This window comes from Henckelia pumila, chromosome 2 (genome assembly GCF_033568475.1).
Source record: "Henckelia pumila isolate YLH828 chromosome 2, ASM3356847v2, whole genome shotgun sequence".
Classification (NCBI taxonomy): domain Eukaryota; kingdom Viridiplantae; phylum Streptophyta; class Magnoliopsida; order Lamiales; family Gesneriaceae; genus Henckelia; species Henckelia pumila.
In genome coordinates this window covers 98,758,743-98,819,690 of record NC_133121.1, presented here as the reverse complement: position 1 = coordinate 98,819,690, position 60,948 = coordinate 98,758,743, and the positions used below count along the sequence as shown (strand labels likewise).

Sequence of the window (60,948 nt, the reverse complement as noted above, 5' to 3'; positions counted from 1 at the left end):
CTTAAATTCCATAAATATTCAAATCGAATATTTATTCTTTTAATTTAAGAATTTCCGAAATTTAATTCTCAAAATCCGTAAATTCTCAAATTAAATATTTTCGGCTCGGAAATTAAATCTATCATTTCCATAATTTCTCAAATCAATATTAGCCCATAATATGGAATTTAATTCTCAAATCCCATAATTAATAATTTAATATTTTCGGGCCTTACATGGAAAGGGTTATGTTAAGCTCAAAAAATATTGCAAAAATATTTTGGGCTGAGGCTTTAAATACTGCATGTCACATATCCAATAGGGTGTATTTAAGAAAAGATTCTACTATGACATCCTATGAAATTCTCGTGGGAAAAAGGTCTAACCTTAAATATTTTCACATTTTTGGATGAATTTGTTATGTTTTGAATGACATGATGCAGTTGACCAAGTTTGATTCAAAAAACGATAAATGTTTATTTCTTGGATATGCATTAAATAGTCGAGCTTATCGTGTGTTTAAATTGAGAACTAGAACTATCATTTAATCTATTAACGTAGTATTTGATGATTATGCAGATCTGAAGGGGAAAAGAATTGAAGACACTGTTGGTGATATGCTGGATACTGTAAAACCCCAGACTGATTCCAGTGTTGTCACTAGTGTTGTCCCACCTGAAAAATCACCCAACACAACACTGAGTCCAACACTGAATCTGAATGAACAGAGTACAGGAGATCAGGATGATTTTGGAGAAACATCACAAGATGATGGATATGATGTACCAAGAAGAATTCAGAAAAACCATCCTACTTCACAAATTATAGGAGATGCACAAGAAAGGATTCCAACCCAAAGAAAGGAGAAAGTTGATTATAGAAAGATGGCAGGGTTAGTGTGCATGACTTCCGCATACGCTCAGGTAAGACATTCTTGTTTTGTGTCAAGTATTGAACCAAAAAATGTTGTTGAGGCTTTAAAAGATGAATTTTGGGTCAATGTCATGCATGATGAACTTGAACAATTTGTAAAGAATGATGTATGGATCTTAGTTCCTCCACCTGATCATAGTAATATCATTGGAACAAAGTGGATTTTTAAGAACAAAACTGATGAATTGGGAAATATTGTAAGGAACAAAGCTAGGTTGGTAGCTCCTTGTATACACAATTTGAGGGGGTGGACTTTGATGAAACCTTCGCACCTGTAGCCCGTATAGAATCTGTTAGATTGTTGTTAGCCATTGCATGCCATATGAAAATGAAACTTTTTCAAATGGATGTCAAAAGTGCATTTTTGAATGGAATTTTGAATGAAGAAGTATATGTAAGACAACCTAAGGGATTCGAAGATCCACATCATTTTGATCATGTTTATAAGTTTAAGAAGGCCTTATATGGATTGAAACAAGCCCCTTGTGCTTGATATGGAAGGCTCACGGAGTATTTGCTTGACATTGGATTCAAAAGAGGTGAGGTAGACAAAACACTTTTTGTTCAAAAAGTACAAGGTAACATTCTTATCTGTCAAATATATGTTGATGACATAATTTTCTGTGCTTCATCTCAAAAACTTGTGAATGATTTTGTTGAAAGCATGACTGCTACCTTTGAAATGAGCATGGTAGGTGAGTTGAATTATTTTCTAGGATTACAAGTGAAACAAATGAGTGATAGAATCTTTTTGTGTCAAAGCAAATATTCTAAGAAATTGGTAAAGAATTTTTGTACTGATCATGTTAGACATATGAAAACACCAATGGGAACTAATGAAAAACTGTGCAAAGACAGTGTTGCTGACAGTGTTGACAACACTCTGTACAGAAGTATAATTGGAAGTTTGCTGTATTTGAGTGCAATTCGACCTTATATTATGTTCAGTGTGTATTTGTGTGCCCGATATCAATCTGATCCTAAAGTCACACATATGAAAGCTGTAAAAAGAAATTTTGAAGTATGTTGCAGGTACTTTAGCCTTGAGTTTATGGTACACTAAGAAAACCAATACAAATTTGGTAGGCTATAGTGATGCTGATTGGGCAGGAGATGTTGATGAGAGAAAAAGCACCACATGTGGTTGTTTTTATTTGGATAACAACTTGATTTCATTGTATAGTAGGAAGCAGAACTGTGTGTCACTTTCCACTGCTGAATCCGAATATGTGGTAGCGAAAAGTTGTTGTTTTCAATTAATTTGGATGAATCAAATGCTACAAGACTATGGTCTTAAAAGTGAAACTCCAATTTTGCATTGTGATAACTCAAGTGCTATAGATATATCAAAAAACCCAGTACAACACTCTCGAACTAAACACATTGACATAAGACATCACTTCATTCGAGATTTAGTTGAGAAGGACATGATCCATATTGAGTTTGTTGGAACCAATAACCAACTGGCCGATATTTTTACAAAAGCATTAGACTTCGAGAGATTCTCCAGTCTCAGAAAATCTCTCAATATGTGTTCATTATAAGCACTCACGGTTGCTGTCCCTAAGTGTTGCCAACACTGGAGGACAACACCAAACATGCATGTGCATTTTTAGGACTTTAGGCATACTGCATAGTCATAATGTTCTATGTTTTGCATTGTTTGATAACACTGATCAACTTGTTGTAGTTTTTCTACAAAAATTTCTTTTTAGAAAAAACTTGTCATGATAATGTGTTCTAACTAAACCACGAAGTAGTTGAGGGATGTTCGTGTATTCCATGATCTTGTCCAATATGAAAAGTGGTTTCGCATATCTGGAATACAAGTTTGATAAAATTTCAGTGACCAATGTCTTGAAAATCAAACTAAAATCGGAAGAAAATTGGAAAAAGCTACCTAAAAAAGTCCAATGAAGACCGTTCTTTTAGTGTGCAGGCTACCACTTGTGAACTAAAATAAAAAATAAGTATAACATGGCTCTGGAAGTGTGAAAAATTCAAAATTATTTTGAAGACTACAGTTTTGTTGGGAAGTGTTGCCAATACTGGTGCTTAACACGTGCTGCACATACTTTGCATGCATTATATTGTTGATCTAATCTCATTACATCTGTTTTAGACATAAATTAGGTCATGCATTTTGCATTTACTGTGATCATATCGTGCTCAGGGTTAAAAGTTCAAAAGACGAACAAAATTGGAAAAATTGCCCAACTTGCTGAAAATTGAATTGTTTGTGATTGAACATGTTTCAGTGGAGTTAAAACTCGATGTGAAGTTATTTATTTTTGGGGAATATTGATTTTTTTCTTAAGTGAGAGTTTTCAGGGTATCCTTAATTAATCAAATTTAATTTCCTTAATTAAGAGATTTTTTTACCTGTTGAGGATTGTTACCGTTAGGGGGAGATTTCAAGTCTGATATGATAGATAGGGATTGTGATTTTTTTACCGTTTGAACCCTTTATCCCTATATATTTCTAGCACTGTAGAAATTGATCTCATCATATTCTATCCTTCTAAACTCTCTTTGCAAAATATTCCTCGAAACCTTCACTGTAAAATTGTTGTTGATAATGGCATGAAAAGATTTTGATTCCCAAGATATACGATCGGAGATGGGTTACCAAGAGAAAGACAAGCCTTTGGAGGTTTCCTCTGAAAACCCTACCCTCGCAATCGTACCTGCTGCCATTCAACCTACACTGTTGGCAGAACTTGCTCCAGGAGAACCCGGAAACGAGATTAACCTTGAGAATCCTCCTAATTTCTCAATGTTGAATCGTGTGTTCCCAACACTGCCAATAGTTACAACCCTGATTTCACTACAAACAAGAAATTTTGTGGAAAGGGGAAGACTTCTCATCCTATTTTAGATGATCCAGATTTTTCCTCTGGAGATGATTCTGCAGATCAAGATTTTGAGGTGGTTGCAATACCAAAAACCTCTGTTGCTGAAAAGACCAAATCAAATAATGAAGATTCATCTACTGTTGATGATTCAACTGATGAAGATTCTACTGATGTGGCCTCTACTGAGAAAGAGCCATATAGTGCTGCTGTTGTTGATGATTCCAAGAAGACAACCACAGAGGCACCAGTTTCTACTGATGAAGAAATTTCTCTAGCCACATTCATGGCTAAAATTCGGAAGTCCAAGGCTAAACCCGTTGTATCCTCACAAGTTCCATCTGATGATGATGAACCCGATGCGGAAATGATGCAAGAATATGAGGATAACCGGCCCCAGAAGTCTGATAGTTCATCTTCTTCGAGTTCTGAGGAAGAAGATTATGAGGATGCTGATTCTGAGAGTTCTGAGGAACAAGTTGCTAATGACAGTGTTGCCAACACTGCTGAGGAATCTGACACTGAGATTGATCCTGCTAAGGCATACAATCTTCAGTTTTATTCAAAGGAATCTGCTGATGAATGGGAAGCTCTTTCTGGCAAAGATTGTTGGGTAGAAAGAAATATTTATGAAGCGTCCTTTGAGAAGCAGAACTTGGCGACTTTCTTAAACCAGCAGAATTTATATTCTACTGTCACCACTGCCGGACCATTTTCAAGAAGAGTTGTGTTAGAGTTTTACTGCAATCTGAATACAAGGACTGGAGATGAAGAATCATTTAAGTTTAGAAGAGTGTACATCCGAGGAAAGGTGTATGATTTCACTCCTATTCTGATCAATGAGCAATACAATACTTCTGATGTAGAAGATGATGCAGTCTCTGAGGATATTGATCAAATCACTAATGTGATCACTGGAATAATGGTTCAAAAGTTTCCTCTGCATCCGGATAGGTTGTCAGCTGCAAAGCTTACTTCTTTCTTTTCTGTGCTTCATGAGATCGCAATAAGTAATTGGACACCATCTACAAATACAACAGTGATTACTAGACCACAAGCCCTTGCGTTGTTTGCCATTGGAACTCAAGCTCCATTGGACTTTGGAAAGTTGGTGTTTGGCAATATTATGTCTTTTAGAAAAGGTGGTTGGAAAGCAACCAAGTTTCTTTTTCCTTCGTTGATCTATGGTATGCTGGAATCTCAAGGCTTCAAGAAAGAGGATGATGAAGATTTGATTGGAGGAGATGAGCTTATCAAGATTGCACCTGGTTTACTGAAGGGAAATAGAAAGATTGATCTACCATGGACTGGTGTTGTACCCAGTGTTGCCAACACTGAGTTTGTTCCACCCATGACCATTCATAATACTGCTCTTCTTATGTTGAATTCTACTGCAATTCGCGCTCAAATTGCTCATGCTGATATGAAAATTGCTCAAGCCAAAGCTGATATCGAGTACTATGAAGCTTTTTTAGCTGAGTACATGACTAAACTTGGACTACCAGGGCCCTCTGGACAAAAAAGGAGAGTAGGATCAAGTGCTGATCAAGCTGAAGAGGAAGATGATTAGAGTCATGCTCTTATCATAATTGGTTTTAGGATTTTTCTTTTATCTTTATCTTATCTTTTATTTTTGTTTTTGCTCTAAGTTTGTAATATATTTCTGAGTTGATTAGTTTGTGCTCCTTATTACTCTCTGATATGCTACTACACTAATTGCTACTCTGATCTAGTAAGTGTTGAGAGTCTGTGTCGCCAACACAATCACACAACACGTTGTTTTGAATTGACTAAATTCAGGGGGAGCTTTGGCTGTATAATTTAGGAGGAGTTATTTGAACTTGTGTGTGTGTTTTGTCCAGAAAGGCAAAAAAAGGAAAGTTTGAAAGAACATGTCGTGCACATATCTTTTAAATTATTTCCTAATTGCATTCAATTCTTAATTCTAGAGTTTTGCCTTTCTTATACAAGTTTTAAATTTGGTAATATTTATTATTACTTTATGGAATTATTTGATTTCTGATTATACATTGTTTCCATGCTTTGTAGGATCTTATTTATGAAAATATATTGAAGATCTATAAAAGGGAGTGCATGAACCGATCAGAACAGACAAGAGACAAGAGAGTGGAACATTGAGAGCAAAATATATAAATAATTCACTACAAAAATTCTGGAGCTTTGAAGATCGTTTGTTGAAGAATTTCTGGAGTGTTCGTCGTTGTTACACTGTGTTGCCAAGTAGTGTTGAAAACACTGAAAAACACACGAGTGAAGTGTTGTTCTGAAAGTGGATCCTTGGTTTTTGTTTTTCGGCTTAGAACTTCCTATTGGTTTATTATTCTAGTTATTACTAGTTTTTAGGAAGTCGTTTATTTTCTCAATCTGTTGAGAAAATTAGATTTTTTATAAACAATCACTAGTTGGGTTTTGTAAACTGATTTGATTTTCTAGTGATTATTTCGCCATGAGGCATCGCACAAGTATTTAATACTTGTGCATAAATATCTTCGTGTTATTTACTATTATTTATTTATTTTGCTGCATAGTGTTTTCTTGAAGTGTTGACAACACTGAAAGATAACACAATCTCTTAAAGTCAAAAAGTTATTTCTGGTATTTCTGTGATTTCAGACTGTCCAAACCTAACAACATGCAATTGTTTTTAGATGTATAAACGTTTAATGCATTATATATATATATATATATATATATGTGTGTGTGTGTGTGTGTGTGTGTGTGTGTGCGTGTGTAATTATTATATGCCATGATTCTAAATGTTGGAAGATGAACAGCATGCAGTGACATGCATCTATACTTGCGATGCCATGAAACAATAAAATAACTCAGATTCAACTCAAAAAATCATTAATTATATTCTTATAATTCACAGTAATTGAGCGACAATACAATCTCGACTGAGCACAGTTTCAACAGTCAAATTCATTTGTCTGGAGTGAGAAAAGACATCGCTCTGATACCACTTGTTACGATTTGTTCGGTGAGATAAACTGCTTAGATATCACTTGATGGGATCGTGTTTGGGGGGTGATCATTTGGGTAAATCATTGTAGCAGTTGACCCCTTAAACTTCAAAATAAATTTCAATTGAGGTTGGTCAACTGAATATTTTTTTTCTCGTGTGTCGATGTTAATTGACCAACTTGATAAGTGCAGAATGTGGTCAACTAACAGATACTTTTTTTTCAATGAAGTTTACAGCACCTCAACTAATAAAAGTGAAATCACAACACTTGAAATACAACTCAACACTTGAGCAATATATGATCCTATTTGGTCTGATATAATGCTATGCTCAATCGTGTTCTTTGGCTCTTTTAATATGACATTGATAAAAGCCCTTTGCTCCTCAACTGACTGTGTGTGGGTAAACTGAATACCTTCAGTTTACCTATGATAACGAAGATGTATGTGCGATTACTTTTCTAAGAAGCCGAATGCGATTTCCGATGCCCTTGATGAGTATTTATACTCGGCGGGCAACAGTTCTTTTGAATTCAAATCAATGGCTGTTAACTTGTCTTTTCTGCAGACATTCCCTGACATCAACTTACACTGATATGTTCTGTGAATGCGGCGCCTGGTCTTGTACGGAAAAGTCTATCCAAATGAGTTGCGTTGATTCAATCTTTCTTGCTAGTAATAATAAAACCATACAACATCCAAGAATTTGAAGTTCTTGTTTACTGAAACTTTATTTTATATTCGTAAAGTAATATATGAAAATATTTATTGTAATATTACAATAATCCACTCATATAACTGTCAAGATATAAATTCTAAATTAAAAATCAATTTAAATGAGAAAAAACATTCCAACAAACAATTTCAAAAATAAATATAATTTTTGCTCATAAAAATTGGACTACTTTAGAATTTAATTAAAACAAAATTTAAAATTGAATTAATTCTTAAAAAAATTAGCATACGAGTATACGAAAAAGTCTAATTTTAATTTAAGTTTATCACATAATCTCACAAATATCATTAATTAAGTTGAATTTTAAACAGAAATCTCATATACCACCAAAAATTTTGAATAATATTTTGTGAAAAAAAATCACATTGTCTTTTATTATATGATAACTTGTGATAACTTGTCTTTTCAGTTAGTTCTGTGAAAAAAATCATAGAACCAAAAGAAATCTATTTTTTTTTGCGACCGAGATTTTATATCCGGTCTCTAATTTTGAAACGAATAATATATATATTTTTTGTCTCAATTTTGGAACAGATTGATTTTCCGTACAAATTAGGTCTTGGTAATTATTTTGGTCTCTAATTTGGAACCAAATCCAAATATTGATCGCTAATAAGAAATATTTTTCTTAAAAATATATAAAATAAAATCCAGTCTCTCCCTCCCTCAGCAGGTCATTTGCAAAAATGACTCTCTTACAAATTTCTTTTAAGTTTAAGGGTCTGTTGACTTTTCTTATATTTATAATATAAATGTTATTAGTAATGACAACAATGCCCTTTTGATTAAGTTGAAGTAATGTCATCAAATGTTGAATCTGATTCAAAAGTAGATTGACTTGATTCTGTGAGATAATAAATATTTTCATCATCAGATGAATATTCAATTGTTTTAACTGGATAAAAACAAATAGTGTGTAGTTCTTCTAAAAGTTTAACTTTGTTTTTCTTTTCGTTACGCTTTGGACATTCATTTGCATAATGTTCTTCTTCATTGCACAACCATCATGTGCAATTCTTTCCTTTACCCTTAGGGCAAGGTGATTTTTTGTTATCAAACTTTTTATAAAATTTTCTTCTATAAGGTTTTCTGAAGAAATTATTTTTAAATTTTTTTTCTTATAAGGAATAAATTTCCTATTAAATGATTTATAAGGTTTATTAGGTTTATTATATTTCTGCCGTTTTAGATGTTTGTGTGGCATGTTTGTTCTACAGCCATATTCTTTTACTGTGAATTCCATTTTATCACAACAAAGTTTATTGTTTTGTTTATAAGATTTAGATATTCTTTTATTTAATGTTACCTCATGACATTTCTTTGTTATTATATCCTTGATAAATTTAATAGCTCCTCCCAAAGTTTTAGCATAAGAGCTAGTTAAAAATTCATCTTTACTATTTATTGGAATATTCAGTATTTTATTAAAAATACTTAATTTATAATGTTCCTTTTAATCAGCATATATTGATTGATAATAGTTTGTTTCATAATCACTAATAAATTCTTCTAAATAACATAAATTGCATAATTTAATATTATCCAAAATAAAAATTGCTCTATTTTGTTCTATATTTTTGGCTACTAAATTAGCGTGATTATTAGAAATTCCTAAAAATTCTTGATACAAGACATCGACAAATAATTCGAAATATCGATGTCCTGTCATTCCTTGTGGTAGATTAGTTATTACTAAGTTTTCGGCCCAAGTTCTCACTGCTCCTACTAAAGTCATTTTTATCATTCCATGAGTTATAACTTGTACATTCTCATTTTTGTCTAATAATGGTGTTAATTGAATTTGTACTGATAGCTCATTTGCCCAATGGTCTATCCTTGATTTTCTTTCTTTTGCTGTTGAATATCCTAAATCTAAAATATTTTGTTTTACAAACCCTGATGTTTTTGATTCTCTAAGAATATCTCTAATATCCTTATAGGTTCCTGAGTAATGGTCTCTATTATATTCAAATTCTTCGGTTTTAATTCCACTGCCTTCATATGTTCGTAGTGTTACTTGTGGTCTAGAATCATCTTCAGATTCAGACTCTGAAATATCCATATCTCTATATTGTTCTGATTCTTGATGAGAATGATACACTTCTTCTGTATTTATTCCTATTTGCTCAGAATCAGATTGATCTGTTTCACTAAACATCTCCATACTTGGTTTTTCCTAAATGAGGGGATTTCTATACCATGATTCAATTTTGAATGGTGATTCTTCTTCCATTTTTCCTTTTCCTTTATCCTTTGAAAGAACTTCTTTAAGATAGCTTAGTATTTCTTTACTATGTCTTTCTTGTTCAATTATTAATCTAGTCGTAGCTAAGTCAATGTATTCTTTAATATTTTTCTCTAATTCTTGTATTATTAGATTAATCTTATTAATCTTATCCTCTAAATCTCCTAGATATTTTTCTAATTTTGTTAAGGACGTCATTACGATGAAGTTGATTCATTAACAATAGCTTGTTTAATTTTAAGAATATTTTGATTCATTGTTCCAATTTTTTCTAGTATATCTTCATCATTTCTAGTAAATGATAATGATCTTCTTAGTACAGAATGTTTTGTGATTTGAAGGTCATCTGAACTCCATTTTTTATAGGGATTTATTTCTTCAATAAATGTCTTTCGAGGGTGTTCAATCCTTGTAATATTTTCAAACATTCTTTCAACAGAAATAGTTGGTTTTGTTGAAATTATTCCTGTTTGAGAATTATTACTCATTGCTAAACCGACAACATAGTTTATATTGATTGGATGGTTTCCTGTTAACATAAGATTATTTCTATAAAAGTAATAATCTAGTGTTAAAACATCATTTATGTTTTTATCAAAAAGAGATATATTGTACTGTGGATAAATACAAAATTTCATCTTTTTGTAACATAAAATTTCTTCAATTTTTTCAAGGATAGAATCTTCAAAATTTCGTATCCTTTTATCACGAACTGTGATTTCAATTGGTGTATCTATTCCTTCTCGATAATGAGCTGATATTATTATTTCAATTCCTCCGATATGAACATATTTCAGTTCAGATCGTTCTTTTTCACTGGCTTTTGCCATGATGATATCAATATCTTGAGTTGTTAATAACTTCAGAGTATTAGACCTTAATTCGTTATTTATTTTACATGATCGTTCTTTTGTACGAATCGAATAATAAATTAAATTTTTCCTGGGATTAATAAAATCTGAAATCTTACTTAATATTCCTGGTTGATCTATTAGATTAGTTTTTGAATTAGAAAATCCAATTTTCTGTATTTCATCAAACTTACTTTGATTAAATATAATATTCAAATTATACTCTTGGTTTTCTTCAGATTCATCAATCTGACTGTTTTGATTTGGAATTGTTACTTCTGTCATTTTAACAGATAATAGAACTTCTTAATTTTCTTAAAGCTATTAAAAGTCGTTTTGTTGAATCTATTTGTTCTAATAAATTCTAAAAATCTTCGAAACTATCAGTTGAAGATTGACAATTCTTAAGATGTTTCAAATTGTTTTCACAATTTTCTATATCAAAATTTATATTTTGAGAATATAAATTAAAAATATTTATTTTTGTACTTTCATACATTTTCCATTTAGTAAAAATTGTTATTCTTACTATTTTGTTTTTGTTGATCGGGTTTCGATAACAAAGCTTATTTTTTAACATAACCAGATCTGCCATCAATAAATAACAGAAGATATTTTCTTTTCGAGATTTATAAGTTTTTGTTCATGATCTACTATATCTTCAATTATTAAATCATCTTTTTCAAGAATAGAAGAGTGATTCAGGGCTCTTTTATGAGCCTTTAATTGTTCTTTAGTCATATCTATTCTGAAACTAATATTCTTAGTTGCCAGATTGAATATCTAAGTTTATATTTTGATCGTACTGAAGTACATCGTTTATTAATCCAGTATTTTTGTTCTTTAATCTCATTTCCAGATCTTGTAAACATATTTGTTTCTTTAAGCGTTTCTTCAAATTCTTTTCCTAGAAGTGATTTTGACTTCTTTGATCCTAATGCCATGATCTATTTAATAAATTACCGCTCTGATACCAGATTGCGGAATCCTTAATTGAGTTTGAATTCTTTTATGCATATTTTAATTTAATAGTCGTTCCAGGCATATTTACAAATTTATTTATAACAAATAAACGACTTGAATCCAATTTGGTTCCATTCATACATTACTATTACAACCCTTAGTTGATAAACTGATTCGAATATAGTTAGATCAAAATTATTTGTATGATATTCATGAAATGTATCATATTCATGATCATCCTCTGTTTCAAACCAATTTTTAATTATTAATTTTCCATTTCTTATAAAATAGAACGACATGATTTATTTGGATTAATAGCACAAAGGATTTAAAATCAAAGATTAAGTTATACCTTATCTATTGTCTTCGATTTTCTTGATTTGGCAGAGGCTCAACCCTTTTAGTCATTTTCCACTTCCTGTGTTTTTCAGCGACATACAACGGGCTCCAGAGTTTACCTGTCAAGGAAATCGTTTCAAATAGATAGATACATCTATCTTTAGATTTTCAATCCTTTGGCTATATTTCTCTTAGCCAAGGGTTTGATTCATTTGTTTATGATTTTACAATTCGTCTTCAGATTATTCATAAGCTATTCTTCTTCTTATGAAATTCAGAAGATATATCAATGCATGAAAGAGAATTTTTGCACTGAAAAGTTTCTATATCATTTACTACAAACACAACTCCTTATATAGAGGAGTTTACAAAGTTGAAAAACGCGTGAAAAGATAAGACGCGTAAAGAGATAAAATTCTCTTTACTCTTATAATAAATAAAAGTGATGAGGGACCACTCATCGACAATACATAATGGAAACAGTTCATTTTTCGTCTGAATGGATGCCTTTACACGTGGTGTGGTCCACGATTATAATTTTATTACATTGATAATTCGCTGTCTGTATCACTAGTGGCTTTAGACCATTTCTTTATTGTTTTCTCTTCTTTGACAGCTGTTTCCTTTGTCTCTTCTTATGTCTTTTGACAATGTCCACATTTGTGAGTGAAAATTATTGTACCTAGTTTCTTGCATAGCATCTGTTGTGTTTCTCTGGTCATGTCAACTCTTGCTTCATAAATCGGAGCTTCGAATTGAGCTAACATGGCTTGTTCTTTCTTTTGGATTTTCTCTTTGTGTCCAGTGGTTAATAAAATTTTACTGGTTGCAAAATTTATTTTAACTTTTGAGTTTCCATCAATATTTTTTGTCTTTGAGATAATGTCAATCAATGTCTTTATTCTTATCTCAGGAAGTGTTGAGATATCCATTACTGGTTTCTCTTCATTTGATCCTTCAAATAAGAACTTGTCTTTTTTTTTCGACATTGAATATGTACCATTGGTTGATAGAATTTGTTATCATCCCAATCTGGAAGGGTTGAGTGAATACTCAATGTTAATACTGGATCGTCCTTAAAGACTGCTTTCTTGAACTGGATAATACTATTTCTCAGTTGATATGAAAATAGTTCTATCTCTTGATTGTTGGGACTGACTTCTTATCCACTTAATAATCCATTTGAAAGGAATCTTGCGACTTCATGCGCTGGAGAACCCTGCAGTGTTCTTGCTCTTGATATGCTCTGTGTGTCACAAGTTTGTAGCCAAGATCCTGCAGATGATTTGGCTATTCTCAAATAGTTTAGTGTTTCAAAGAATTAAGTCTTGAATTTTTCTGAAAAATTTGTTTTTTCAAAAATTAGTTTTTGTGGTCGCAAATTGACCATATTTCTTTCTCTTGTTTCAAGCGCGCTTTTAAACGTCCTTTCTTCTTTTTCATTTTTCTCGGTGTTGGCTGTGACCACCGGTTCTTTCTTCTTTTCTTTTTATTTTTCTGTTTCCTTGTCGTCAGTGCTGGCTGTGACCACTGACTCATCTCCATTATTTTGTCAAATGGAGCTGCTAACTTAATTGGTGTTCTTGGTGAGGATGATGATGATGTTGTCATCTTTTCTTTTATCCTCTGAATTTTTCCATTTATTTTTTTTTCTTTGTTGAAGAATCTGAATTTCTTCATCTATGTCAATCAATTGTTCTTTTAATTGATCTAATTGCTCCATCATGCAAAAGAAACATATATATATATATATATATATATATATAAAATGGTTAGAAATTTAACTCTGTTTTACTCATAGAGTAATTCATGTTTCTGAATATAAATCTCATTTCATCAATTTATATTCCCCATGCTTTCTGAGGCATGTTCAGATGACTGAAAGTCATAAAATAATTTATGTCTCTGAATATAAATCTTATTTCATCAATTTATATTCCTCATGCTTTCTGATGCATGTTCGGATGACTCGTGGTCATTTTCTGAATCACTTAGGATCTCCTTTGTTATTCCGTTACTACGGATAGTATAATTTGGATGAAGTTCTCTGGTTAATTCATCGGGTAATTAATTATCCGTTCCTTTGATATGCTGGATCTCGAACTGATAATGGTTCAATTCCAATTGCCATGTAATTAACATTGTTGCATTTCTCCCTACATTTCTTGATATTTTTCTTGTCTTGAAATATGTTAAATTCATATTATCCGTTCTTACTAAAAACGGTTTAGAAATAAGATAAATTTCATAAGTTCTAATTGTAAATATTAAAGCTAATAATTCTTTTTCATTTGAATGATAATTTAGTTGTGCACTTTGAAAAGTTCCTGATGTATAATTACATAATTCTTCATTATTCCTGGTAGCTGTTTTAGTTAGTTCTTCTAAATTTCTTTCTCCCGTATAAGCTTTTAAACATGCTCCCCAGTATTCATCTGATGCATCTGTCTTAATTATTATTATATCTTTATTTGAAGGAAAATATAACTCAGGAAGATTACTAATTATTTTCTTTTTAATAGTGTCTATGTAATTAGTATCTTCTTTCGACCATTTTCACTTATAGTCCTGTTTAAGTTTTACCTGAAGAGGTTTTCTGATTTCTGCAAGTTTCTTAATGTAATTTCCAGAATATGTTAATAATCCTAGAAATCTTTTTAATTGATCTTTATCTTTGATTTCACTAGGAAAATCATGAATTTTCTTAAGTATATGTTGTTGCAAACAATGTTTTTCGTCTTCTATTTCTAATCCTAGATAAATGATTTTTGTTTTAAATAATTGTGCTTTCTTTTCGAAAAGTATAATTCCATCTTTATGACAAATATCTAATACTGTCATGAGATCTTTATAATGTTGATTTAATGTTTTTGAATAAATTAATATGGCATCTATGTAAACACAACAAAAATCTACATATGGTTTAAAAGATTCATCCATATATCTTTGAAAAATATCTGGTGCTTGTTTAAGTTCGAAAGGTAATACAGTCCATTGATATTGTCCTTTTGGACAACTGAATGATGTAAGTAATTGTGTTTGTGGTTCTAGCTGGATTTGCCAGAATCCTGATTTACAATCTAGACTGGAAAAATATTTCATTTCTCCTATATAATATAGTAAATCATCCTTGTTTGGGATGTAATATCCATCCATAATTGTTGCATTATTCATTTTTCGATATCAATTACCATTCTTTTTTTTATCAGTATCTTTCTTACTGACATAAAAGGCTGGTGAAGAGTGTGGGCTCTTGCTTGGAATGATTATCTTAAGTTTGAGTAATTCTTGAAATTTTTTTTCAAATATTTTTACGTCATCCATGTTGCATCTTTTTGGTGCTTCACAGATTGTGATATTAGGGTCTTTAAGTTTTATTGAAGCAATAAATAATTTTATTTTCTTAATTTTGTCCTGAGGATTTTCAGAACAAATATCATGAAATTTCTTCATGATTTCCTTTTCAGGATTAACCATTAAAATTTTTTTTATTTTTAATTCTATCGGATTAGTATTTCGTTTATGAAAGTTATTTGTGAATCCTTCATTTCCTACACGAACTGCTGTTCGTATTTTAGGAATATAAATCATTGAAGATCCCTTGTTTAAAGTTACAAGATCTTCAAATTGCGTGAAAGGAATATATTGTCTTAAAAAGTTATTTCATATTATAATATTCATTCCTGATTCTATTTGGTATATAATTGGTATTACAAATTTTGTTTTCTCAATTTCGATATTTAATTTTTCTACTACTGTATCTAGTATAATAATTGATCCATCTCCTATTCGAACTTTTAATCATTTATCATATTTCTTACAATAATGACTAGGAAGTATATGTTTACTTGCTAAACATATACTTGCTCCTGTATCAATATAAGCATGTATATGATATGGTTTATGTTCTTTTATTTTTATTTGAATTTTTATGTAAATACTATTTGGATTAGTCTTATTCTTAATATCCATTCTCACACATTTTTTAAAATAGAAATTTGGACGCTTTTTTGTTTTTGTTTTTTTAATAGAGGCTTGGAAGGGTATTTAAGTAAATTGATACACTAAATACTTATTAAGTTAGAAGAAGGCTATTTGCTTAATTGAATATGTGACGAGTCCGTTTGGAAACAAAAGTTATTGGCTTAAAAAAGCACTTAAATAAGTTCAGCTTTTTAAAGTGTTTTTATTAAAAAAAACAGAAGTAGTTTTAGTGTTTGGATAAATGTTAAAAAAATGCTTTTTAAATTTAAAACATAAGCAGAAGCCAAAAAACTAAAATTTCTGGCTTTTAAAAAAGCAGTTATGTGAGCTTAAATAAGTGTTTTTTTTAAAACGTCTATTGTAACCAAACACATAACTTTTTTAAAAAAACACTTTTTAAAAAAAATAAATATTTTTTCCAAAATGTCTGCTGTTCCGAACCGTGGACTAGGGCTATTTCTCTAAATCTTCCGACCTCAGCTGGCATTCATTATCCAGGGCAGAATTCCACCGCTGCTATGCTCGATCTCCTCCGCCATCCGCCCGTTGCGCCGACTCTCCTCTCCGATTAGAGATTTTTTGGTCTAATTTTCTATTTGTTTTCTTGTTTTTACAAGATTCGATCTCAACTTTGTTGGTGTTTAGGGAAATCTCTACAAGATTCGATCTGAACCATTCTCATTGCCTGCCCCCTTTTCCGATCAGAGGTTTATTTGAGGTACTCTCTGCTCTGAGTTTTTTTTAAAAAAAATTTTGATTCCATTCAACAACGTGGTTATGAGCTAGGATATGGAAATGTACATAAGGAGAATTGGTCCTTTCGTTCAAAATGATATATTTGCGGCTGTGTCAAACTCTGTATCAGTTTAAATTCATGTTGCTACATCTTTAGTAGCCATCAAGGGAAGAAATTGTAGTGTTTATTTGTGAGCAAACGTCTTAATCGTGACCGATCCATTGTCTTATGGTCATGAATTCTCGTAGCTTTTGTATAGATGTATTAATGAAGGAAAACTGTTAAAAGATTTTTGGTCCAAATTGGCCATCTTTACTGAATTTCCAGATGCGTAGCCCCTCTACAAAGGATAAAGAGATACTGGAGATTTCAAGCACATCCCTTGGTAGAAAAAGTTCTTCCAAAAGTTCGAGAAATTGGAATAAGTAGATATTCAGACACTTTTATTGAGTCAAAACTAGCCGGTATTGAAGTGTCCACATATATAGGAGTTATTGGTATCCTCCACACAAAACTTGGGTTTGCCCCTATGTTCGAACTTCGAACACAAAAATTCCCTTCTTTTGTTTAGTTTTTCACACCTCCGACTCCTCTCTCAAGGTTTTTTTTTTTATAAAATATTCATTTCTAGAGTAAATAATGTGATAACATATTTTTAGTTTGTTCTGAGTTAAATAAAGCTTAATTGTTAAAGAGAATAAGAACACTGGAAAAAATCGACTCATTCATTCACAAGTTTAATTACAAACGGATACATCCTTAATTGAACAGTGAAATTCATTTGCCGGGAGTGAAGTTTGTGGCGTAGGCCCATGCATTGTTGTTGACTGGGTCTGCAAGGTGGTCGGCGAGGTTCTCCAATGGACCCTTTCCGGTGACGATAGCCTGAACGAAGAATCCGAACATGGAGAACATGGCAAGCCTTCCATTCTTGAGTTCCTTCACCTTCAACTCAGCGAATGACTCAGGGTCGTCAGCAAGACCCAATGGGTCGAAGCTGCCACCTGGGTACAGTGGGTCAGTGATTTCTCCCAATGGCCCTCCGGCAATACGGTACCCCTCAACAGCTCCCATCAGTATAACCTGGCTAGCCCAGATGGCCAATATGCTCTGTGCATGCACCAAGCTCGGGTTCCCCAAGTAGTCCAGTCCACCCTCGCTGAAGATCTGTGAACCAGCCTTGAACCACACGGCTTCACCGAATTTCACACCGTTGCGAGACAAGAGCTCTGGGAAGACGCATCCCAGGGCTCCAAGCATGGCCCATCTGCTGTGGATCACCTCCAGCTCACGGTTCTTGGCGAATGTTTCAGGGTCTGCCGAGAGTCCAGCGGTGTCCCACCCGTAGTCTCCGGGGAACTCACCGGTGAGGTAGCTTGGGGACTCACCAGAGAATGGTCCCAAGTACTTGACACGGTCGGGGCCATACCACGGGCTGCCGGATGAAGCAGGTTTTGAAGCAGTCTTCCTCATGGAGATCCTCCCGGCGCCGGTGATCTCTGAAGTTGATGGTGATTTGACCGCCTTTCCGGCCAAGGCTGGGGAAGAGAGAGCCATTGTAGATGAAGCCATAGCTGTTTGTAGAAGGCTGGTTTTGCTAATTGTATTGTTTTGGAGTAGTGGTTGATTTTTGGTTGAAGTGCTAGTAAGTATTTATACAAGTGGGCTCTATCGTATTCTTTATCTTTGGAAATCAAATGGTGTGTTGTGATTGGTTAGGGACATTTTGATGGTGAAAGTGCAATCACCACTAGATTCAGATTTTTGTATGTTTGGTGACAAAAATCTAAAGATTTGTTGTTGCAACCAATGGGAGTTTGCCAAGCCTGCCATTTGATACGATGAAATTTAGATTAGTGGTGAATTTTATATCAAACGATGTCTGTGTGTTTATCAATGGACGTTTTCTGATGTATTAATTGTGCGGAAGAAAGGCAAAACTGTAGAAATGTGTTCCCGACTAACCATTATGTGATGCCTTCGAAAATCATTAACTTGACCTCTTACACAAAATGATAACTTAGAATTAATATTACAGTATTTTGAATTTACCTTTTGAATATTATAGTTTATAGATCATATCACAATTTTTTTTAAAAAAACAATATATTCAAAATTAGCTACGATTTTTCAAAAAAGCGTAGCAAAATTGCTACAGTTTTTTAAAAACCGTAGTAATGTCTTGTATGGTAAAATCGTTGCAAAACCGTCGTAAAATGCGACAGTTTCTAGAAAACTTTAGCAATGTGTACCCGACGAACCATTATGTGATGCCTTCGAAAATCGTTGAAAAAAGCGTCGTAAATCCACATTTGCGACACAATTTGCTACAAAAAATCGTAGAAATTTTTTTTTTGTAGTGATTAGTGTTTTCCTTTGATCGGAGACCATATTGTTTGTCAGAAATTACTTATGTGATCGACATGGATATTTTCATGAATTTTCGAATGAAACTTTGTGATTTTTTTAGAATATTATGTGGCCTTTCAAAAATACATGTCGCCATCTGTGATCACAACAGAAGAAATTTCTCGCTAACAGGATGGTCTCTAATAAATAAAAAAAAAAAAAAACAAGTTTCAAGATTGAAAACGAAAATTCATTATTAACATATCAAAATAAAAAAAATGTAAATTACAGGATCCATAATTCAGGAATATTAATTTACCTTCATTGTGCGTACATGACCTCTTACACAGAACGATAACTTAGAATATTACAGTCTTTTGAATTTACCTTTTGAATATTACAGTTTCTAGATCATATCACATTCCAAAGCCAATGACATCCAACTTCCACACAAAGAATTATACAAGATGTAAAAATATTGAATTTGTAGATCTTTGTTTCACAAGAAGTGAATATGTAAAACCAGCATATAATGTTAGCAACAAAAAGAAAAACCAGCATATAATGTTGTTATAGATAGAAACTATACCAAAATTTTTGGTTTATACGACATTTTCAACTATGTACGAGGGAAAGGGTAAATTAAGTAGAAAATATTAAATCTATTATTTCTTTGCATTGTATATATATTTGTTTCAAAAATTGGTTATATATATATATATATATATATATAAATGTGAAAGAACATGTCGTGCATATGCCTTTTAAATTATTTCCTAATTGCATTCAATTCTTAATTCTAGAGTTTTGCCTTTCTTAGACAAGTTTGAAATTTGGTGATATTTATTATTACTTCATGGAATTATTTGATTTCTGATTATACATTGTTTCCATGCTTTGTAGAATCTTATTTATGGAAATATATTGAAGATCTATAAAAGGTGGTGCATGAACCGATCAGAACAGACGATAGACAAGAGAGTGGAACATTGAGAGCAAAATACATAAATAATTCACTACAAAAATTCTGGAGCTTTGAAGATCGATTGTTGAAGAATTTCTGGAGTGTTCGTCGCTGTTACAATTGAAGTGTTGGAAACACTGAAGAACACACGAGTGAAGTGTTGTTCTGAAAGTGGATCCTTGGTTTTTGTTTTTCGGCTTAGAGCTTCCTATTGGTTTATTATTCTAGTTCTTACTAATTTTTAGGAAGTCATTTATTTTCTCAATCTGTTGAGAAAATTAGATTTTTAATAAACAATCACTAGTTGGGTTTTGTAAACTGATTTGATTTTCTAGTGATTATTTCGCCATGAGGCATCGCACAAGTATTTAATACTTGTGCATAAATATCTTCGTGTTATTTACTGTTATTTATTTATTCCGGTGCATAGTATTTTCTTGAAGTGTTGAAAACACAGAAAGATAACACAATCTCTTAAAGTCAAAAAGTTATTTCTGGTATTTTTGTGATTTCAGACTGTCCAAACCTAACAAGTGGCGTCAGAGACATTCACTTGACGATACTAAGTGTGATTCTGTTTTTTTGTTTGACAGGACATCACAATGGAGATACCTTATTCAGGAACTGCTCAACGTCCTCCAATCTTGGATGGATCCAAATACTCTATCTGGAAAGTCAGGATGCGTGTCTACATCAAGTCGATTGATGAAAAGGTCTGGCAACGTGTGCTACAAGGCTGGAATCCACCAAGGAGAACTGATGGAGAAGGAGATTTTCTCCTCAAACCAGAAACAGACTGGAATACCGATGAAATTGCTTCTTCGAATATGAACAACAAAGCCCTTAATGCTATATTTACTTCTCTTGATTCTAATATATTTTCACTGTTCACTAACTGTGTATGTGCTAAACAGGCTTGGGAAAAACTTCAAATGCACTCTGAAAGTGTGCGTCAAACCAAAAGAAGGATTCTCACTAATCAGTTTGAAAACTTGAGGATGGAAGAAAGTGAGACAATTGATGATTATGAACGAAGCTTGAGGAAGATCGAGAACGAGGCAATTGATCTTGATGATGCTATTTCAAATGAACGACTTGTGAGCAAAGTGTTGCGATCACTGCCTGAAAGATTTCAAATGAAAATTTGTGCAATTGATGAATCAAAAGACACATTAATTCTGGGCTTGGATGAATTGATGAGTTCTCTTCGAACTTATGAGTTGGAGATGAATTTTGGAAAAAAAGACAAAGGTAAGTCTATTGCACTTCAAGTTTCTAATGACTCATACAAGATTTTGTTGATCTAACACAGGGAGTCAACGAGTCTGACTTAGGAGATGATTCCATTGCCTTACTTACCAAACACTTTGGTAATTACTTAAAGAGAATGAGAGAATATAAGAAACATGGTCAGAAACCTAAAGTGTTGAATACTCCTGCTGCTGGAAGACCATTGAGAATCTGCGGACCAGAACAGAATACCATTCCATCAAAGAGTCAAAATCAAATTTAAAAAGAAGGAAAAACACAGAATATCTCAAAGAGGTTTGAGTCTGTGAAATGTCATGAGTGCACAGGCTTTGGTCACTATGCTAATGAGTGCCCAACCAGACTTCGCAAAGGAATGTGTGCTTCCCTGAGTGATGATGAAGATGAGGAGGGTACAGAACAAGGAGAAGAAGAGACTCACAATGCACTTTCAGTTCTGGTGCAGCAGAAGAACAGTGTTGTCACAGGTGCCACAACACTTGGCCACAACACTGATCAAAAGCTACTTTTTCTGAATGCTTCGGTACCTAAAGACTCTAACAATCAGGATGCTGATGAGGAAGAGCTGTCTTTAGAGAATGTCCAGAAGATGTATGAAGAATTGTATACTGATTGGATGTTAAGGAACAAGTCAAATTCAATTCTATCAAAAGAGAACAGTGAAGTGAAGGCATCAGTGGCTAGACTTGAAGTTGTTCTGAGCAAGAAGGATTTAGAACTATGCAAGGTAAAATAAGAGCATGGAAGAGCCAATGAAACTCTCGCAAAGTTTAATTCAAGCAAAACCAAGATGGATTCAATACTGATGATGGGAAAAGATGATAGAGCTGGTCTAGGCTTTCAAAACAACAAGTTTGAAGTAGGGGAGTCGTCACAAACTGTTTTTGTCAAAGAGAACAGTAACTCTGCTAGTGTTTCAATTGCAATTCCAAAGAAAAAACCAATTCCATTGAAGACACAAGCTCCTGTTCAAAGGAAAAAACAAAATAAGCGTAGGTTTGTTTGTCATTACTGTCACAAGCAAGGTCACATCAAACCTTAATCTTTTAAGCTCATGTATGACTATATATACTGGAATTCCAGGTAAGTGTTGCCATCAGTGTTGCCAACACTGAACCAGAACACTGCCAAGAGGAAAAATATTGAGAAAAAGGTTTGGGTACCAAAAACTAAATCCAGTTTTAATGTTGTTTATACTTCCTTGAAAACTAATGTTGCAGGTCATTGGTACTTCGACAGTGGCAGTTCACGCCACATGACAGGGTTGAAGAAGTATCTTTCTGACTATGTTGAACAGGATAAAGGAAAAGTGACATATGGAGGAGGATCCAATGGAAAGATTGTTGGAAAAGGAACTTTGAATGTAGAAGGACTGCCGAAACTTCACAATGTTCTACATTTTGAAGGATTAAATGCAAATCTTATTAGCATTAGTCAACTTTGTGATGATGATCTTTATGTTAAATTTGATAAGAATTTGTGTCAAGTACTTGATAAGAGTAATTCTTGTGTTTTGACAGGCTCTAGATCATCGGACAATTGTTATCAACTTGGAGAGAAAATTGCTTGCAAATTCACCAAGGTTGATGATTTGAATTTATGGCATCAAAAGTTAGGACATGCTAACTTCAAAGCACTGAAGAAACTGAGCAAGTATGATGTTGTACGTGGGATGCCAAATTTGACTTCTGGAGTTCCATACGTGTGTGGAGACTATAAAAAAGGTAAGCAAACTCGTGTGTCACATCCAGTGTTACAACACTGTGGGACAACACGATGTCTTGAACTCCTACACATGGACTTAATGGGACCTATGGAGGTTGAAAGCTGTGGAGGAAAGAGATATTCATTTGTGTGTGTTGATGACTTTTCAAGGTACTCATGGGTGAGTTTTCTAAGAGAAAAGTTTGAGACATTCGAAGTTTTCAAAAAATTGATAAAACAGATTACTAACTTGTTTTCTTTGAAGGTTATCAAGATTCGAACTGACCATGGTAAAGAATTTGAAAACTCATTGTTTGATCAATTCTGTGAAAAAGGAAGGTATATCACATGAATATTCAGAACCTAAGATACCTCAGCAGAATGGCATTGCCGAAAGAAAAAAACAGAATCCTCCAAGAGATGGAAAGGGTTATGTTAAGCTCGAAAAATATTGCAAAAATATTTTGGGCTGAGGCTTTAAATACTGCATGTCACATATCCAATAGGGAGTATTTAAGAAAAGATTCTACTATGACATCCTATGAAATTCTCGTGGAAAAAAGGTCTAACCTTAAATATTTTCACATTTTTGGATGAATTTGTTATGTTTTGAATGACAGGATGCAGTTGACCAAGTTTGATTCAAAAAACGATAAATGTTTATTTCTTGGATATGCATTAAATAATCGAGCTTATCGTGTGTTTAACTTGAGAACTAGAACTATCATTGAATCTATTAACGTGGTATTTGATGATTATGCAGATCTGAAGGGGAAAATAATTGAAGACACTGTTGGTGATCTGCTGGATACTGTAAAACCCCAGACTGATTCCAGTGTTGTCACTAGTGTTGTCCCACCTGAAAAATCACTCAACACAACACTGAGTCCAACACTGAATCTGAATGAACAGAGTACAGGAGATCAGGATGATTCTGGAGAAACATCACAAGATGATGGATATGATGTACCAAGAAGAATTCAGAAAAACCATCCTACTTCACAAATTATAGGAGATGCACAAGAAAGGATGCCAACCCGAAGAAAGGAGAAAGTTGATTACAGAAAGATGGCAGGGTTAGTGTGCATGACTTTCGCATACGCTCAGGTAAGACATTCTTGTTTTGTGTCAAGTATTGAACCAAAAAATGTTGTTGAGGCTTTAAAAGATGAATTTTGGGTCAATGCCATGCATGATGAACTTGAACAATTTGTTAGGAATGATGTATGGATCTTAGTTCCTCCACCTGATCATAGTAATATCATTGGAACAAAGTGGATTTTTAAGAACAAAACTGATGAATCGGGAAATATTGTAAGGAACAAAGCTAGGTTGGTAGCTCCTTGTATACAAAAGTTGAGGGGGTGGACTTTGATGAAATCTTCGCACCCATAGCCCGTATAGTATCTGTTAGATTGTTGTTAGCCATTGCATGCCATATGAAAATGAAACTTTTTCAAATGGATGTCAAAAGTGCATTTTTGAATGGAATTTTGAATGAAGAAGTATATGTAAGACAACCTAAGGGATTTGAAGATCCACATCATTTTGATCATGTTTATAAGTTTAAGAAGGCCTTATATGGATTGAAACAAGCCCCTCGTGCTTGGTATGGAAGGCTCACGGAGTATTTGCTTGACATTGGATTTAAAAAAGGTGAGGTAGACAAAACACTTTTTGTTCAAAAAGTACAAGGTAACATTCTTATCTGTTAAATATATGTTGATGACATAATTTTCTGTGCTTCATCTCAAAAACTTGTGAATGATTTTGTTGAAATCATGACGCTACCTTTGAAATGAGCATGGTAGGTGAGTTGAATTATTTTCTAGGATTACAAGTGAAACAAATGAGTGATAGAATCTTTTTGTGTCAAAGCAAATATACTAAGAAATTGGTAAAGAAGTTTTGTACTGATCATGTTAGACATATGAAAACACCAATGGGAACTAATGAAAAAATGTGCAAAGAAAATGTTGCTGACAGTGTTGACAACACTCTGTACAGAAGCATAATTGGAAGTTTGCTGTATTTGATTGCAATTCGACCTTATATTATGTTCAGTATGTGTTTGTGTGCCCGATATAAATCTGATCCTAAAGTCACACATATGAAAGCTATAAAAGAATTTTGAAGTATGTTGCAGGTACTTTAGCCTTGAGTTTATGGTACACTAAGGAAACCAATACAAATTTGGTAGGCTATAGTGATGTTGATTGGGCAGGAGATGTTTATGAGAGAAAAAGCACCACGGGTGGTTGTTTTTATTTGGATAACAACTTGATTTCATGGTATAGTAGGAAGCAGAACTGTGTGTCACTTTCCACTGCTGAATCCAAATATGTGGTAGCGAAAAGTTGTTGTTTTCAATTAATTTGGATGAATCAAATGCTACAAGACTATGGTCTTAAAAGTGAAACTCCAATTTTGTATTGTGATAACTCAAGTGCTATAGATATATCAAAAAACCCAGTACAACACTCTCGAACTAAACACATTGACATAAGACATCACTTCATTCGAGATTTAGTTGAGAAGGACATGATCCATATGGAGTTTGTTGGAACCAATAACCAACTGGCCGATATTTTTACAAAAGCATTAGACTTCGAGAGATTCTCCAGTCTCAGGAAATCTCTCAATATGTGTTCATTATAAGCACTCACGGTTGCTGTCCCTAAGTGTTGCCAACACTGGAGGAAAACACCAAACATGCATGTGCATTTTTAGGACTTTAGGCATACTGCATACTCATAATGTTCTCTGTTTTGCACTGTTTGATAACACTGATCAACTTGTTGTAGTTTTTCTGCAAAAATTATTTTTAGAAAAAACTTGTCATGATAATGTGTTCTAACTAAACCACGAAGTAGTTGAGGGATGTTCGTGTATTCCATGATCTTGTCCAATGTGAAAAGTGGTTTCGCATATCTGGAATACAAGTTTGATAAAATTTCAGTGACCAATATCTTGAAAATCAAACTAAAATCGGAAGAAAATTGGAAAAAGCTACCTAAAAGAGTCCAATGAAGACCGTTCTTTTAGTGTGCAGGCTACCACTTGTGAACTAAAATAAAAAATAAGTATAACATGGCTCTGGAAGTGTGAAAAATTCAAAATTATTTTAAAGACTACAATTTTGTTGGGAAGTATTGCCAATACTGGTGCTTAACACGTGCTGCACATACTTTGCATGCATTATATTGTTGATCTAATCTCATTACATCTGTTTTAGACATAAATTAGGTCATGCATTTTGCATTTACTGTGATCATATCGTGCTCAGGGTTAAAATTTCAAAAGACGAACAAAATTGGAAAAATTGCCCAACTTGCTGAAAATTGAATTGTTTGTGATTGAACATGTTTCAGTGGAGTTAAAACTCGATGTGAAGTTATTTATTTTTGGGGAATATTGATTTTTTTATTAAGTGAGAGTTTTCAAGGTATCCTTAATTAATCAAATTTAATTCCTTAATTAAGAGATTTTTTACCTGTTGAGGATTGTTACCGTTAGGGGGAGATTTCAAGTCTGATATGATAGATAGGGATTGTGATTTTTTTACCGTTTGAACCCTTTATCCCTATATATTTCTAGCACTGTAGAAATTGATCTCATCATCTTCTATCCTTCTAAACTCTCTTTGCAAAATATTCCTCGAAACCCTCACTGTAAAATTGTTGTTGATAATGGCATGAAAAGATTTTGATTCCCAAGATATACGATCGGAGATGGGTTACCAAGAGAAAGACAAGCCTTCGAAGGTTTCCTCTGAAAACACTACCCTCGCAATCGTACCTGCTGCCATTCAACCTACACCGTTGGCAGAACTTGCTCCAGGAGAACCCGAAAACGAGATTGACCTTGAGAATCCTCCTAATTTCTCAGTGTTGAATCGCGTGTTCCCAACACTGCCAATAGTTACAACCCTGATTTCACTACAAACAAGAAATTTTGTGGAAAGGGGAAGACTTCTCATCCTATTTTAGATGATCCAGATTTTTCCTCTGGAGATGATTCTGCAGATCAAGATTTTGAGGTGGTTGCAATACCAAAAACCACTGTTGCTGAAAAGACCAAATCAAATAATGAAGATTCATCTACTAGTGATGATTCAATTGATGAAGATTCTACTGATGTGGCCTCTACTAAGAAAGAGCCATCTAGTGCTGTTGTTGTTGATGATTTCAAGAAGACAACCACAGAGGCACCAGTTTCTACTGATGAAGAAATTTCTCTAGCCACATTCATGGCTAAAATTCGGAAGTCCAAGGCTAAACCCGTTGTATCCTCACAAGTTCCATCTGATGATGATGAAGCCGATGCTGAAATGATGCAAGAATATGAGGATAACCGGCCCCAGACGTCTGATAGTTCATCTTCTTCGAGTTCTGAGGAAGAAGATTATGAGGATGCTGATTCTGAGAGTTCTGAGGAACAAGTTGCTGATGACAGTGCTGCCAACACTGCTGAGGAATCTGGCACTGAGATTGATCCTGCTAAGGCATACAATCTTCAGTTTTATTCAAAGGAATCTGCTGATGAATGGGAAGCTCTTTCTGGCAAAGATTGTTGGGAAGAAAGAAATATTTATGAAGCGTCCTTTGAGAAGCAGAACTTGGCGACTTTCTTAAACCAGCAGAATTTATATTCTACTGTCACCACTGCCGGACCATTTTCAAGAAGAGCTGTGTTAGAGTTTTACTGCAATCTGAATACAAGGACTGGAGATGAAGAATCATTTAAGTTTGGAAGAGTGTACATCTGAGGAAAGGTGTATGATTTCACTCCTATTCTGATCAATGAGCACTACAATACTTCTGATGTAGAAGATGATGCAGTCTCTGAGGATATTGATCAAATCACTAAGGTGATCACTGGAATAATGGTTCAAAAGTTTCCTCTGCATCCGGACAGGTTGTCAGCTGCAAAGCTTACTTCTTTCTTTTCTGTGCTTCATGAGATCGCAATAAGGAATTGGAAACCATTTACAAATACAACAGTAGTTACTATACCACAAGCCCTTGCGCTGTTTGCCATTGGAACTCAAGCTCCGTTGGACTTTGGAAAGTTGGTGTTTGACAATATTATGTCTTTTAGAAAAGGTGGTTGGAAAGCAACCAAGTTTCTTTTTCCTTCGTTGATCTATGGTATGCTGGAATCTCAAGGCTTCAAGAAAGAGGATGATGAAGAGTTGATTGGAGGAGATGAGCTTATCAAGATTGCACCTGGTTTGCTGAAGGGAAATAGAAAGATTGATCTACCATGGACTGGTGTTGTACCCAGTATTGCCAACACTGAGTCTGTTCCACCCATGACCATTCATAATACTGCTCTGCTTATGTTGAATTCTACTGCAATTCGCGCTCAAATTGCTCATGCTGAGATGAAAATTGCTCAAGCCAAAGCTGATATCGAGTAGTATGAAGCTTTTTTAGCTGAGTACATGACTAAACTTGGACTACCAGGGCCCTCTAGACAAAAAAGGGGAGTAGAATCAAGTGCTGATCAAGCTGAAGAGGAAGATGATTAGATTCATGCTCTTATCATAATTGGTTTTAGGATTTTTCTTTTATTTTTATCTTATCTTTTATTTTTGTTTTTGCTCTAAGTTCGTAATATATTTCTGAGTTGATTAGTTTGTGCTCCTTATTACTCTCTGATATGCTACTACACTAATTTCTACTCTGATCTAGTAAGTGTTGAGAGTCTGTGTTGCCAACACAATCACACAACACGTTGTTTTGAATTGACTAAATTCAGGGGGAGCTTTGGCTGTATAATTAGGGGGAGTTATTTGCACTTGTGTGTGTGTTTTGTCCAGAAAGGCAAAAAAAGGGAAGTTTGAAAGAACATGTCGTGCACATGTCTTTTAAATTATTTCCTAATTGCATTCAATTCTTAATTCTAGAGTTTTGCCTTTCTTATACAAGTTTTAAATTTGGTAATATTTATTATTACTTCATGGAATTATTTGATTTCTGATTATACATTGTTTCCATGCTTTGTAGGATCTTATTTATGGAAATATATTGAAGATCTATAAAAGGGAGTGCATGAACCGATCAGAACAGACAAGAGACAAGAGAGTGGAACATTGAGAGAAAAATACATAAATAATTCACTACGGAAATTCTGGAGCTTTGAAGTTCGTTTGTTGAAGAATTTCTGGAGTGTTCGTCGCTGTTACAATTGAAGTGTTGAAAACACTGAAAAACACACGAGTGAAGTGTTGTTCTGAAAGTGGATCCTTGGTTTTTGTTTTTCGGCTTAGAACATCCTATTGGTTTATTATTCTAGTTATTAATAGTTTTTAGGAAGTCATTTATTTTTTCAATCTGTTGAGAAAATTAGATTTTTCATAAACAATCACTAGTTGGGTTTTGTAAACTGATTTGATTTTCTAGTGATTATTTCGCCATTAGGCATCGCACAAGTATTTAATACTTGTGCATAAATATCTTCGTGTTATTTACTATTATTTATTTATTTTGCTGCATAGTGTTTTCTTGAAATGTTGACAACACTGAAAGATAACACAATCTAGTAAGTGTTGAGAGTCTGTGTTGCCAACACAATCACACAACACGTTGTTTTGAATTGACTAAATTCAGGGGGAGCTTTGGCTGTATAATTAGGGGGAGTTATTTGCACTTGTGTGTGTGTTTTGTCCAGAAAGGCAAAAAAAGGGAAGTTTGAAAGAACATGTCGTGCACATGTCTTTTAAATTATTTCCTAATTGCATTCAATTCTTAATTCTAGAGTTTTGCCTTTCTTATACAAGTTTTAAATTTGGTAATATTTATTATTACTTCATGGAATTATTTGATTTCTGATTATACATTGTTTCCATGCTTTGTAGGATCTTATTTATGGAAATATATTGAAGATCTATAAAAGGGAGTGCATGAACCGATCAGAACAGACAAGAGACAAGAGAGTGGAACATTGAGAGAAAAATACATAAATAATTCACTACGGAAATTCTGGAGCTTTGAAGTTCGTTTGTTGAAGAATTTCTGGAGTGTTCGTCGCTGTTACAATTGAAGTGTTGAAAACACTGAAAAACACACGAGTGAAGTGTTGTTCTGAAAGTGGATCCTTGGTTTTTGTTTTTCGGCTTAGAACATCCTATTGGTTTATTATTCTAGTTATTAATAGTTTTTAGGAAGTCATTTATTTTTTCAATCTGTTGAGAAAATTAGATTTTTCATAAACAATCACTAGTTGGGTTTTGTAAACTGATTTGATTTTCTAGTGATTATTTCGCCATTAGGCATCGCACAAGTATTTAATACTTGTGCATAAATATCTTCGTGTTATTTACTATTATTTATTTATTTTGCTGCATAGTGTTTTCTTGAAATGTTGACAACACTGAAAGATAACACAATCTAGTAAGTGTTGAGAGTCTGTGTTGCCAACACAATCACACAACACGTTGTTTTGAATTGACTAAATTCAGGGGGAGCTTTGGCTGTATAATTAGGGGGAGTTATTTGCACTTGTGTGTGTGTTTTGTCCAGAAAGGCAAAAAAAGGGAAGTTTGAAAGAACATGTCGTGCACATGTCTTTTAAATTATTTCCTAATTGCATTCAATTCTTAATTCTAGAGTTTTGCCTTTCTTATACAAGTTTTAAATTTGGTAATATTTATTATTACTTCATGGAATTATTTGATTTCTGATTATACATTGTTTCCATGCTTTGTAGGATCTTATTTATGGAAATATATTGAAGATCTATAAAAGGGAGTGCATGAACCGATCAGAACAGACAAGAGACAAGAGAGTGGAACATTGAGAGAAAAATACATAAATAATTCACTACGGAAATTCTGGAGCTTTGAAGATTGTTTGTTGAAGAATTTCTGGAGTGTTCGTCGCTGTTACACTGTGTTGCCAAGTAGTGTTGAAAACACTGAAAAACACACGAGTGAAATGTTGTTCTGAAAGTGGATCCTTGGTTTTTGTTTTTCGGCTTAGAACATCCTATTGGTTTATTATTCTAGTTATTACTAGTTTTTAGGAAGTCATTTATTTTCTCAATCTGTTGAGAAAATTAGATTTTTCATAAACAATCACTAGTTGGGTTTTGTAAACTGATTTGATTTTCTAGTGATTATTTCGCCATGAGGCATCGCATTGTGCATAAATATCTTCGTGTTATTTACTATTATTTATTTATTTTGCTGCATAGTGTTTTCTTGAAATGTTGACAACACTGAAAGATAACACAATCTCTTAAAGTCAAAAAGTTATTTCTGGTATTTCTGTGATTTCAGACTGTCCAAACCTAACAACATGTAATTTTTTTCAGATGTATAAACATTTAATGCTTATATATATATATATATATGTATATATATATATATGTATATATATATATATATTTATATGTGTGTGTGTGCGTGTGTAATTATTATATGCCATGATTCTAAATGTTGGAAGATGAACAGCATGCAGTGATATGCATCTATACTTGCGATGCCATGAAACAATAAAATAACTCAGATTCAACTCAAAAAAGCATTAATTATATTCTTATAATTCACAGTAATTGAGCGACAATACAATCTCGACTGAGCACAGTTTCAAAAGTCAAATTCATTTTCCTGGAGTGAGAAGAGACATCGCTCTGATACCACTTGTTACGATTTGTTCGGTGAGATAAACTGCTTAGATATCACTTGATGGGATCGTGTTTGGGGGGTGATCATTTGGGTAAATAACTGTAGCATTTGACCCCTTAAACTTCAAAATAAATTTCAATTGAGGTTGGTCAACTGAATACTTTTTTTCTCGTGTGTCGATGTTAATTGACCAACTTGATAAGTGCAGAATGTGGTCAACTAACAGATACTTTTTTTTCAATGAAGTTTGCAGCACCTTAACTAATAATAGTGAAATCACAACACTTGAAATACAACTCAACACTTGAGCAATATATGATCCTAATTGATCTGATATAATGCTATGCTCAATCGTGTTCTTCGGCTCTTTTAATATGACATTGATAAAAGCGCTTTGCTCCTCGACTGACTGTGTGTGGGTAAACTGAATACCTTCAGTTTACCTATGATAACGAAGATGTATGTGCGATTACTTTTCTAAGAAGCCGAATGCGATTTCTGATGCCCTTGATGAGTATTTATACTCGGCGGGCAACGGTTCTTTTGAATTCAAATCAATGGCTGTTAACTTGTCTTTTCTGCAGACATTCCCTGACATCAACGTACACTGATATGTTCTATGAATGCGGCGCCTGGTCTTGTATGGAAAAGTCTATCCAAATGAGTTGCGTTGATTCAATCTTTCTTGCTAGTAATAATAAAACCATACATCATCCAAGAATTTGAAGTTCTTGTTTACTGAAACTTTATTTTATATTCGTAAAGTAATATATGAAAATATTTATTGTAATATTACAATAATCCACTCATATAACTGTCAAGATATAAATTCTAAATTGAAAATCAATTTAAATGAGAAAAAACATTTCAACGAACAATTTTAAAAATAAATATAATTTTTGCTCATAAAAATTGGACTGCTTTAGAATTTAATTAAAACAAAATTTAAAATTGAATTAATTCTTAAAAAAATTAGCATACGAGTATACGAAAAATCTAATTTTAATTTAAGTTTATCACATAATCTCACAAATATCATTAATTAAGTTGAATTTTAAACAGAAATCTCATATACCACCAAAAATTTTGAATAATATTTTGTGAAAAAAAATCACATTGTCTTTTATTATATGATAACTTGTCTTTTCAGTTAGTTCTGTGAAAAAAAATCATAGAACCAAAAGAAATCTATTCTTTTTTTGCGACCGAGATTTTATATCCGGTCTCTAATTTTGAAACGGATAATATATATATTTTTTGTCTCAATTTTGGAACAGATTGATTTTCCGTACAAATTAGGTCTTGGTAATTATTTTGGTCTCTAATTTGGAACCAAATCCAAATATTGATCGCTAATAAGAAATATTTTTCTTAAAAATATATATAATAAAATCCAGTCTCTCCCTCCCTCAGCGGGTCATTTGCAAAAATGACTCTCTCACAAATTTCTTTTAAGTTTAAGGGTCTGTTGACTTTTCTTATATTTATAATATAAATGTTATTAGTAATGACAACAATGCCCTTTTGATTAAGTTGAAGTAATGTCATCAAATGTTGAATCTGATTCAAAAGTAGATTCACTTGATTCTGTGAGATAATAAAAATTTTCATCATCCGATGAATATTCAATTGTTTCAACTGGATAAAAACAAATAGTGTGTAGTTCTTCTAAAAGTTTAACTTTGTTTTTCTTTTCGTTACGCTTTGGACATTCATTTGCATAATGTCCTTCTTCATTGCACAACCAACATGTGCAATTCTTTCTTTTACCCTTAGGGCAAGGTGGTTTTTTGTTATCAAACTTTTTATAAAATTTTCTTCTATAAGGTTTTCTGAAGAAATTCTTTTTAAATTTCTTTTTCTTATAAGGAATAAATTTTCTATTAAATGATTTATAAGGTTTATTAGGTTTATTATATTTCTGTCATTTTAGATGTTTGTGTGACATGTTTGTTCTACAGTCATATTCTTTTACTGTGAATTTCATTTTATCACAACAAAGTTTATTGTTTTGTTTATAAGATTTAGATATTCTTTTATTTAATGTTATCTCATGACATTTCTTTGTTATTATATCCTTGATAAATTTAATAGCTCCTCCCAAAGTTTTAGCATAAGAGATAGTTAAAAATTCATCTTTATATTTATTGGAATATTCGGTATTTTATTAAAAATACTTAATTTATAATGTTTCTTTTTATCAGCGTCTATTAATTGATAATAGTTTGTTTCATAATCACAAATAAATTCTTCTAAATAACATAAATTGCATAATTTAATATTATCCAAAATAAAAATTGCTCTATTTTGTTCTATATTTTTGGCTACTAAATTAGCGTCATTATTAGAAATTCCTAAAAATTCTTGATACAAGGCAACGACAAATAATTCGAAATATCGATGTCCTATCATTCCTTGTGGTAGTGATAAGTGCATTTTGTGCACTTAATTTGTATATGGTTTTACTTGACTTTTGGGAATTTATTGGTAGATATTGCGTGAAATTGTTGTTTTTTTTTTTTTATAAGAAGTTATGGACTTCGATGTGTTCAAGTGGAAATAAGCTTAAAAGATGAAAGTTTACAAGGAAATTCAAGAGTTGGAAAAGAGAAGAAAAAGGCTGAGTTCGAGTTGGAGGGGCGCCCGCCCTATCCCTAGGCGCGCCCGCGCTGTTACTGAAGAACTCAAGAAGAAAAGTCGAGATGAGGGCGCGCCCGCGCCGTTGAAGAATGTTCAAAAGTATGTTTTGCGAATTGAGAGCGCGCCCGCCCTGTTTCCTGAGCGCCCGCGCCGTCGTCTGTATTGAATATTAGAGTCCGACTGTTTATGAAAACTTTGGGGATATCTTTGGTATTATTTTGGACGATTGTTAGGTCATATTTAAGGGATTTTTCTGAGTCATAAAACTATCTATCAGCCACCAATACACACAATATTCGAGAGAGCACTTTTGTGAGTTTTTGGAGTTGAAGAATTGAAGATTGCTTGGAACGAAGACGAAGACGAAGACTTTTCGACCGGACACGGAAGAAAGACTACGGCTTTGTTTCTTCTTTTTATTTTCTTTTGATTGTTGAATTATGTTTGAGATATTAAACATGATTTGGTTTTTATTGAATTCGAGCATGAACTAAACTTTTCTAGTCTAGAGGTTGACGTTGCTTGGTTGAGACATATTCATGAATCTTTGATTTTAATGAATTGAATTTCTATAGATTAATTGTGTTTCTAGAATTGAATGTCTTCTTAATTTACTGGCCATAAATTGAGTTGTTATATTTACTTAGAATCGTTTCTCGGGAGAGGGGATTTTGAGTAGGATCAATAGGAACTACACTGTTAATTGTTTATATAGCTCGGGAGAATATATAGCTTTAATAGAACCTTTAAGGAACATCATTTTACACATATCACTACATCTAGATTTTTAATAGGGATATTGAAATCGAATTGTAGTTGATACACTCTATTTGTTGCTCGGGAGAGGGGAATAGAATAATATAAGTGTTCTTGGTTATTAATCGAAGGAAATTCATAAAATAGATTAATTAGGATTGAATATTGTCGAGACCAAGTGAAATCAAAACCTCTGGACTATTTTTCTCTGATTGATAATTCCTCGAAATTTGTGTGTGTGTGAGCTTGATAATTTCTCATTATTTATTTTATTTATTCTGCAAAATTCTCGAAGTTTGATTTTCTAGATAAAATTAAGACTATTTTAATTACAAGTATTGAATATTTTCATTTTACTCCCTGTGGGATCGACACTCTCTCTTTCATTATACTAAAACTTGACACTTGTACACTTGCGAGTAAATTTCACAACAGGTAGATTAGTTATTACTAAGTTTTCGGCCCAAGTTCTCACTGCTCCTACTAAAGTCATTTTTATCATTCCATGAGTTAGAACTTGTACATTCTCACTTTTGTCTAATAATGGTGTTAATTGAATTTGTACTGATAGCTCATTTGCCCAATGGTCTATCCTTGATTTTCTTTCTTTTGCTGTTGAACATCCTATATCTAAAATATTTTGTTTTACAAACTCTGATGTTTTTTATTCTCTAAGAAAATCTCTAATATCCTTATAGGTTCCTGAGTAATGGTCTCTATTATATCCAAATTCTTCGGTTTTAATTCCACTGCCTTCATATGTTCGTAGTGTTACTTGTGGTCTAGAATCATCTTCAGATTCAGACTCTGAAATATCCATATCTCTATATTGTTCCGATTCTTGATGAGAATGATACAGTTCTTCTGTATTTATTCCTATTTGCTCAGAATCAGATTGATCTGTTTCACTAAACATCTCCATACTTGATTTTTCCATAAATGAGGGGATTTCTATACCATGATTCAATTTTGAATGGTGATTCTTCTTCCATTTTTCCTTTTCCTTTATCCTTTGGAAGAACTTCTTTAAGATAGCTTAGTATTTCTTTACTATGTCTTTCTTGTTCAATTATTAATCTACTCGTAGCTAAGTCAATGTATTCTTTAAGATTTTTCTCTAATTCTTGTATAATAAGATTAATCTTATTAATCTTATCCTCAAAATCTCCTAGATCTTTTTCTAATTTTGTTAAGGACGTCATTACGATGAAGTTGATTCATTAACAATAGCTTGTTTAATTTTAAGAATATTTTTATTCATTGTTCCAATTTTTTCTAGTATATCTTCATCATTTCTAGTAAATGATAATGATCTTCTTAGTACAGAATGTTTTGTGATTTGAATGTCATCTGAACTCCATTTTTTATAGGGATTTATTTCTTCAATAAATGTCTTTCGAGGGTGTTCAATCCTTGTAATATTTTCAAACATTCTTTCAACAGAAATAGTTGGTTTTGTTGAAATTATTCCTGTTTGAGAATCATTACTCATTGCTAAACCGACAACATAGTTTATATTGATTGGATGGTTTCCTGTTAACATAAGATTATTTCTATAAAAGTAATAATCTAGTGTTAAAACATCATTTATGTTTTTATCAAAAAAAGATGTATTGTACTGTAGATAAATACAAAATTTCATCTTTTTGTAACATAAATTTCCTTCAATTTTTTCAAGGATAGAATCTTCAAAATTTCGTATCCTTTTATCACGAACTGTGATTTCAATTGGTGTATCTATTCCTTCTCGATAATGAGCTGATATTATTATTTCAATTCCTCCGATATGAACATATTTCAGTTCAAATCGTTCTTTTTCACTGGCTTTTGCCATGATGGTATCAATATTTTGAGTTGTTAATAACTTCAGAGTATTAGACCTTAATTCGTTATTTATTTTATATGATTGTTTTTTGTACCAATCGAATAATAAATTAAATTTTTCCTGGGATTAATAAAATTTGAAATCTTACTTAATATTCCTGGTTGATCTATTAGATTAGTTTTTGAATTAGAAAATCCTGTTTTCTATATTTCAGTAAACTTACTTTGATTAAATATAATATTCAAATTATACTCTTGATTTTCTTCAGATTCATCAATCTGACTGTTTTGATTTGGAATTTTTACTTCTGTCATTTTAACAGATGATAGAACTTCTTAATTTTCTTAAAAATATTAAAAGCCGTTTTGTTGAATCTATTTGTTCTAATAAATTCTGGAAATCTTCGAAACTATCAGTTGAAGATTGACAGTTCTTAAGATGTTTCAAATTGTTTTCACAATTTTCTATATCAAAATTTATATTTTGATAATATAAATTAAAAATATTTATTTTTGTACTTTCATACATTTTCCATTTAGTAAAAATTGTTATTCTTACTATTTTGTTTTTGTTGATCGGGTTTCGATAACAAAGCTTATTTTTAAAAAATAACAGAAGATCTTTTCTTTTCGAGATTTATAAGTTTTTGTTCAAGATCTACTATATCTTCAATTATTAAATCATCTTTTTCAAGATTAGAAGAGTAATTCAGGGCTCTTTCATGAGCCTTTAATTGTTCTTTAGTCATATCTATTCTGAAACTAATATTCTTAGTTGCCAGATTGAATATGCTAAGTTTATATTTTGATCGTACTGAAGTACATCGTTTATTAATCCAGTATTTTTGTTCTTCAATCTCATTTTCAGATCTTATAAACATATTTGTTTCTTTAAACGTTTCTTCAAATTCTTTTCCTAGAAGTGATTTTGACTTCTTTGATCCTGATGCCATGATCTATTTAATAAATAACGGCTCTGATACCAGATTGCGAAATCCTTAATTGAGTTTGAATTCTTTTATGCATATTTTAATTTAATAGTCGTTCCAGGCATATTTACAAATTTATTTATAACAAATAAACGACTTGAATCCAATTTGTTTCCATTCATACATTACTATTACAACCCTTAGTTGATAAACTGATTTGAATATAGTTAGATCAAAATTATTTGTATGATATTCATGAAATGTATCATATTCATGATCATCCTCTGTTTCAAACCAGTTTTTAATTATTAATTTTCCATTTCTTGTAAAATAGAACGACATGATTTATTTGTATTAATAGAACAAAGGATTTAAAATCAAAGATTAAGTTATACCTTATCTATTGTCTTCGATTTTCTTGATTTGGCAGAGGCTCAACCCTTTTAGTCATTTTCCACTTCCTGTGTTTTTCAGCGACATACAACGGGCTCTAGAGTTTACCTGTCAAGAAAATCGTTTCAAATAGATAGATACATCTATCTTTAGATTTTCAATCCTTTGGCTATATTTCTCTTAGCCAAGGGTTTGATTCATTTGTTTATGATTTTACAATTCGTCTTCAGATTATTCATAAGCTATTCTTCTTCTTATGAAATTCAGAAGATATATCAATGCATGAAAGAGAATTTTTGCACTGAAAAGTTTCTATATCATTTACTACAAACACAACTCCTTATATAGAGGAGTTTACAAAGTTGAAAAACGCGTGAAAAGATAAGACGCATAAAGAGATAAAAATTCTCTTTACTCTTATAATAAATAAAAGTGATGAGGGACCACTCATCGACAATACATAATGGAAACAGTTCATTTTTCGTCTGAATGGATGCCTTTACACATGGTGTGGTCCACGATTATAATTTTATTACATTGATAATTCGTTGTCTGTATCACTAGTGGCTTCAGACCATTTCTTTATTGTTTTCTCTTCTTTGACAGTTGTTTCCTTTGTCTCTTCTTATGTCTTTTGACAATGTCCACATTTGTGAGTGGAAATTATTGTACCTAGTTTCTTGCATAGCATCTGTTGTGTTTCTCTGGTCATGTCAACTCTTGCTTCATAAATCGGAGCTTCGAATTGAGCTAACATGGCTTGTTCTTTCTTTTGGATTTTCTCCTTATGTCCAGTGGTTAATAAAATTTTACTGGTTGCAAAATTTATTTTAACTTTTGAGTTTCCATCAATATTTCCTGTCTTTGAGATCATGTCAATCAATGTCTTTATTCTTATCTCAGGAAGTGTTGAGATATCCATTACTGGTTTCTCTTCATTTGATCCTTCAAATAAGAACTTGTCTTTTTGTTTTCGACATTGAATATATACCATTGGTTGATAGAATTTGTTATCATCCCAATCTGGAAGGGTTGAGTGAATACTCAATGTTAATACTGGATCGTCCTTAAAGACTGCTTTCTTGAACTGGATAATACTATTTCTCAGTTGATATGAAAATAGTTCTATCTCTTAATTTTTGGGACTGACTTCTAATCCACTTAATAATCCATTTGAAAGGAATCTTGCGACTTCATGCGCTGGAGAACCCTGCAGTGTTCTTGCTCTTGATATACTCTGTGTGTCACAAGTTTGTAGCCAAGATCCTGCAGATGGTTTGGCTATTCTCAAATAGTTTAGTGTTTCAAAGAATTCAGTCTTGAATTTTTTTGAAAAATTTGTTTTTTCAAAAATTAGTTTTTGTGGTCGCAAATTGACCATCTTTCTTTCTCTTGTTTCAAGCGCTCTTTTAAACGTCCTTTATTCTTTTTCATTTTTCTCGATGTTGGCTGTGACCATCGGTTCTTTCTTTTTTTCTTTTTATTTTTCTGTTTCCTTGTCGTCAGTGCTGGCTGTGACCACTGACTGTTTTTTCATCTCCATTATTTTGTCAAATGGAGCTGCTAACTTAATTGGTGTTCTTGGTGAGGATGATGATGATGTTGTCATCTTTTCTTTTATCCTCTGAATTTTTCCATTTATATCCTTTTTTCTTTGTTGAAGAATCTGAATTTCTTCATCTATGTCAATCAATTGTTCTTTTAATTGATCTAATTGCTCCATCATGCAAAAGAAACATATATATATATATAAAATGGTCAGAAATTTAACTCTTTATCGTGAGTAATTCGGATAGTTTTATTATGCGTATCATTGCATTTATGAATTCTTTTGCAAGAATTGAATCAATCTTCATAAATGAGATTGATTGTTTTACTCATAGAGTAATTCATGTTTCTGAATATAAATCTCATTTCATCAATTTATATTCCCCATGCTTTCTGAGGCATGTTCGGATGACTGAAAGTCATAAAATAATTCATGTCTCTGAATATAAATCTTATTTCATCAATTTATATTTTCCATGCTTTCTGATGCATGTTCGGATGACTCGTGGTCATTTTCTGAATCACTTAGGATCTCCTTTGTTATTCCGTTACTACGGATAGTATAATTTGGATGAAGTTCTCTGGTTAATTCATCGGGTAATGAATTATCCGTTCCTTTGACATGCTGGATCTCGAACTGATAATGGTTCAATTCCAATTGCCATGTAATTAACCTTGTTGCATTTCTCCCTGCATTTCTTGATATTTTTCTTGTCTTGAAATATGTTAAATTCATATTATCCGTTCTTACTAAAAATGATTTAGAAATAAGATAAATTTCATAAGTTCTAATTGTAAATATTAAAGCTAATAATTCTTTTTCATTTGAATGATAATTTAGTTGTGCACTTTGAAAAGTTCCTAATGTATAATTACATAATTTTTCATTATTCCTAGTAGCTGTTTTAGTTAGTTCTTCTAAATTTCTTTCTCTCGTATAAGCTTTTAAACATGCTCCCCAGTATTCATCTGATGCATCTGTCTCAATTATTATTATATCTTTATTTGAAGGAAAATATAACTCAGAAAGATTACTAATTATTTTCTTTTTAATAGTGTCTATGTAATTAGTATCTTCTTTCGACCATTTCTACTTATAGTCCTATTTAAGTTTTACCTGAAGAGGTTTTCTGATTTCTGCAAGTTTCTTAATGTAATTTCCAGAATATGTTAATAATCCTAGAAATATTCTTAATTGATCTTTATCTTTGATTTCACTAGGAAAATCATGAATTTTCTTAATTATATGTTGTTGCAAACAATGTTTTTCGTCTTCTATTTGTAATCCTAGATAATTGATTTTTGTTTTAAATAATTGTGCTTTCTTTTCAGAAAGTATAATTCCATCTTTATGACAAATATCTAATACTGTCATGAGATCTTTATAATGTTGATTTAATGTTTTTGAATAAATTAATATGTCATCTATGTAAACACAACAAAAATCTACATATGGTTTAAAAGATTCATCCATATATCTTTGGAAAATACCTGGTGCTTGTTTAAGTCCGAAAGGTAATACAGTCCATTGATATTGTCCTTTTGGACAACTGAATGCTGCAAGTAATTGTGTTTGTGGTTCTAGCTGGATTTTTCAGAATCCTGATTTACAATCTAGACTGGAGAAATATTTCATTCCTCCTATATAAGATAGTAAATCATCCTTGTTTGGGATGTAATATCCATACATAATTGTTGCATTATTCATTTTTCGATAATCAATTACCATTATTTTTTTATCAGTATCTTTCTTACTGACATAAAAGGCTGGTGAAGAGTGTGGGCTCTTGCTTGGAATGATTATCTTAAGTTTGAGTAATTCTTGAACTTTTTTTTCAAATATTTTTACGTCATCCATGTTGCATCTTCTTGGTGCTTCACGGATTGTGATATTAGGGTCTTTAAGTTTTATTGAAGCAATAAATAATTTTTTTTTCTTTATTTTGTCCTGAGGATTTTCAGAACAAATATCATGAAATTTCTTCATGATTTCCTTTTCAGGATTAACCATTAAAATGTTTTCTATTTTTAATTCTATCAGATTAGTATTTCGTTTATGAAAGTTCTTTGTGAATCCTTCATTTCCTACACGAACTGCTGTTCGTATTTTAGGAATATAAATCATTGAAGATCCCTTGTTTAAAGTTACGTGATCTTCAAATTGCGTGAAAGGAAGATATTGTCTTAAAAAGCTATTTTTTATTATAATATCCATTCCTGATTCTATTTGGTATATAATTGGTATTACAAATTTTGTTTCCTCAATTTCGATATTTAATTTTTCTACTACTGTATCTAGTATAATAATTGATCCATCTTCTATTCGAACTTTTAATCCTTTATCATATTTCTTCCAATAATGACTAGGAAGTATATGTTTACTTGCTAAACACATACTTGCTCCTATATCAATATAAGCATGTATATGATTTGGTTTATGTTCTTTTATTTTTATTTGAATTTTTATGTAAATACTATTTGAATTAGTCTTATTCTTAATATCCATTCTCTCACAATTTTTTTTAATAGAAATTTGGACGCTTTTTTTTTTTTTTTAATAGAGGCTTGGAAGGGTATTTAAGTAAATTGATACACTAAATACTTATTAAGTTAGAAGAGGGCTATTTGCTAAATTGAATATGCGACGAGGGCTATTTCTCTAAATTTTCCGACCTCAGCTGGCATTCAACAACGTAAATTGTTCTTCGGATGCTCTGAATTTCTGAGTTTTTTTTTAAAAAATTTTGATTCCATTCAACAACGTGGTTATGAGCTGGGATATGGAAATGTACATAAGGAGAATTGGTCCTTTCGTTCAAAATGATATATTTGCGGCTGTGTCAAACTCTGTATCAGTTTAAATTACAGATACCACACTTGTTAAAAATCAACACTTAGCACCAAATGATCTTTACTGATCTGATGTACTTGAATCTTGTGCATGCTTGTGTTCTTCGACTTGTGATAGAAATCTTTGAAGTGCTTCTTGTTCGTTTTTCTCGAATGAATAGGTAAACTTAGGTAATGCTTGGATAAAAGGATTTTAAATCCATTTATTTCAAATATATTCAAATGTATTTTGTTGTATATAGAAGTAGCAACATAAATTTCAAATATACTCTTTTCATGTTTATATGATATTTCATGTTAGTTAGGGTAGATTTCAAGTCCACCCAATAATCGATTTATTTGAAATGCATTCTACTTTATATAATTAATGTGTAAATAAGTAGTGTATATATTTATGATTTGATCTATTGTTTCATTGTTAACAATTAAATAGAATCGAAATCCATGGATTTGAAATCCTTCCATCCAAGCGCAACCTAAAGGAATTTAGTTTATGTTTGATAGCTTGAATGCGTATACGAGAATTCTTAAAAAGTCGAATGATTTCTCAGGAATCCTTAATGGAAATTTATATTTGGCGGGCAACGACTCTTTCAAATTCAAATCAAAGCCGTTAGCTTGTATTTTCCACAAAAATTCTCTTACAGTGTAGTACACTGTTGTGCTAGTGCTTTTGCGGCATCTGGTCCTGTACGTTTGATCTTATCCGCAAGGTTTAAGCTGATGAAGCAGTCACTCAGTCTAATGAATGATTCAGTTGAGCATATATATGGTCTTCGGTTGAGTTTTGATGCAGTGTTTGGCTATGATCAACTGACACATTTTAGCTTTTGTGAAACTGATTCAGTTTATTGTCCTAAACTGAATGCAGTTTACTTCATTCGCTTCGGTTGAGCTTTGGTCAATGGTCAACTCAGTTGATGTATGCAGTTTAGCTTTGAGTCTTCATTTTAGCTTTGGGAACTCGTTTTTTGCACTCGAAGCTGGGCAAGATCAGTTGACTTGAGAATTTTCCAATAATCAAAACTCCGCTAGTTCTAACATAAAAACATAAAAATTATAGTATATCGACGAAAATGACATATCCACCTATCCTAATATGTTTATATTAAATATAATAATCAAGATATAATTTTTTTAAAAAAAATAAAATCAGTAGAAAAGTATTTGATATGAATCAAGCAAACTTATCATAAATTTCAATAAAATCATTAACATGTTGGCTGAAAACAAAAGATATTTTATATATTTAAGAAAAACCAAATCATATTAATATTATTAATACATGACAGCACAATTAAACATTGATGAAGTAATATTTTTATTCCAACTTATTAGCATTTTACCAAAGCAGCTGTAAAGAATAGTCATTATATTTTCAAATCTATTCTAATATGAAAGAAAATATTACTTTTTATACAACATAAAATAAAAATTACTGACTATATTTTTAAATAAATTATAAAAATATGAAAATTAAAATTCAATACTAAACTTTTCAGTTTTTCATGTAATTAACATAAATCAACAAATATAATGATTAAATATTAATTTACTCATTATGATACAATATTTAAATAAAAATAAATTTTATAGTGTGTAAACAATGAGGAACGTAAATAAAAATTTGAAGGACAAGAATAATAAAAATATCATGGTAGAGAAAATAAACGTTATGTAATTTTTGTATATAATTAATGAGTTATTTGCATCAAATATCCCTGTGAAATATTGAAAATGCACACTTCTTCCCTATGAAATTTTAATAAGCATCTTCAACCATGACCTTTTATAAAATTAGCACACGTGCCTCTTTATATGAGCGATTATTGCACACGCGCCCCTCATGCGACTGGACAAATATTTTGATTTTTTTAGCACCAAATACCCATGTGAAATATTAAAATTACATATTTTACCCATTGAGAGTATAAATTTTAAATCTAATCCATAAGATCCAATTATAAAATATTTATTAAACATTTACATTTTATGAATTTTTATTTTTATTTTTATTTTAAATTTATTATTATTAATTAATTTGTTTCTAAAATATTTTCTAAATTACAATATTTCAAATATTCACACATTATCGATACATATTATAAAATGTTTCCATATAATTTTATCATTAGGTTTTTTTTAAAAAAAAAAAAGAAATCACACGAAATAAAAAAAATTAGAAATTATAATAAAATAATTATAAACATTTTCGATATAATGATTAAAAAATTAATATAAAATTAAATTAACTTCAAAATATTTATCTAAAAACAAGAAAACAAAATGCACAAGCACAAAAGGTGCAGATAAGAGTGTGCATTATATGGTTAAAACTGATCGGGACGTAAATTTTGGTTTTTTATGATTTTCTTTGAACTGTTTTTTTTATAAGTTGCGATTTTGGTTTTTGACAATTTTGGGTTACTTGTTTTTCAAAAGTTAAAAATTGTGAAAACCGAATCGATAATTTTATATGTAACATAATAAAAGAATAAAAAAAACTCAACTAGGTTGGAGATAGCCCAACATGATTGTGCAAACTCAACTACATAAAGTTTTTTACTTTTGAAGGTAATTGAAGATCCCAAATTCTTAGCCAATTACCTGAAGCTGGCGTGCCACACTCCGGATAGATAAATTCCATAGCGAGGTGGTTGGCCGATTTTATCTAATATTGCACTACAAAAAAAACGCATTTTTAGAAGGGCAAATGGTCAATAAATCCCTATGAGCAAACTTATCTTTGTCTTCAGTCCCCATGTCAGCAAATATATGTTCTCACTCCCTGACAAAGTTCTGGCATGTGTTTCAGCTCCCTATTTGAGCACAAAATACGAAAATGCCCCCACTTTCTTTTGAAACCCAACAATACCCCTTACTCTTTAAAAATAAAATAAAAATTATTTATAAGAGAACGTACAGTATGAGTTTTTTTTTCTCTCATTTTTGTTGAAATTCTCCACAAATTTATCCATCAATCGTAAATGACTAATCCACCGATTGCAATATTGCAGATTTCCTTCGAATCGGATTGAAGAAAGTTGCTAATCGTTGTGAATTGTTTCTGGACCATGAAAATCTTTTTGAAGAATCATTATTTCAAAGATTTTAAGGTACTATTTTAGGTTTTTAAAAATTTGCAGCCAAGAAATTTTATTACAGTGTTTGATGTAGTGTAATTGTTTTTATATATCCTTTTTAATTGAACGAATCTTTGAGATTTGTTATGGTTTTATTGATTGTATTAAATTTTTGTGTTATCGTGTGAACTGTACAGATTTTTTTTTTTTTATCAATCTTTGGTTTTCCCGTCTGTGGGTGAGAATGAATCTCATTTATTGCAATTTTGAGATAGAGTAGCTGAATTCCTTGTTGTTCTCGATTATAACGATTTAATTTCGAACCGTAATGGTTTTAGTGCTGCATTATGACTTAGATATTGATAATTTTTTATCATTAAAATAAAAATAGGCTGCTTGAATTTGTTTTTGTGTACTATTTTTTTTGTATGTCATGTGTTATACGAATGAATATATGATTTTAAATTTAGATCTTATTATATTGAATGTAGTTTTTTTTAATAGTTTGATAATGAAATCTAGAAGTGATTCTTGTAATATCTCCTTTTTTGGTTGCTACAAGTAAAAATACAGATTTCTGTGATTTCAATCTTCATTGGATGTAGCTTGATGGATATTTTTGTGAACCTGAGAACAATGTGCTGAAATTTTATTAGAAACCATGATTTTTCGATATGTATCTACACTACAATTTGAGAAGTATTCTACTTTCATATCAATGCACTCTATTCGACGAGTTCACTTTTTATCGGATTGATATCCTGAGATTATCAAGGCAACTGAACGACTATTTATGGTGAGTCATCATGCTTACTGTTTGTAGCATTTTAGTAGATAATTTTGTGAAGCTAATAATACTAAATTATTTATTATTCTATAATTTTATTAAATTTTCATACACGATTTTATCTTTTTAAGCTCAATGTAAATTATTTTTTTTTTATTTAGGTGTTAAGAACATAACAAAAAATATTGGGCTTTCATAATCAAGAAAGCAATGTATGCTCCATCTTTACACTTGCACAGGAGAAAGCGGTTATGGAACTTGGCTCAAGCACATACCTTCGAGGAGATATTCCTGTTCCAGTGGAAGCATTGTTGGTTTACGCTTGATTTGATGATTCTGTGGAACACACTATTGTTTTATATTAATTTGAGTTTTGGTTGTAGTGTACTATTATGTATTGGGTTCTCTTGTGTAGTGTACTCTTATGTATGAGGTTCTCTTGTGTTGTCGTATTTGACAAAGTTTGTGCATTTGCAAAGAATTAATATCTCATATTCCAAACTGTCTGTCTTCTTATCCCGCAAATATCCGAGATTGTTCCAAATATATTTGAAATTACCCCGAATCAAGGCAATTGAAACTAATTTAATATCTTTTAGGAAGGTCGATCACAGTGGCCCAAAAATTTATCCTGAGAAGTAGAACGTTATGTGCTCAATTGAGACACATTTGTACTCTTCTAGCTCATGTGTTATGCCAGACCCCATTATCACAAATGTTCTTTTAATATTGGAGTTCAAATACACGTGTCGTATTGCAAATTGAGGTAATCGATGTCAAAATATCACACTAAACAATTTTTTAAGTTTAGAATTATATTTAATTATGCAAAGAATGAGTCACTTATATCCAATTTCTTGTATATTTGAGTCTAAAGATATCCGAGATTGTTCTAAATTAATATAGAATGATTCCTAATCTTAGAAAATTCGAAACTAATTTGTTTTCACTAAATGTTAGTGGTCCAAAATTTTATGTGATTACAATAATCTCATAAAATAAGATCATGATTGTTCTACATATTTAATATGAATTAGTTAATTAAATGCACAAAAGAAAATGGATTACCCTTGAATCATGCTTTAACTATTTCTTGTTTTGAACGGATATGCGCCTCTAGCCTCCAAACCCTCAAGACTTCTCCGAGGTTCTCTCAAAATCAAACATAGGATTATTTTTGCGTGATCACAACTTTCTGTCAGCATATACCCTAACCAAACTGGAACCAAGAAGCGAGTGGATGAGATGAAGTGTATTGACAGAGCTTAATAATGAGGGATAGGTGGTAGTCAAAGTCTTTGATTGATCAATGTCTACTAGGAGAGTGTGATTCTCATGACCCACAATGTTTGTCCTACAATCGAAACACATTGTTCTCGATTCAATAATATTTATCCCATCCCTGCGTACTAGTTGTGCTCGATCTCGTAGTCACATGTTCAAAAAAATTAGTGAAATTAGAGTAAATGATAGTCCTCAAAGATGAGAAATCATCATATTAAACAAGTTACGAGTTTGGATTTTGAAAAATATACCTCTATTGTATACATTGGGTGACAATGGACATCCACAAATGGTGCTCTCATTGGGTCATGATCAATGTCTTTCTCCTACATCTTAGACAAGAGTGGGACAAGACACATTACTAGACAAACACTTGGGTGATGGTTTTACCAATCTCTAAGGAATGAAAATTTTTCTTCACTTGTGTGATGCAGTGTATTATTGGATATTGGTGCATGTAAACATGGACATGCCTTCTTATTCCGCAAATCAAAAAGATTATTCTGCATAATTCTGATATTTTTCTTAATACATGACATTTTGATCCAAAGCCAATTTCACTAGGAGAGTGTGATTCTCAAGGCCCACAATGTTTGTCCTACAATCGAAACACATTGTTTTCGATTCAATAATATTTATCTCATCCTTGCGTACTAGTTGTGCTCGATATCGCAGTCAGATATTCAGAAAAATGAGTGGAATTAAAGTAAATAATAGTCCTCAAAGATGAAAAACATCATATTAAACAAGTTATGAGTTTGGATTTTGGAAAATATACCCCTATTGTATACATTGGGTGGCAATGGACATCCATAAATGGTGCTCTCATTGGGTCATGATCAACGTCTTCCTCCTACATCTTAGACAAGAGTGGGACAAGACACATTACTAGACAAACACTTGGGTTATGGTTCTACCAATCTCTAAAGATTGAAAACTCCTCTCCACTTGTGTCATGCAGTGTATTATAGGATATTGATACATGTTAACATGGACATGCCTTTTTGTTCCGCAAATCAAAAAGATTATTCTGCATAATTCTGAGATTGTTCTTAATACATGACATTTTGATCCAAAGTCATTTTCACTAGGAGAGTGTGATTCTCATGGCCCACAATGTTTGTCCTACAATCGAAATACATTGTTCTCGATTCAATAATATTATCCCATCCTTGCGTACTAGTTGTGCTCGATCTCGCAGTCACATATTCAGAAAAATGAGTGGAATTAGAGTAAATGATAGTCCTCAAAGATGAGAAAGCATCATATTAAACAAGTTACGAGTTTGGATTTTGGAAAATATACCCCCATTGTATATATTGGATGACAATGGTCATCCACAAATGGTGCTCTCATTGGGTCATGATCAATGTTTTCTTCCTACAACTTAGACAAGAGTGAGACAAGACACATTACTAGACAAATACTTGGGTGATGGTTTTACCAATCTCTAAGGATTGAAAACTCCTCTCCACTTGTGTCATGCAGTGTATTATAGGATATTGGTACATGTTAACATGGACATGCCTTCTTGTTCCGCAAATCAAAAAAATTATTCTGTATAATTCTGAGATTGTTCTAAATACATGACATTTTGATCCAAAGTCACTTTCACTAGAAGAGTGTGATCCTCATGGCCCACAATGTTTGTCCTAAAATTGGAACACATTGTTCTCGATTGAATAATATTTATATCATCCTTGTGTACTAGTTGTGTTCGATCTCGCACTTACATGTTCTGAAAGATGAGTGAAATTATAGTAAATGATCATCCTCAAAGATGAGAAAACATCATATTAAACAAGTTACAAGTTTGGATTTTGGAAAATATATCTCTATTGTATACATTGGGTGGCAATGAACATCCATAAATGGTGCTCTCATTGGGTCATGATCAATGTCTTCCTCCTACATCTTAGACAAGAGTGGGACAAGACACATTACTAGACAAACACTTGGGTGATGGTTCTACCAATCTCTAAGGATTGAAAACTCTTCTCCACTTGTGTCATGTAGTATATTATAGGATATTGGTGCATGTTAACATGTACATGCCTTCTTGTTCCGCAAATCAAAAAGATTATTCTGCATAATTCTGAGATTGTTTCTAATACATGACATTTTTATCCAAAGCCACTTTCACTAGGAGAGTGTGATCCTCATGGCCCATAATGTTTGTCTTACAATTGGAACACATTGTTCTCGATTGAATAATATTTATCTCATCCCTGCTTACAAGTTGTGCTCGATCTTGCACTCACATGTTCTGAAAGATGAGTGAAATTAGAGTAATTGATATTTCTCAAAGATGAGAAAACATCATATTAAACAAGTTACGAGTTTGGATTTTGGAAAATATACCCCTATTGTATACATTGGGTGACAATTGACATCCACAAATGGTGCTCTCATATACCCCTATTGTTCCAAATTAATTTGGATTTATTCCAAATTCAGAAGAATTCGAACCTAATTAATTATTTTAGTTGGTTGACATGTTCATCTTAGTAAGATTACTCGAATATATATTTATATATTCCATCATAAAATTTATATGTATATATATATATATATATATATATATATATATATATATTCGACCATAAAATTTTTTACTTGGTTGACATATTCAATCTTAGTAAAAAAATTTATCAACCCAAAAAGACGAAGAACAATGTTAAATTATACAAATTATGTACTATTATCTTTATTTTTTGTACCAAAAATACAGAACACAGATACAAATTGGTTTCAGTGAAGCTTAAATAAAATATTAAATCATCTTGAGTTTACAACATGTCTTCCTACTAATTAATTATTGTTATACTTACATCTACCCCAAAAGCATAACCATATAATAAAAATAACTCAAAATTATTTTTCAGCGATCCATGTTCAACAGATTAATATGGTCATTTATTTGGATAACATAATCGCAGCAACACAAGTTCGATTAATGTCTATCTTCACTGTCTTTTAAGTAGTCCTCACTTCTTCTGTGTCACGGGCTACTCCAATAACTCACAAAAAAATGCATTAACAAGCAGATTCAAAAAAAATTCAAGAACCAAAATAAGGTTTAAGAAAAATTTAATTTACCATAATCACTTAATCATTTCAAATGAATAATTATTCCAATGAAGTAGCCAACATTATAAAAGAAATCATATAACAAATTCAAGAACAAAAAAATGAAAATAGAGATAAACACATGAAAATAAATAACTAAAAAAATAATTTATGAACCTTAAAAAAAATTGAAGGATTTAGAGTAAAAAATCCACTGTGACAACCAAATAAATAAATAAATATGTTTTTATGAAATTAAATAACAAAACACTCGCAATTGTCGATAACGAAATCAAAGTCAAGCATTTAAAACAAAATTTACGAACATCAACATAATCATTCAACAATTTCGAACAATTAATCAAAGGAAACAAATAAATAATTTAAACAAGAAAGTGACCACAATCAATACTAGAACACTATAAATTTTGGACAAAGGGACACAATCGAGAATTACAAAAAAAAAACACAAAAAACCAATACCAAAACGCAGAAACCTTCAAATACTTGCGAAAAAACGATATTTAATCGATTTCCAAGATGAAAACATAATTTGAAAAAAAAACCTTCTAAATTTTTCTGGGTTTCATATCTGTCTTCACCTACGACCATTTATAGATTTCATTCTCAATCCAATCAATAAAAAGCATAACATTCAATACAATAAGACTAAAAAATGAAGATCGGAGCTTTATTCATAACACATTTCACAACAACAAATATAATAACAAGATCACACTTTTAGGCAGCTGATTTGAATATTATAAGGCATATTCACATAATATTTATAACCCAGTACTAAACTATGAAAATTGACAATGAAATCATTATAATCGAGAACAATTACAAATTTTAGATAATCAATACACAATTGATTGAGATGAACCACAAACCCACTTATATATATGTAAAACCTAAAAGTTGTCCATCAAATTTGTATAATTCACACGATGTACGAAACTTCAACATAACCACAACACAACATACAAAACACTCAAAGAATCACTCAATTGAAAAAGAAAAAAAAAACCCAATCATCCAGATGGAATTGCATCTAAAAATTTCTTAAATTTTCAAAAAAAAAATCTACCTTAAACTTGTTGTTTCGATGTTGGTTCTTCGAAAAGATTTTCAAAATCTAACGATTCTTCGCTTTAAACTCCTTTCGTCTCAGTTTGTTGCACAAAACATCGACACAAATATATTGATCGTCGTTGATTTAGCCGTCAATGAAGGAATCAAGTAGAAGGAAAATTGGGAAAACTTTGGCTTGAAAAGAGAGAAGAAGAACTATTAAATAAATATTTATTGGTCAATGAGTATTAGTAGGTTTTCATATTATTTGAGGGTAATTTCATAATTTCACCTCAATTGGGGAGTCCAAACAAATGACAGACATTTGTCAGGGAGCTGGAACAAAAAATGTCTTACACAGGGACTGAATAAACATTTAAGTTTCCTTTTGGGAATTTATGGAGAATTTGACCTTTTTAGAACGGAATTAGGGATAGAAACAATCATCGATCTCTAATCAGTAACCGATAGATTAAATTCGATCTTTAAATATGACCTTTTCTAAAAAATTAAAAAATATCTTTTTTGCGACCGAGATTTCATATCTGGTCTCTAATTTTGAAACGTACAATATATTTTGGTCTCAATTTTGGAACAGATTGATTTTCAGTACAAATTAGGTATTGGTAATTATTTTGATCTCTAATTTGAAACCGATAATTAATTTGGTCTCTAATTTGGAACCAAATCCAAATATTGGTCGCTAATAAGTATTTTTCTTAAAAATATATAAAATAAAATCCAGTCTCTCCCTCCGTCAGCTGGCATTCATTATCCAGGGCAGAATTCCACCGCTGCTATGCTCGATCTCCTCCGCCATCCGCCCGTTGCGCCGACTCTCCTCTCCGATTAGAGGTTTTTTGGTCTAATTTTCTATTTGTTTTCTTGTTTTTACAAGATTCGATCTCAACTTTGTTGGTGTTTAGGGAAATCTCTACAAGATTCGATCTGAACCATTCTCATTGCCTGCCCCCTTTTCCGATCAGAGGTTTATTTGAGGTACTCTCTGCTCTGAGTTTTTTTTTTAAAAAATTTTGATTCCATTCAACAACGTGGTTATGAGCTGGGATATGGAAATGTACATAAGGAGAATTGGTCCTTTCGTTCAAAATGATATATTTGCGGCTGTGTCAAACTCTGTATCAGTTTAAATTCATGTTGCTACATCTTTAGTAGCCATCAAGGGAAGAAATTGTAGTGTTTATTTGTGAGCAAACGTCTTAATCGTGACCGATCCATTGTCTTATGGTCATGAATTCTCGTAGCTTTTGTATAGATGTATTAATGAAGGAAAACTGTTAAAAGATTTTTGGTCCAAATTGGCCATCTTTACTGAATTTCCAGATGCGTAGCCCCTCTACAAAGGATAAAGAGATACTGGAGATTTCAAGCACATCCCTTGGTAGAAAAAGTTCTTCCAAAAGTTCGAGAAATTGGAATAAGTAGATATTCAGACACTTTTATTGAGTCAAAACTAGCCGGTATTGAAGTGTCCACATATATAGGAGTTATTGGTATCCTCCACACAAAACTTGGGTTTGCCCCTATGTTCGAACTTCGAACACAAAAATTCCCTTCTTTTGTTTAGTTTTTCACACCTCCGACTCCTCTCTCAAGGTTTTTTTTTTTATAAAATATTCATTTCTAGAGTAAATAATGTGATAACATATTTTTAGTTTGTTCTGAGTTAAATAAAGCTTAATTGTTAAAGAGAATAAGAACACTGGAAAAAATCGACTCATTCATTCACAAGTTTAATTACAAACGGATACATCCTTAATTGAACAGTGAAATTCATTTGCCGGGAGTGAAGTTTGTGGCGTAGGCCCATGCATTGTTGTTGACTGGGTCTGCAAGGTGGTCGGCGAGGTTCTCCAATGGACCCTTTCCGGTGACGATAGCCTGAACGAAGAATCCGAACATGGAGAACATGGCAAGCCTTCCATTCTTGAGTTCCTTCACCTTCAACTCAGCGAATGACTCAGGGTCGTCAGCAAGACCCAATGGGTCGAAGCTGCCACCTGGGTACAGTGGGTCAGTGATTTCTCCCAATGGCCCTCCGGCAATACGGTACCCCTCAACAGCTCCCATCAGTATAACCTGGCTAGCCCAGATGGCCAATATGCTCTGTGCATGCACCAAGCTCGGGTTCCCCAAGTAGTCCAGTCCACCCTCGCTGAAGATCTGTGAACCAGCCTTGAACCACACGGCTTCACCGAATTTCACACCGTTGCGAGACAAGAGCTCTGGGAAGACGCATCCCAGGGCTCCAAGCATGGCCCATCTGCTGTGGATCACCTCCAGCTCACGGTTCTTGGCGAATGTTTCAGGGTCTGCCGAGAGTCCAGCGGTGTCCCACCCGTAGTCTCCGGGGAACTCACCGGTGAGGTAGCTTGGGGACTCACCAGAGAATGGTCCCAAGTACTTGACACGGTCGGGGCCATACCACGGGCTGCCGGATGAAGCAGGTTTTGAAGCAGTCTTCCTCATGGAGATCCTCCCGGCGCCGGTGATCTCTGAAGTTGATGGTGATTTGACCGCCTTTCCGGCCAAGGCTGGGGAAGAGAGAGCCATTGTAGATGAAGCCATTGCTGTTTGTAGAAGGCTGGTTTTGCTAATTGTATTGTTTTGGAGTAGTGGTTGATTTTTGGTTGAAGTGCTAGTAAGGTATTTATACAAGTGGGCTCTATCGTATTCTTTATCTTTGGAAATCAAATGGGGTGTTGTGATTGGTTAGGGACATTTTGATATCACCACTAGATTCAGATTTTTGTATGTTTGGTGACAAAAATCTAAAGATTTGTTGTTGCAACCAATGGGAGTTTGCCAAGCGTACCATTTGATACGATGGAATTTAGATTAGTGGTGAATTTTATCTCAAACGAGGTTGGTAGAGGGGTTGTGTGTGTGTGTGTATATCAATCAATTGACGTTTTCCGATGTTTTAATTGTGTGGAAGAATTAATTCGACACTCGATTTTGTGTAGCGACAAAACGAAAAAAAAATGACAAGAGTGAAAATGTTCCAAACCAATCACAACACACCATTTGATACGATGAAATTTAGATTAGTGGTGAATTTTATCTCAAACGATGTGTGTGAGTATGAATGGATGACAGTGAAACTGTCATCTTTTGACAGCCACGTGGAAATTTCTAGACCTTGGGAAAGCATTAAAATTGGATGAGTTGGTTATTCATTGCCAACTAGACAAGGATAAATTGCCATATATCTTGTGTAGCAACTAAACAAAAAAATGACAAAGTGAAAATGTCATCTTTTGACAGCAACGTGGAAATTTCTCTACTGTGCACAGTAAATTTATTTTTTGTGGGGGTGGATCCCCTACTGTGCACAGTAAATTTCCACCATACTTTCTACCCATTTTTTGTTCATAATTTATCAAAAAATTTATAAATTAAAATTAAAAATAACTTTATTTTTTAATATGTTTAACATTTATGATAAATTTAAAATTATTTTTGTACATATATTACCATTTACATTACTTTCATAGTATTATATCATTTTTGGTAATTTTGAAATAAAAAGATCTTATCATACCAAACACATCAACGTTTTTTAGTTGTTTAAAATAAGTTCTTCCAAACACTTTACTAACCTATTTTTAAAACAATACTTGACAACTTATAAGCTCCTAAAATAATTTATGAGCTTATAAGTTGTTTTTAATAAGTTTAGCCAAACACCCTTTAAGTTTCTAATAGTTGTGAAAAGTATTATGCTTGAGTTTTAAATATTATTTTTCTAATGAAATTTTTTTACTTCTATTCACATTTTTATAGATAAAATATATCACATACAAATTTTATTTTTATAATTTCAATGAAAAATATTTTTTTTCTTGTCAAATATATATTCACTTTTATATATCATTTTTTTAAAAATATTTTCTAAGAATTATGAAGATGTCCATGGAATTAATCCAAACAATATACAATTTAAAGGTAACGTACCAAATCCTCAACGAAAGTTTTTGTTATTTTATTCACGTTTTATCATTTTATTCACACTTTTATAGGTATAATATAATAGTTTAAATATATATATTTTAAAATAATATATATATATTTTTTCTTTTCAAGATTTTAATTAGTAAAAATATATTTTTACCATCGAACATCTAATCATTTTTTTGCTCATTAGATTTTAGATTCATGAGAATTATATTTTGGCAAAATGTTATTTCTCTAATATATTATTATTATTAAATATCTATTAAATTTTGACGTATTATTATTTTCAAATTTTTTTAAAATTATGTTGTAACCAAATGTTATTTTTCTATAAATACTTTGTTCTTGAAATGTTTTGATTTTGTTGTATTAAATTAATATGAAATACATTAAATCAATCAAGTCATTGAAAGCGATTTGTGTAATAAAATAAGAGGTGAGGATCCCGCTCCTTGCCCTTGATTGTACGAGACACGGCTGATGGTGACGCCGACGATGAAAATACTAATTAATATAAAATAATATCTTTTAAAATAAATAAATTGAAAAAATATAAAATAAAATTTATTGAAGATAATATTTTTTTATATATACTCCTATTCTATATACATGTAGGTGATATGAAAAAAAAAAACAGATTTTAATTATTAAAAAAAACAGATCTATGAAGTTGAATGTAATGAAATTATAATAATTACATTGATAACAAAATTAACTATACTAAAAAAATTATTCTCATTAAATTTTGTTTTTGCTTAAAATTCTAAAATAAATTCTTACGAAAAGATGAAGAAAAATTGATAGTCGCGTAAATTAACATTTCATTAAGTGTCAAAAATATTGAAAGAAAATTGTTATATAATAAAGACATATATTAAAATTAAATTCATCAATATAAATAAATTAAATATAGTTATTGAGAATAAAAATTAAAATTTAATTCACATTTAGTGAAACAAACTTAACATATATCCAAACATAAAGCCTTTAGTTACTATTACTCTATTACAAATTTAATACATCTAAAAAATTAAAACAAATAGATTATTTGAAATTTCAATTATACTTATTTTATTTTATTATAATTTTTTTTTTTTTGAAAGAAATCTTGCAATAATATTAAGAGAGTGAAACATCGTTTAATACAAGATTTACTAACCAGAAAGGAAAATTCCCAGATTCCCAAATACAAAGGGAGGGGGAAGAAAGAGCAAATAAAGCAAGTTCATGAGCAATTACATTCGCCGAACGAGGAACATAAATTAGTTTTAGTCCCGGGAAGTAATCCAGACGACATCGAATAGTCATTGCAATATCTCCAGTATAGCTAACATTATCTACTGGTTTGGTGACTGCTTGCACCGCCAGAAGAGAATCAGTCGTGATTTCATGAATTTCCATACCTCTATCTTGCACCAAGCAGATTCCTTTATGAACCGCCACTAAATCCCCATAGATGATGGACTGAGGTTTTGAGATTCTAGTAGCAAATGCTAACAATGCTTGGCCTTCAGAATTTCTCACAATCCCACCAACAGAATAATCACCAGAAAGCTCATTAATCAACGCAGTCACATCTAGTTTCAATTTGTGAGGACCCGATTTGCTCCATCTTACTCGTGGAACTTTGGACTTTTGTACTTCACCCAGATTTAAAGCTGCTCGTGCTTCACGGAAATCACTTAGCAATACATCACCCCATTCAATATCTAACCGAGCAGGTATAGTGTTTTTACCATGAAGAATTCTGAGTCTTTCTTGCCACACTGCCCATGTACGCATCACGAAGCTTTCGAAATCTGATTTAATTAAACCATTCTTCATCCACATAAAAATATCAAGAATGTCCAAAGAAGATGTCTGTTTAAGAATCGGGTGAAACAAGTAATTCGTCCAGCATTTTTTAACCATAGGACAGAAAAACAGTGCATGAGAAGTTGAATCAAAACCATAACGGCATAAAGGGCAGAAGCCAATTACTGGAACGTGATGCTTCATCAAGTTATCTTGTGTCGGAATAATATTCCATATTGCTCGCCACCAAAATATATGGACTTTTGGAGGCACCGACATAGACCATAAGAACTTCTACCAACCTTTTGAAAGCGAAGTTGAGCTATTTTCGTGAGAATCATAAAATCCAATTTCAAGTTTATACCCAACCTTAACTGAGTAATGACCCTTGGGATCAAAATGCCAGAATCTCAAGTCCTCATTCAATGACAAAGAGATAGGGATTTCCAAGATATTTTGCACAATATAATCAGGCAAGATAGTATTTAATATATTAACATTCCAAGATCCATCTAAAATAAGAGATTTTACAGATTCAAAGTGAAGCTGGATACCTTGGGGCCGCCGCAAACAATGAATGCCCGGGATCCAGTGATCTTGAAATGTTGCAATTTTCTCCCCATTATAGACTCGCCATCTAAGTCCTTTGTTCAAAAGTTTTCTGCTCCACATCAAGGAACGCCAAATATACGATGGATTGGTGCCCAACGAAGCTTGCATAATGTCTTGATGCTTGAAATATCTCACCTTAAAAACCCGAGCTACAAGAGAGCTAGGATTTCGGATAATCCTCCAGAGTTGTTTTGCAAGGAGTGCCTTATTAAATGCCTCTAGCTGTCTAAAACCCAGACCTCCCATACATTTTGGAAAACATAAAGATTTCCAAGATTTCCAATGAAGTCGTCTTCTCCCATCATGCATTCCCCACCAAAAATTAGCACACTCCCTCTCTATAGCCGCACAGACAGATTTCGGAATATGGAAACATGACATTGCATATGTAGGGATCGATTGAAGAACCGACTTTATCAATGTTTCTTTTCCTCCAGCCGAGAAAGTCTTATTCTCCCAACCATGTATTCTTTTAACCACACGCTCTATAAGATATCGGAATTGAATCGTCTTCCTTCTAATAGAGAATGTCGGTAAGCCCAAATAGATCTCATGTTCATGAGTTGATGAGATAGAAAGTGCTGATTTGATAAGATCAATCGTGACAACATCAGTGTTTGGGCTAAATGATAAAGAAGATTTTTGAAAGTTTATGAGCTGCCCCAAAGCCTGTTCATATAACCTCAAACAGTTACGAATACCATGACATTCCTGTACAGTAGCCTTGAAGAAAATAAGGCTATCATCGGCAAAAAATAGATGAGAGATTGGAGGACAAGAATTAGCAAGACGGACTCCTGTGATAAATTTTCTGGCTTCGAAAGAACTGAAGATGGAAGATAATCCTTGAGCACACAGTACAAATAGAAATGGAGAAAGTGGATCACCTTGATGCAATCCTCTGCTAGGAGTCACCTTACCAACAATCTCGCCATTAAGCACAAAAGAATGCCTAACAGAGCGAACACACCGCATTACTAATTCCACCCAAGAAGAAGCAAAACCAAGTTTCATCATCACATGTTCCAAAAAGTTCCATTCAATTCGATCATATGTCTTACTCATGTCAAGCTTTAATGCTGCAAATCCTTTTTTCCCCGACTTCTTACTTCGAATCCAATGCAAAGCCTCATAACCCAGCAAGATATTATTAGTTATCAAGCATCCGGGAACAAAAGCACTCTGAAAATCATCAATAGAAATGTTCATAACAGGACGAATTCTGTTTTTCAGTGCTCTAGCAACAATTTTATAGCACACATTGCATAGGCTAATCGGCCGGAACTCCGTGATAGTCAGTGGATTTTTTGTTTTTGGGATAAGAGTTAACAAGGTTTCGTTCCAGTCCAATAGTGGCATGCCATCATTTAAAATTCCCAAAACAGCAGAAGTAACTTCTTTACCAATGATATTCCAATATTTCTGAAAGAAAAAAGTGGACATGCCATCGGGTCCTGGAGCTTTATCTGGGTGCATATCAAACAAAGCTTTCTTCACTTCATCAGCCGAAAACTGAGTACACAGTTGCCGGTTCATCGCATCATCAATTTTGGTCTCAATATGCTCAGTCACATGATGGAGCTCCTGATTCGAAGGATTATTAGATAAGAAGAGATTTGAGAAATAACTTACCACAATATCAGCCATGCTACTTTTATTAGAACACCAGTCGCCATGAGATGATAATAAGCCATGGATAAAATTCCGAACCCTCCTATTGGAAGCACAAGCATGGAAGTACTTTGAGATTCTATCTCCATGAGACAACCAATTAACCCTACTCCTCTGTTTCCAGTAAATCTATTCTTTAGAAGAAAGTGTTTCAATTTCTTTCTCCAGCCTCTGAATAAGATCTATCGATGTCTGCCATTTCTCATGAGTTTTCAGAATATTCAGTTTGGCTCTACTATTTTTTATTTGCCTTGGAATGCATTTAAAACGGCTCCCTGCCCAATTTAACAAGACCTGTTTATAATGAGATATGCGTTCCGAGAGACCCAAGGAAGCATCATGCAAGCACCACCCTGCTGATATGACATCTGAGCAGTCAGCTTCAGATGCCCAATGATTTTCAAATTTTAAATTTTCTGCATAAGAGAAAAAAGGAGAAACTGACTGACCCAATTCGATAAGTATTGGTCGATGGTCGGAATGGAAAAATTCCAGAGATTGAGCTTGTGCAGCTGGGTATAACAGTCTCCATTAAAAATTTCCGAAATAACAATCAAGACGCTCAAAGATAAGGCCATCATCAGAACGCTTATTAACCCAAGTGAAGAACTCACCACTTCCATGCAAATCTTGTAGAGAACATACATCAATTCTATCACGAAACATTTGCATTTGATGGAGGGGTTGCAAGTTACCACCGACTTTCTCTCGGTCATAGCATATTTCGTTAAAATCCCCTCTAACTAGCCATGGAACCCCTTTAAATTCCTGAATATTATGCAACCTAAGTAGAAGATCCCATGAGTGATGATGTTTGTTAGAGGCCAAGTCCCCGTAGAAACCTGTAAATCTCCAATATTTCCCTGAATGTTTGACAGAGCAATCAATATGACCAATAGAATAAGAATGGATTTTGACATCAAGCGGCTCTTTCCAAAACAATAATAGCCCACCACTTCTACCAACACAGTTAACAATAAACAAACCAGAGAAACCAAGAATATGTTTCCAGCTTTTACATTGATAATCCCTCATTTTCGATTCAGAGATAAAAAGAAGGGATGGGTCCTTTTCAGCGACAAGGCGCTTAAGTTCTCTGAATTCTCGTTGGTTCCCAAGCCCTCGAGCATTCCAC

General features: G+C 32.5%; 3 protein-coding genes across 3 annotated transcripts; all 3 read right to left on the bottom strand.

The window, feature by feature from the left end:
* Positions 1-17,310: 17,310 nt before the first annotated feature.
* Positions 17,311-18,311, bottom strand: LOC140881473 (chlorophyll a-b binding protein 3C, chloroplastic-like). Its single transcript, XM_073286811.1, has one exon. The coding sequence runs from the start codon at positions 18,173-18,175 to the stop codon at positions 17,381-17,383; it is 795 nt and encodes a 264-aa protein (XP_073142912.1). The 5' UTR covers positions 18,176-18,311; the 3' UTR covers positions 17,311-17,380.
* A 35,171-nt stretch (positions 18,312-53,482) lies between these two features.
* Positions 53,483-54,574, bottom strand: LOC140881015 (chlorophyll a-b binding protein 3C, chloroplastic-like). The gene has a single exon (XM_073285963.1). It carries the CDS (start codon positions 54,345-54,347, stop codon positions 53,553-53,555), a length of 795 nt encoding a protein of 264 aa, XP_073142064.1. The 5' UTR covers positions 54,348-54,574; the 3' UTR covers positions 53,483-53,552.
* Positions 54,575-56,855: 2,281 nt separating this feature from the next.
* Positions 56,856-57,518, bottom strand: LOC140878001 (uncharacterized). The gene has a single exon (XM_073281604.1). The coding sequence runs from the start codon at positions 57,516-57,518 to the stop codon at positions 56,856-56,858; it is 663 nt and encodes a 220-aa protein (XP_073137705.1).
* Positions 57,519-60,948: the final 3,430 nt, after the last annotated feature.

What these genes read in the sequence shown, in the direction of transcription:
- LOC140881473 (XM_073286811.1), bottom strand. Translation starts at nt 18,175, where the DNA reads ATGGCTTCATCTACAATGGCTCTCTCTTCCCCAGCCTTGGCCGGAAAG.
- LOC140881015 (XM_073285963.1), bottom strand. Translation starts at nt 54,347, where the DNA reads ATGGCTTCATCTACAATGGCTCTCTCTTCCCCAGCCTTGGCCGGAAAG.
- LOC140878001 (XM_073281604.1), bottom strand. Translation starts at nt 57,518, where the DNA reads ATGCGTACATGGGCAGTGTGGCAAGAAAGACTCAGAATTCTTCATGGT.